At 51.3% G+C, this 71,271-nt stretch overlaps 4 protein-coding genes across 4 annotated transcripts in view; 1 reads left to right on the top strand and 3 right to left on the bottom strand.

Moving 5' to 3' along the window:
* Positions 1-36,873: 36,873 nt before the first annotated feature.
* LOC311199344 (olfactory receptor 14A16-like) lies at positions 36,874-37,800 on the top strand (the record flags this gene model as incomplete). The annotated part of the gene is made up of 1 exon (XM_084273425.1): positions 36,874-37,800. The coding sequence occupies one exon, from the start codon at positions 36,874-36,876 to the stop codon at positions 37,798-37,800; it is 927 nt and encodes a 308-aa protein (XP_084129551.1).
* An 8,121-nt stretch (positions 37,801-45,921) lies between these two features.
* On the bottom strand, positions 45,922-46,848 carry LOC311199343 (olfactory receptor 14A16-like; the record flags this gene model as incomplete). Its single annotated transcript, XM_084273424.1, has 1 exon — positions 45,922-46,848. The coding sequence occupies one exon, from the start codon at positions 46,846-46,848 to the stop codon at positions 45,922-45,924; it is 927 nt and encodes a 308-aa protein (XP_084129550.1).
* Positions 46,849-60,489: 13,641 nt separating this feature from the next.
* LOC311199342 (olfactory receptor 14A16-like) lies at positions 60,490-64,237 on the bottom strand (the record flags this gene model as incomplete). Its single annotated transcript, XM_084273423.1, has 2 exons — positions 60,490-61,419; positions 64,223-64,237. 2 exons carry the CDS (start codon positions 64,235-64,237, stop codon positions 60,490-60,492), a joined length of 945 nt encoding a protein of 314 aa, XP_084129549.1.
* Positions 64,238-70,340: 6,103 nt separating this feature from the next.
* LOC311199341 (tektin-3-like) overlaps positions 70,341-71,271 on the bottom strand; it is a gene marked incomplete at both ends in the record, with an annotated part of 4,620 nt that continues 3,689 nt past the window's right edge. Inside the window, 3 exons of the mRNA XM_084273422.1 lie at positions 70,341-70,587; positions 70,765-70,919; positions 71,168-71,271. The exon at positions 71,168-71,271 is cut by the window's right edge and continues 119 nt beyond it. Of these exons, the coding sequence (XP_084129548.1) occupies positions 70,341-70,587; positions 70,765-70,919; positions 71,168-71,271 (506 nt within the window). The remainder of the gene's footprint in view (positions 70,588-70,764; positions 70,920-71,167) is intronic.

Raw genomic sequence — 71,271 nt, 5'->3', positions numbered from 1 at the left:
AACCTATAGAGAATCACTGGGACCCCTTAGAGACCCACAGAGACCCATAGGGACCCACAGGGTCCTATAGAGACACATAGTAAGCCACAGAGACCCAGAGGGAACCATAGAGACAGAGACCCACAGGGATCCACAGAGTCCCAGAGGGACCCACAGAGAGCCACAGGGACTCACAGAGACCCATAGAGACCTACAGGGACCATAGAGACCGAAAGAGACCCACATGGACCCGTAGAGACAATAGAGACTCATAGAGCACCATAGAGCCCCATAGGGACACATACAGACCCACAGAAAACAATGGGGCACACAGGGACCCACAGAGACCAATAGAGACCCACAGGGAATCATAAAGACCCTTAAAAACCCAGAGAGATCCAAGGGGGACTCATAGAGACCCACAGCAACTCAGAGGGACCCATAGGGACCCATAGAGACCTATAGGGACACACAGGGACCCATCGAGACCCATAGAGACCCATAGGGACAATTTGAGACCCATAAAGACCCATAGAGACCCACGGAGACCCACAGAAACCAAAAGAGACCCATAGAGACCCATAGAGACCCATAGGGACCCATAGAGACCCACTGGGACACATAGAAATGCATAGACACCCAAAGTGACACATGGAGACCCACAGGAACCCATAAAGACATATGGGAAAACATAGAGATGCATAAAGACCCACAGGGAACCATAGAGACACATAGAGACTCATAGAGACCCACAGAGACCCCTAGGACCCCACAGGGACTCACAGAGAACCTTAGAGATCCATAGAGACCCAGGGGGACTCATAGAGACCCATAGCGACTCAGAGGGACCCGTAGGGACCCATAGAGACCCGTAGGGACACACAGGGATCCATAGAGACCCATAGAGACCAACAGGGATATAAAGACACCCATAGAGACTCCTAGAGACCTACAGAAGCCCATAGGGACACCGAGGGACCCACAGAGACCCACAGAGACACATAGGGACAAATTCGGGGAAAAGGGCTGGGCGAGGGGTCGGGAAGCACAAACAAAGGGAAGGGCAAAAGGCACGGGGGGAATGGAATAAAAAGCAAAACAAGAGAAAGGAAACAGCAAGTGGAAGGGGCAGGAAAGAGGGAAGGAAAAACCCCAAAACCAAGAAAAAGGGAAAAGGAGACGACAGGAGGTGGGGACAGGGACGGGAAGAGAAAAAGAAACACCAACAACAGAAGAAAAAGCAGGAAGCAGCGGGGGGGGGATGACATGGAAACACCCCTCAACAACCACCACCACCAAAGAAGGAAAGAGCGTGAAGAAGGGTGTGGAGATGGGGGTGAAGAAAGGAAAATAAAAGAGGAGAAAGGGGGAAGGAAGCAAAGGACCCCCCTGCCAAAAGAGCAGATGAAGAGCACAATCAGCTTCATGCCGGGGCAGGTGGGTTATGGGGGGGGGGAGAAGTAGGGAAAAACCCACCAAAGAGAAATGAAAAGGAGTGACTGGAAGGGAGGGATTCTGGGCTGGGGGGGAGAGGCTGGAAGCAGTTGGACATCTCAGTGCTGGGGGTATTTGGTTGCACCTCGAGCAGTCTGTGCGAGGACACTGAGAGACCCCAGAGATCCCCAACAGCTCCGGTGATCTGCTCAAGGGGCCCCCAAAAAGCCACAGGGATGGGATTTTTGGGATCCTGGTGAGGGACACCAGTACATGGTGACATTTCTGTGTCATCTGAGCAGTCCCTGCACTTTTTAAAGGCTGGAGTGACAAGGGCTTTGGTCTGATCTTCAGGCACCTTGCCTGTCTGCCAGGACCCTTCTTTCCCCTCACAGCTCCCAAGAGCTGCTGGGGGGGGGTGAGGGCACCCCCAAGACCCTTCCCTGCCCGGGAGGGGCTGGGAGGCAGATGGGGTGGGGCAGAGCACAGGCAGCCCCTACGTCACTTCCTGGAGACTCCAGAGAGTCCTTAGCAACCAACCATCCCCAGGGACCATGGTGCTGCCACAGCCCGGCCCAGGGGCCCCCCGGCCCCTGCAGACTTCTGTCCTTCCCCACAGCGTCTACCCCCAGGGAAGGACCCAGCCCGAGCCTTCAGCCCAGGGACACTGCGCTCCTGGGGGCTGAAGCAGAGCTGCCCACCGCCCAGCGCTCCTGTCTCTCTCTCAGGCTCAGCCAACCTGTGCCCACCGCCTGCCCAGCAGCAGCAGCCCTTCCCTGCAGCCCAGGCACCCTTAGTGGGGGGCACCCCAGGGCCCCCAGCCACCACCAGCAGCTATGGCACCCCGCTCTGCTCTGGCCCCCAGGCACCTTCCGCATCGCCCACCCCGGGCGCTGCCAGAATCCCCCTCACCCCTGTCCCCAGGGCGCTTTTGGCACAGGGCTTCAGCAAGCCCGGGCAGCGTGCCGGCTCTCGCCTGGCTGACGCCTGCCCAGGGAATCCACAGCATTTCCCAGCTCCTTGTGCCCAGCTCTCCCGGGTCTCCTCACAGAAACAAGGCTCCTCCCTGCTTTTCAAGCCCCTCCTGCTGTGGCAGCAGCTCAGTGGGTACCCAGAGCCAAGACACAAATTCCCAGCGTGCTCAGGAAAGAGCTGGGGGCCTTTGGCCATCGGGACCCGCTTGCTGGTGGTCCTTGCGAGTCACCTCAGCCAGTCACCAGTCCCTCTCCCTCACACAGGTCTGGAGAAGGCTCCAGGCAGCTGCTTCTTCCATCCCACGGGGGAGTGGACAACCAAAAACCTGCCTCCATAGGCAGCTCCACCTTTGGCCACGGCACCACACAAGTTCTGTCATCACCGGAAAGGTACCAGGGGAAACCAAAGAGAGAACAGAAACAGCAGGAAACAGGGGGGGTTTGGCAGGGAAAAAATGAACATGAAACAACAATTCAAAAGAAAAAGAAAAGAGCAGGAAGAATCAGGCAAAGAAACATGAAAACAAATCCAAAACCAAACACGACAAGAAAAGTAGGAGGGGGCGGGCAGGGGAGGAAGTGAAAAATGAACCACACAAAACCAGAAATGAGAAGGAAACTCCTGGAAAGGGAGTTGGATGGGGAAGTGAAAAAATAGGAATAAACAGAAGGAATGAAGTAAAAAGTAAAAGGCAAAAGAAAGTGGGTGGGTGGAAAGCAAAAGTAAGAAGTGGAGGTGTGAGCAGGGAGCTGCCAGCAGAAAATAAAGGAGATGGAAGAGGCGGCAAAAAGGAAAAATCATTGGAGGTGGAAGCGGTGGGAGGGAAACCCAAAGAAACAGCAGATGGAAACAGCAGGCTGGAAGAAAAATAGAAGGGTTCAAAGAAGCACAGGGCAGGAAGCAATAAAAGAGGCAGGTGGAAGGGGCAAGCTGGAATCTAAAAGCCAGCAGATTAAAAGAAACAACTGAAAACTGGAAAAACAAAACCTGAGGAGACAGCAGAAGGCATCGATGACATGCGGGTGGGGTGTACCACTGCTCCCAATTATGTGTTGCTGTCTAATTGTCTGATGCTTCCTGGTTTTATATATATATTTATATCACTCTTTAAATATAGCAGCCCTTCCCTGCAGCCCAGGCACCCTTAGTGGGGGGCACCCCAGGCAGCACCAGCAGCTACAGCAGCCGCCGTTTGTGCCATAGGGACCTATAAGGACCCATAGAAACAGATAGAGACCCACAGAGACACATAGAGACCTATAGAGTCCCACAGAGATGCAGAGAACCATAGGGACCCATAGAGACCCATAGGGACCTATATGGACCTGTAGAGATTCATACAGAACCATAGAGACCTATAGAGACTCATAGAGACACATAGGGACCCACAGGGATTCACAGAGACCCACAGAGATCTATAGAGTCCCAGAGGGACCCATAGAGACTGACAGAGACCTGAAGGAAGCCGTAGAGACCAAAACAGACACAGAGGGATACATAGAGACCCACTGGGACCCACAGGGACCTATAGAGACCCATAGAAACCCAGAAGGACCCATAGAGACCCACAGTGAATCACAAAGACCCATAGAGAAACTTAGAGACCCACAGAGATCTATAGGAAGCCGTAGACACCCATAGAGACCCACAGGGACACATAGATACATATAGAGACTTATAGGGACCCATAGAGTCCTATAGGGACACACAGGGACGCATATGGACCCATATGGACATGTAAGGACCCATAGAACCCCACACAGACGAAAAGAGGTCCATAAGGACCCATAGAAGCCCATAGAGACCCAGAGAGATTTACAGGGACACATAGGGACCAATAGAGACCCTCAGACACTCATGGAGACTCACAGAGACGCATAGTGACCCACAGAGACACACAGGGATTCATAGAGACTCATAGAGACCCATAGGGACAAACAGGGAATGATAGGGACTCATAGAGACCCACAGAGAACCATGGTCACCCATAGAGAACCACAGAGAACCATAGAGCCCCATAGAGACCCAAAGGGAACCACAGAGACACATAGAGCCCCACAGAGACCCACAGGGACCCATAGGGACCCATACAGACACATAGGGACATATAGGGACAAAAAAGAAACCCCAGAGACCTATAGGGACCCCTAGAGACCCCTAGAGACCCATATGGAACTATAGGGACCCATAGGGACCAACAGAGACCCATAGGGACCCACAGAGACACAGAAGAACCCATATAGACAAATAGAGACCAATAGGAAAATATAGAGACCCACAGAGACTCACAAGAACCAGCAGAGACCCATAAAGACTCATAGAGACCCAAGAGGACCCATAGAGACCCATAAAGACCTACAGGGGCCCATAGAGACCCCTGGAGACCCACAGGGACTCTTAGAGACCCGTAGAGACTCACAGAGATTCACTGAAACCCATGGAGATTCATAGAGACCCATAACGACCCACACGGCCCCATAGAGACCTACAGAGAACCACAGAGACCCAGACAGACTCACTAACACCCATAGGGAGCCACAGAGACACATAGAGGCTCACAGAAACCCATATGGACCCACAGAGAACTACAGGGAACCATAGAGACCCATAGAGACACATAGGGACCTATAGGGACACACAGAGACCCATAAAGACCCATAGGGACACAGAGAGACCCATAGGGACCCACAGAGATGCATAGAGACCCATAAAGAGCCATAGAGATATATAGAGTCCCATAGACAGCCACAGGAACACACACAGACATATAAGAACCTATAGAAACCTATAGAGACTCACAGGGACCCCTCAGAGACCCATAGAGACCCACAAGGACCCACAGAAACCCATAGAGACCCATAGGGACCTATAGAGAAACATAGTAACCCATAGAGTCCCAGAGGGACCCACAGAGAGCCACAGGGACTCACAGAGAGCCACAGAGACCTATAGGCACCATAGAGACCAAAAGAGACCCATATGGACCCGTAGAGACAATAGAGACTCATAGAGCACCATAGAGCCCCATAGGGACACATACAGACCCACAGAAAACAATGGGGCACACAGGGACCCACAGAGACCAATAGAGACCCACAGGGAATCATAAAGACCCTTAAAAACCCAGAGAGATCCAAGGGGGACTCATAGAGACCCACAGCAACTCAGAGGGACCCATAGGGACCCATAGAGACCTATAGGGACACACAGGGACCCATCGAGACCCATAGAGACCCATAGGGACAATTTGAGACCCATAAAGACCCATAGAGACCCACGGGGACCCATAGAAACCAAAAGAGACCCATAGAGACCCATAGAGACACAGAGGGACCCATAGAGACCCATAGAGAAGCATAAATATAGAGACCCATAGGGACCCATAGAGACCCACTGGGACACATAGAAATGCATAGACACCCAAAGTGACACATGGAGACCCACAGGAACCCATAAAGACATATGGGAAAACATAGAGATGCATAAAGACCCACAGGGAACCATAGAGACACATAGAGACTCATAGAGACCCACAGAGACCCCTAGGACCCCACAGGGACTCACAGAGAACCTTAGAGATCCATAGAGACCCAGGGGGACTCATAGAGACCCATAGCGACTCAGAGGGACCCGTAGGGACCCATAGAGACCCGTAGGGACACACAGGGATCCATAGAGACCCATAGAGACCAACAGGGATATAAAGACACCCATAGAGACTCCTAGAGACCTACAGAAGCCCATAGGGACACCGAGGGACCCACAGAGACCCACAGAGACACATAGGGACAAATTCGGGGAAAAGGGCTGGGCGAGGGGTCGGGAAGCACAAACAAAGGGAAGGGCAAAAGGCACGGGGGGAATGGAATAAAAAGCAAAACAAGAGAAAGGAAACAGCAAGTGGAAGGGGCAGGAAAGAGGGAAGGAAAAACCCCAAAACCAAGAAAAAGGGAAAAGGAGACGACAGGAGGTGGGGACAGGGACGGGAAGAGAAAAAGAAACACCAACAACAGAAGAAAAAGCAGGAAGCAGCGGGGGGGGGGATGACATGGAAACACCCCCCAACAACCACCACCACCAAAGAAGGAAAGAGCGTGAAGAAGGGTGTGGAGATGGGGGTGAAGAAAGGAAAATAAAAGAGGAGAAAGGGGGAAGGAAGCAAAGGACCCCCCTGCCAAAAGAGCAGATGAAGAGCACAATCAGCTTCATGCCGGGGCAGGTGGGTTATGGGGGGGGGGAGAAGTAGGGAAAAACCCACCAAAGAGAAATGAAAAGGAGTGACTGGAAGGGAGGGATTCTGGGCTGGGGGGGAGAGGCTGGAAGCAGTTGGACATCTCAGTGCTGGGGGTATTTGGTTGCACCTCGAGCAGTCTGTGCGAGGACACTGAGAGACCCCAGAGATCCCCAACAGCTCCGGTGATCTGCTCAAGGGGCCCCCAAAAAGCCACAGGGATGGGATTTTTGGGATCCTGGTGAGGGACACCAGTACATGGTGACATTTCTGTGTCATCTGAGCAGTCCCTGCACTTTTTAAAGGCTGGAGTGACAAGGGCTTTGGTCTGATCTTCAGGCACCTCGCCTGTTTGCCAGGACCCTTCTTTCCCCTCACAGCCCCCAAGAGCTGCTGGGGGGGCTGAGGGCACCCCCAAGCCCCTTCCCTGCCCGGACGGGGCTGGGAGGCAGATGGGGCGGGGCAGAGCACAGGCAGCCCCTACGTCACTTCCTGGAGACTCCATGGAGTCCTTAGCAACCAACCATCCCCAGGGACCATGGTGCTGCCACAGCCCGGCCCAGGGGCCCCCCGGCCCCTGCAGACTTCTGTCCTTCCCCACAGCGTCTACCCCCAGGGAAGGACCCAGCCCGAGCCTTCAGCCCAGGGACACTGCGCTCCTGGGGGCTGAAGCAGAGCTGCCCACCGCCCAGCGCTCCTGTCTCTCTCTCAGGCTCAGCCAACCTGTGCCCACCGCCTGCCCAGCAGCAGCAGCCCTTCCCTGCAGCCCAGGCAACCTTAGTGGGGGGCACCCCAGGGCCCCCAGCCACCACCAGCAGCTATGGCACCCCGCTCTGCTCTGGCCCCCAGGCACCTTCCGCATCGCCCACCCCGGGCGCTGCCAGAATCCCCCTCACCCCTGTCCCCAGGGCGCTTTTGGCACAGGGCTTCAGCAAGCCCGGGCAGCGTGCCGGCTCTCGCCTGGCTGACGCCTGCCCAGGGAATCCACAGCATTTCCCAGCTCCTTGTGCCCAGCTCTCCCGGGTCTCCTCACAGAAACAAGGCTCCTCCCTGCTTTTCAAGCCCCTCCTGCTGTGGCAGCAGCTCAGTGGGTACCCAGAGCCAAGACACAAATTCCCAGCGTGCTCAGGAAAGAGCTGGGGGCCTTTGGCCATCGGGACCCGCTTGCTGGTGGTCCTTGCGAGTCACCTCAGCCAGTCACCAGTCCCTCTCCCTCACACAGGTCTGGAGAAGGCTCCAGGCAGCTGCTTCTTCCATCCCACGGGGGAGTGGACAACCAAAAACCTGCCTCCACTGGGCAGCTCCACCTTTGGCCACGGCACCACCCAAGTTCTGTCATCACCGGAAAGGTACCAGGGGAAAACCAAAGAGAGAACAGAAACAGCAGGAAACAGGGGGGGTTTGGCAGGGAAAAAATGAACATGAAACAACAATTCAAAAGAAAAAGAAAAGAGCAGGAAGAATCAGGCAAAGAAACATGAAAACAAATCCAAAACCAAACACGACAAGAAAAGTAGGAGGGGGCGGGCAGGGGAGGAAGTGAAAAATGAACCACACAAAACCAGAAATGAGAAGGAAACTCCTGGAAAGGGGGTTGGATGGGGAAGTGAAAAAATAGGAATAAACAGAAGGAAGGAACTAAAAACTAAAAGGCAAAGGAAAGTGAGTGGGTGGAAAGCAAAAGTAAGAAGTGGAGGTGTGAGCAGGGAGCTGCCAGCAGAAAATAAAGGAGATGGAAGAGGCGGCAAAAAGGAAAAATCATTGGAGGTGGAAGCGGTGGGAGGGAAACCCAAAGAAACAGCAGATGGAAACAGCAGGCTGGAAGAAAAATAAAAGGGTTCAAAGAAGCACAGGGCAGGAAGCAATAAAAGAGGCAGGTGGAAGGGGCAAGCTGGAATCTAAAAGCCAGCAGATTAAAAGAAACAACTGAAAACTGGAAAAACAAAACCTGAGGAGACAGCAGAAGGCATCGATGACATGCGGGTGGGGTGTACCACTGCTCCCAATTATGTGTTGCTGTCTAATTGTCTGATGCTTCATGGTTTTATATATATATTTATATCACTCTTTAAATATAGCAGCCCTTCCCTGCAGCCCAGGCACCCTTAGTGGGGGGCACCCCAGGCAGCACCAGCAGCTACAGCAGCCGCCGTTTGGTGCCATAGGGACCTATAAGGACCCATAGAAACAGATAGAGACCCACAGAGACACATAGAGACCTATAGAGTCCCACAGAGATGCAGAGAACCATAGGGACCCATAGAGACCCATAGGGACCTATATGGACCTGTAGAGATTCATACAGAACCATAGAGACCTATAGAGACTCATAGAGACACATAGGGACCCACAGGGATTCACAGAGACCCACAGAGATCTATAGAGTCCCAGAGGGACCCATAGAGACTGACAGAGACCTGAAGGAAGCCGTAGAGACCAAAACAGACACAGAGGGATACATAGAGACCCACTGGGACCCACAGGGACCTATAGAGACCCATAGAAACCCAGAAGGACCCATAGAGACCCACAGTGAATCACAAAGACCCATAGAGAAACTTAGAGACCCACAGAGATCTATAGGAAGCCGTAGACACCCATAGAGACCCACAGGGACACATAGATACATATAGAGACTTATAGGGACCCATAGAGTCCTATAGGGACACACAGGGACGCATATGGACCCATATGGACATGTAAGGACCCATAGAACCCCACACAGACGAAAAGAGGTCCATAAGGACCCATAGAAGCCCATAGAGACCCAGAGAGATTTACAGGGACACATAGGGACCAATAGAGACCCTCAGACACTCATGGAGACTCACAGAGACGCATAGTGACCCACAGAGACACACAGGGATTCATAGAGACTCATAGAGACCCATAGGGACAAACAGGGAATGATAGGGACTCATAGAGACCCACAGAGAACCATGGTCACCCATAGAGAACCACAGAGAACCATAGAGCCCCATAGAGACCCAAAGGGAACCACAGAGACACATAGAGCCCCACAGAGACCCACAGGGACCCATAGGGACCCATACAGACACATAGGGACATATAGGGACAAAAAAGAAACCCCAGAGACCTATAGGGACCCCTAGAGACCCCTAGAGACCCATATGGAACTATAGGGACCCATAGGGACCAACAGAGACCCATAGGGACCCACAGAGACACAGAAGAACCCATATAGACAAATAGAGACCAATAGGAAAATATAGAGACCCACAGAGACTCACAAGAACCAGCAGAGACCCATAAAGACTCATAGAGACCCAAGAGGACCCATAGAGACCCATAAAGACCTACAGGGGCCCATAGAGACCCCTGGAGACCCACAGGGACTCTTAGAGACCCGTAGAGACTCACAGAGATTCACTGAAACCCATGGAGATTCATAGAGACCCATAACGACCCACACGGCCCCATAGAGACCTACAGAGAACCACAGAGACCCAGACAGACTCACTAACACCCATAGGGAGCCACAGAGACACATAGAGGCTCACAGAAACCCATATGGACCCACAGAGAACTACAGGGAACCATAGAGACCCATAGAGACACATAGGGACCTATAGGGACACACAGAGACCCATAAAGACCCATAGGGACACAGAGAGACCCATAGGGACCCACAGAGATGCATAGAGACCCATAAAGAGCCATAGAGATATATAGAGTCCCATAGACAGCCACAGGAACACACACAGACATATAAGAACCTATAGAAACCTATAGAGACTCACAGGGACCCCTCAGAGACCCATAGAGACCCACAAGGACCCACAGAAACCCATAGAGACCCATAGGGACCTATAGAGAAACATAGTAACCCACAGAGTCCCAGAGGGACCCACAGAGAGCCACAGGGACTCACAGAGAGCCACAGGGACTCACAGAGAGCCACAGAGACCTATAGGCACCATAGAGACCAAAAGAGACCCATATGGACCCGTAGAGACAATAGAGACTCATAGAGCACCATAGAGCCCCATAGGGACCCACAGAGACGCACAGAAAACAATGGGGCACACAGGGACCCACAGAGACCAATAGAGACCCACAGGGAATCATAAAGACCCTTAAAGACCCATAGAGACCCAGGGGGACTCATAGAGACCCATAGCGACTCAGAGGGACCCATAGGGACCCATAGAGACCCGTAGGGACACAAAGAGACCAATAGAGACTTAAAGAGACACACACAGATACACAGGGAACCTTAGGGAACCATAGAGACACACAGGGACACATTGGGACAAATTTGGGAAAAAGGGCTGGGCGAGGGGTCGGGAAGCACAAACAAAGGGAAGGGCAAAAGGCACGGGGGGAATCGAATAAAAAGCAAAACAAGAGAAAGGAAACAGCAAGTGGAAGGGGCAGGAAAGGGGGAAGGAAAAACCCCAAAACCAAGAAAAAGGGAAAAGGAGAGGACAGGAGGTGGGGACAGGGACGGGAAGAGAAAAAGAACCACCAACAACAGAAGAAAAAGCAGGAAGCAGCAGCGGGGGGGGACGACATGGAAACACCCCCCAACAACCACCACCACCAAAGAAGGAAAGAGCGTGAACAAGGGTGTGGAGGGGGGGGTGAAGAAAGGAAAATAAAAGAGGAGAAAGGGGGGAGGAAGCAAAGGACCCCCCTGCCAAAAGAGTAACTAAAGAGCACGATCAAGTTTCGTGCGGGGGGGGGCGGGGGGGGGGAGAAGTAGGGAAAAAACCATCAAAGAGAAATGAAAAGGAATGGAAGGGAAGGATTCTGGGGTGGGGGGGAGAATCTGGAAGCAGTTGGAACACTTCAGTGCTGGGGGTATTTGGTTGCCCCTCGAACAGTCTGCACAAGGACGCTGAGAGACCCCAGAGTTCCCCAACAGCTCCAATAATCTGCTCAAGGGGCTCCCAAAAAGCCACAGGGATGGGATTTTTGGGATCCTGGTGAGGGACACCAGTACATGGTGACATTTCTGTGTCATCTGAGCAGTCCCTGCACTTTTTAAAGGCTGGAGTGACAAGGGCTTTGGTCTGATCTTCAGGCACCTCGCCTGTTTGCCAGGACCCTTCTTTCCCCTCACAGCCCCCAAGAGCTGCTGGGGGGGCTGAGGGCACCCCCAAGCCCCTTCCCTGCCCGGGAGGGGCTGGGAGGCAGATGGGGTGGGGCAGAGCACAGGCAGCCCCTACGTCACTTCCTGGAGACTCCAGAGAGTCCTTAGCAACCAACCATCCCCAGGGACCATGGTGCTGCCACAGCCCGGCCCAGGGGCCCCCCGGCCCCTGCAGACTTCTGTCCTTCCCCACAGCGTCTACCCCCAGGGAAGGACCCAGCCCGAGCCTTCAGCCCAGGGACACTGCGCTCCTGGGGGCTGAAGCAGAGCTGCCCACCGCCCAGCGCTCCTGTCTCTCTCTCAGGCTCAGCCAACCTGTGCCCACCGCCTGCCCAGCAGCAGCAGCCCTTCCCTGCAGCCCAGGCACCCTGTGTGGGGGGCACCCCAGGGCCCCCAGGCACCACCAGCAGCTACAGCAGCCGCCGTTTGTGCCATAGGGACCCATAAGGACCCACAGAAACAGATAGAGAACCACAGAGACACATAGAGACCCATAGGGACCCACACAGACTAACAGCAACCCATAGAGACCCATAGAGAGCCAGAGGGACCCTTAGGGACTTTTAGAGACCCATAGAGACACAGAATGACACATAGAGACACATAAAGATTCATAGGGACCTTTAGAGACACATAGAGACCCAGAGGGAGAGATAGAAACACATAGACACCCACAGGGACCCATAGAGACCCCTAGAAATACACAGGGACACTGACTGACTCATAGAGACGCATAGGGACACACAGAGCCTCATTGGGAACCCTAAAGACACATATGGACCCATAGAGACCCATAGAGACCCACAGGGACCCACAGGGACCCACAGAGACACATAGAAACCCATAGATACCCATAGGCACCCATAGAGACCCAGAGAGACACACAGAAACACATCGGGACGCAAAGGGACACATAAAGACCCACAGAGACCCATAGAGACCCACAGGGACCCACAGAGACCGTTAGGGACCCATAGAGACCCATAAAAAACCACAGGGACCCAGAGAGACCCAGAGAGACCCACAGAGACACACAGAGACAAATAGAAACCCTTAGGGACACATAGGGACCTATAGGGATTCATAGATACTTGTAGAGACTCATAGGAACCCACAGGGAACCACAGAGACCAACAGGGATATATGGAGACCCATAGAAACCCCTAGATACCCATAGGGAGCCACAGAGAGCCATAAAGACACATAGGGACCCACAGAGACCCATATGGACACATAGAGAAAACAGGAAACCGCAGACACCCATAGACACCCATAGAGACCCACAGAGATTCATTGAAACCCATGGAGATCCACAGAGACCCATAACGACCCACACGGACACACAGAGACCTATAGAGAACCATAGAGACCCAGACAGACTCACAGACACCCACAGGAAACCATAGAGACACACACAGACCCATAGAGACCCATAGGGCCCCATAGAGACACAACAGGGACCCACAGGGATCCATAGAGACTCATAGTGACACATAGAGACCCATAGGGACCCACAGAGACACAGAGAGACCCACAAGGAGCCATAGAGATCCACAGAGACCCATAGACAGCCATAGGAACCCAAACAGACATATAGAAACTCATAGAGACCTATAGAGAATCACTGGGACCCCTTAGAGACCCACAGAGACCCATAGGGACCCACAGGGTCCTATAGAGACACATAGTAAGCCACAGAGACCCAGAGGGAACCATAGAGACAGAGACCCACAGGGATCCACAGAGTCCCAGAGGGACCCACAGAGAGCCACAGGGACTCACAGAGACCCATAGAGACCTATAGGGACCATAGAGACCGAAAGAGACCCACATGGACCCACAGAGAACCATAGAAACTCATAGAGCACCACAGAGCCCCATAGGGACACATACAGACCCACAGAAAACAACAGGGACACACAGGGACCCACAGAGACCAATAGAGACCCACAGGGAATCATAAAGACCCTTAAAAACCCAGAGAGATCCAAGGGGGACTCATAGAGACCCACAGCAACTCAGAGGGACCCATAGGGACCCATAGAGACCTATAGGGACACACAGGGACCCATCGAGACCCATAGAGACCCATAGGGACAATTTGAGACCCATAAAGACCCATAGAGACCCACGGGGACCCATAGAAACCAAAAGAGACCCATAGAGACCCATAGGGACCCATAGAGACCCACTGGGACACATAGAAATGCATAGACACCCAAAGTGACACATAGAGACCCACAGGAACCCATAGAGACATATAGGAAAACATAGAGATGCATAAAGACCCACAGGGAACCATAGAGACACATAGAGACTCATAGAGACCCACAGAGACCCCTAGGACCCCACAGGGACTCACAGAGAACCTTAGAGATCCATAGAGACCCAGGGGGACTCATAGAGACCCATAGCGACTCAGAGGGACCCGTAGGGACCCATAGAGACCCGTAGGGACACACAGGGATCCCTAGAGACCCATAGAGACCAACAGGGATATAAAGACACCCATAGAGACTCCTAGAGACCTACAGAAGCCCATAGGGACACCGAGGGACCCACAGAGACCCACAGGGACACATAGGGACAAATTCGGGGAAAAGGGCTGGGCGAGGGGTCGGGAAGCACAAACAAAGGGAAGGGCAAAAGGCACGGGGGGAATCGAATAAAAAGCAAAACAAGAGAAAGGAAACAGCAAGTGGAAGGGGCAGGAAAGAGGGAAGGAAAAACCCCAAAACCAAGAAAAAGGGAAAAGGAGAGGACAGGAGGTGGGGACAGGGACGGGAAGAGAAAAAGTCCCAACTAAAACAGAAGAAAAAGCAGGAAGGGGGGGGGGACACGACATGGAAACACCCCCCAACAACCACCACCACCAAAGAAGGAAAGAGCGTGAAGAAGGGTGTGGAGGAGGGGGTGAAGAAAGGAAAATAAAAGAGGAGAAAGGGGGGAGGAAGCAAAGGAACCCCCTGCCAAAAGAGTAACTAAAGAGCACGATCAAGTTTCGTGCGGGGGGGGGGGGGGAGGAGAAGTAGGGAAAAAAACACCAAAGAGAAATGAAAAGGAGTGGAATAGAGGGATTCTGGGTGGGGGGGAGAATCTGGAAGCAGTTGGAACACCTCAGTGCTGGGGGTATTTGGTTGCCCCTCGAACAGTCTGCACAAGGACGCTGAGAGACCCCAGAGATCCCCAACAGCTCCAATAATCTGCTCAAGGGGCTCCCAAAAAGCCACAGGGATGGGATTTTTGGGATCCTGGTGAGGGACACCGGTACATCCTGACATTTCTGGCCATCTGAGCAGTCCCTGCACTTTTTAAAGGCTGGAGTGACAAGGGCTTTGGTCTGATCTTCAGGCCCCTCGCCTGTCTGCCAGGACCCTTCTTTCCCCTCACAGCCCCCAAGAGCTGCTGGGGGGGGCTGAGGGCACCCCCAAGCCCCTTCCCTGCCCGGGAGGGGCTGGGAGGCAGATGGGGTGGGGCAGAGCACATGAGGCCCCTACGTCACTTCCTGGAGACTCCAGAGAGTCCTTAGCAACCAACCATCCCCAGGGACCATGGTGCTGCCACAAGGGCAGTTCCACTGTCCGGCCCAGGTGCCCCCCGGCCCCTGCAGACTTCTGTCCTTCCCCACAGCGTCTACCCCCAGGGAAGGACCCAGCCCGAGCCTTCAGCCCAGGGACACTGCGCTCCTGGGGGCTGAAGCAGAGCTGCCCACCGCCCAGCGCTCCTGTCTCTCTCTCAGGCTCAGCCAACCTGTGCCCACCGCCTGCCCAGCAGCAGCAGCCCTTCCCTGCAGCCCAGGCACCCTGTGTGGGGGGCACCCCAGGGCCCCCAGGCACCACCAGCAGCTACAGCAGCCGCCGTTTGTGCCATAGGGACCCATAAGGACCCATAGAAACAGATAGAGAACCACAGAGACACATAGAGACCCATAGGGACCCACAGGGACTAATAGTCACCCATACAGACCCATAGAGAGCCAGAGGGACCCTTAGGGACCCATAGAGACCTATAGAGACCCACAGATACACAGAATGACACATAGAGACACATAAAGATTCATAGGGATCCTTAGAGGCCCATAGACACCCAGAGGGACACATAGAAACCCCTAGAAACACATAGGGACACGCAGAGACCCATAGAGACCCATAAGGACCCATAGGGACACATAGAGACACGTAAGGACCCATAGGGACACATATAGACACATATGGACCCATAGATACCCACAGGGACTGATAGATATCCACAGGGACTCATAGGGACCTATAGACACCCATACAGACCTATGGAGACCCACAGGGACCCATAGAGACACAGAGAGACACACAGAAACACATAGGGGTGCAAAGGAACCCATAAAGACCCAGAGACCCATAGAGACCCATAAAGAACCACAGGGACCCAGAGAGAACCAGAGAGACCCACAGAGACACATAGAGACCAATAGAAACCCTTAGGGACACACAGGGATCCACAGGGACTCATAGATACTCATAGAGACTCATAGAAACCCATAGGGAACCATAGAGACCAACAGGGATATATGGAGACCCATAGAAACCCCTAGATACCCATAGGGGGCCATAGAGAGCCATAGAGACACATAGGGACACACAGAGACCCATATGGACACATATGTGAGATAAATAGGAAACACACATAGGGACACGTAGAGACCCGTAGAGACCCACAGAGATTCCCTGAAACCCATGAAGATTCATAGAGACCCATAACGACCCACACGGCCCCATAGAGACCTACAGAGAACCACAGAGACCCAGACAGACTCACAAACACCCATAGAGAGCAACAGAGGCTCATGGAGACCCATAGGGACCCACAGAGAACTACAGGGAACCATAGAAAAGCACAGAGACCCATAGGGATCCATAGAGACCCATAGTGACACAAAGAGAACCACAGGGACCCACAGAGATGCATAGAGACCCATAAGGAGCCATAGAGATCCATAGAGTCCCATAGACAGCCACAGGAACACACACAGACATATAAGAACATATAGAGACCTATAGAGACTCACAGGGACCCCTTAGAGACCCATAGAGACCCACAGAGACCCATAGAGACCCATATAGACCTATAGAGACATATAGTAACCCATAGAGTCCCAGTAGGACCCATAGAGACCCACAGAGACCCATAGAGACCTATAGGCACCATAGAGACCAAAAGAGACCCATATGGACCCATAAAGACCCATAGAGACTCATAGAGCACCATAGAGCCCCATAGGGACCCACAGAGACGCACAGAAAACAATAGGGACCCACAGGGACCCACAGAGACCAATAGAGACCCACAGGGAATCATAAAGACCCTTAAAGACCCATAGAGACACAGAGGGACTCATAGAGACCCATAGCGACTCAGAGGGACCCATAGGGACCCATAGAGACCTACAGGGACCCACAGAGACACATAGGGACACACAGGGACACATAGGGACAAATTTGGGAAAAAGGGCTGGGTGAGGGGTCGGGAAGCACAAACAAAGGGAAGGGCAAAAGGCACGGGGGGAATCGAATAAAAAGCAAAACAAGAGAAAGGAAACAGCAAGTGGAAGGGGCAGGAAAGAGGGAAGGAAAAGCCCAAAACCAAGAAAAAGGGAAAAGGAGAGGACAGGAGGTGGGGACAGGGACGGGAAGAGAAAAAGTCCCAACTACAACAGAAGAAAAAGCAGGAAGCGGGGGGGGGCGACATGGAAACACCCCCCAACAACCACCACCACCAAAGAAGGAAAGAGCATGAAGAAGGGTGTGGAGGAGGGGGTGAAGAAAGGAAAATAAAAGAGGAGAAAGGGGGGAGGAAGCAAAGGAACCCCCTGCCAAAAGAGTAACTAAAGAGCACGATCAAGTTTCATGCAGGGGGAGGGGGGTTATGGGGGGGGAGAAGTAGGGAAAAAAACACCAAAGAGAAATGAAAAGGAGTGAGTGGAAGGGAGGGATTCTGGGGTGGGGGGGAGAAGCTGGAAGCAGTTGGAACACTTCAGTGCTGGGGGTATTTGGTTGCCCCTCGAGCAGTCTGCGCGAGGACACTGAGAGACCCCAGAGATCCCCAACAGCTCCAATAATCTGCTCAAGGGGCTCCCAAAAAGCCACAGGGATGGGATTTTTGGGATCCTGGTGAGGGACACCGGTACATCCTGACATTTCTGGCCATCTGAGCAGTCCCTGCACTTTTTAAAGGCTGGAGTGACAAGGGCTTTGGTCTGATCTTCAGGCACCTTGCCTGTCTGCCAGGACCCTTCTTTCCCCTCACAGCTCCCAAGAGCTGCTGGGGGGGGGTGAGGGCACCCCCAAGACCCTTCCCTGCCCGGGAGGGGCTGGGAGGCAGATGGGGTGGGGCAGAGCACAGGCAGCCCCTACGTCACTTCCTGGAGACTCCAGAGAGTCCTTAGCAACCAACCATCCCCAGGGACCATGGTGCTGCCACAGCCCGGCCCAGGGGCCCCCCGGCCCCTGCAGACTTCTGTCCTTCCCCACAGCGTCTACCCCCAGGGAAGGACCCAGCCCGAGCCTTCAGCCCAGGGACACTGCGCTCCTGGGGGCTGAAGCAGAGCTGCCCACCGCCCAGCGCTCCTGTCTCTCTCTCAGGCTCAGCCAACCTGTGCCCACCGCCTGCCCAGCAGCAGCAGCCCTTCCCTGCAGCCCAGGCACCCTCAGTGGGGGGGCACCCCAGGGCCCCCAGGCACCACCAGCAGCTATGGCACCCCGCTCTGCTCTGGCCCCCAGGCACCTTTGGCATCGCCCACCCCGGGCGCTGCCAGAATCCCCCTCACCCCTGTCCCCAGGGCGCTTTTGGCACAGGGCTTCAGCAAGCCCGGGCAGCGTGCCGGCTCTCGCCTGGCTGACGCCTGCCCAGGGAATCCACAGCATTTCCCAGCTCCTTGTGCCCAGCTCTCCCGGGTCACCTCACACAAACAAGGCTCCTCCCTGCTTTTCAAGCCCCTCCTGCTGTGGCAGCAGCTCAGTGGGTACCCAGAGCCAAGACACAAATTCCCAGCGTGCTCAGGAAAGAGCTGGGGGCCTTTGGCCATCGGGACCCGCTTGCTGGTGGGGGCCTTGCGAGTCTCCCCAGCCAGTCACCGCTCCCTCTCCCTCACACAGGTCTGGAGAAGGCTCCAGGCAGCTGCTTCTTCCATCCCACGGGGGAGTGGACAAGCAAAAACCTGCCTCCAATGGGCAGCTCCACCTTTGGCCACGGCACCACCCAAGTTCTGTCATCACCGGAAAGGTACCAGGGGAAAACCAAAGAGAGAACAGAAACAGCAGGAAACAGGGGGGTTTGGCAGGGGAAAAATGAACATGAAACAACAATTCAAAAGAAAAAGAAAAGAGCAGGAAGAATCAGGCAAAGAAACATGAAAACAGATCCAAAACCAAACAAGACAAGAAAAGTAGGAGGGAGCGGGCAGGGGAGGAAGTGAAAAATGAACCACACAAAACCAGAAATGAGAAGGAAACTCCTGGAAAGGGGGTTGGATGGGGAAGTGAAAAAACAGGAATAAACAGAAGGAAGGAAGTAAAAAGTAAAAGGCAAAAGAAAGTGGGTGGGTGGAAAGCAAAAGTAAGAAGTGGAGGTGTGAGCAGGGAGCTGCCAGCAGAAAATAAAGGAGATGGAAGAGGCGGCAAAAAGGAAAAATCATTGGAGGTGGAAGCGGTGGGAGGGAAACCCAAAGAAACAGCAGATGGAAACAGCAGGCTGGAAGAAAAATAGAAGGGTTTAAAGAAGCACAGGGCAGGAAGCAATAAAAGAGGCAGGTGGAAGGGGCAAGCTGGAATCTAAGAACCAGCAGATTAAAAAAAAAAATCTGAAAACTGGCAAAACAAAACCTGAGGAGACAGCAGAAGGCATCGATGACATGCGGGTGGCGTGTACCACTGGGCCCAAATATGTGTTGCTGTCTAATTGCCTGATGCTTCATGGTTTTATATATATATTTATATCACTCTTTAAATGCATATAGAGACATCTTTTTATATTTATGTTATTGTCAGGTAGGCACGGTATAGGCAGCAGGGCCTGTATTGCCCTGGACAGTGTGCACTGTCCTGTCTGCACTGTGCTGTGTCACACGCTGTTCATTTCTCCATCCTATTGCTCAGTGTATTTTGTGTTGCTCCCCAGGGGACTTTCTGTTGTAGTTTCCATCATTCTGTTGCCTGTATTTTTTAGTGCTCTGTACAGTCTCTTGTGGGCACTGTCTGGTGTGATGTGTCTGACACGTGTGGTACCGCAGTGGGGGTGTTTTGTTGTTTCCTTTCACTGTCAGGGAGAAAAAATTCCCAAACCAAACCAGTCCTAAAAGCCCAAGGAAAGACAAGGAGAAAGGGGCAGGTAGGGAGGGAAAAAGAAATAACCCAAGAAAAAAAGATGAAGGAAGAGCCAGAGGAAGGGGCTGGAAGGGGGGTGGCGGAAGGAAGAAAAAATCAGAAATAAGAGAAACAGAAAGAGCAAGAGGAAGAGGTGGGTGGGTGGAGGGTGTGAAGAGAAAAAGACAAAAGGAACGATCAGGAGAGAAGGTGGATGTGGGGGGTCGGTTGCTTATGGGTGGGTCAAAGGGCTTTGTGGGAGCCCCTCGAGAAGCTCTGGGTGGCCAGGCCTCTTTGGTTGCACAGCGAGGAGAAGCTCTGTGTCGGGGAGCTTTGGGAGCCCCTCAAGCAGTCTGCCTGAGACTCCTGGAGAGACCCCAGAGTTCCCCAACAGCTCCGGTGATCTGCTCAAGGGGATCCCAAAAAGCCACAGGGATGGGATTTTTGGGATCCTGGTGAGGGACAGTAATGTGTCCAGACATTTCTGGGCCATCTGAGCAGCCCCTGCATTTTTTAAAGGCTGGAGTGACAAGGGCTTTGGTCTGATCTTCAGGCACCTCGCCTGTTTGCCAGGACTTTTCTTTCCCCTCACAGCCCCCAAGAGCTGCTGGGGGGGGCTGAGGGCACCCCCAAGACCCTTCCCTGCCCGGGAGGGGCTGGGAGGCAGATGGGATGGGGCAGAACACAGGCAGCCCCTACGTCACTTCCTGGAGACTCCAGAGAGTCCTTAGCAACCAACCATCCCCAGGGACCATGGTGCTGCCACAGCCCGGCCCAGGGGCCCCCCGGCCCCTGCAGACTTCTGTCCTTCCCCACAGCGTCTACCCCCAGGGAAGGACCCAGCCCGAGCCTTCAGCCCAGGGACACTGCGCTCCTGGGGGCTGAAGCAGAGCTGCCCACCGCCCAGCGCTCCTGTCTCTCTCTCAGGCTCAGCCAACCTGTGCCCACCGCCTGCCCAGCAGCAGCAGCCCTTCCCTGCAGCCCAGGCACCCTCAGTGGGGGGGCACCCCAGGGCCCCCAGGCACCACCAGCAGCTATGGCAGCCCGCTCTGCTCTGGCATATATACACATATACACACACAGCTTGAGAGTATTGGAAGGTAGATGCCCGGCACTGTGTGCACTGTACACATCACCTTGTCGGTGTTGTGGGGCTTTACTGTATTTCCCATTGGGTGTAGCCTTGCCCTGTCTGTATGTTACGGGGTGGGACTGCACTGTAAGTCCCGTGCTGTCCTCTTGCTCTCTGCAGTGCACTTTGTGTTGTATTCCAGGCGCTGCACTGCACTGGATGGTGTTGCACTGTACAATGTACAGCGCGGGTACGTCCGGAAGCGCACTGTGCACTGCACGCTGGGTGCTCTCCTGCACGCTGCAGGGCTGCCTGTCACACAGCTTGTGCCTATTTGATCCCAATGTTGGAAAGAGCAGGTTGGAATCCAAACAGAAAGGCTAAAAAAAGCACAGGGCTGGAAGAAATCAGAGAGGCAGGTGGAAGGGACAGACAAAGAAGAGGCTGAGAAAGAGGAAGAAGAGGACGAAAAGAAAGAAGATTCCAGAAAGGAATACAGAGAAGAGTAAGAGGAGGAGGAGGAGGGGGAGTAGGAGGAGGACGATGAGAGAAAGAAGAGGACGAGGAGAAAGAAGAATCCAAAAATGAACACAGGGAGGAATATGAGGAAGAGCAGGATTAGGAGGTGGATTTGGAGGAGGACTGACAATGAACAGTATGAGGAGGAGGAGAAAGACAGACAGTGAACAGTGTGAGGAGGAATACTAAGGAAGAATACAGGTAAGTGGAGGAAAAATCCAAAGAGCAGAATGAGACAGAGGAAGAAGAGGTTGAGAAAGAGACGACGAGGAGAAAGAAGAATCCAAGAATGAACACAAGGAGGAACATGAAGAAGAGGAGGAGGATGAAGAAGAAGTTGTGGACGACGGAGAATGAAGAGTATGAGGAAGAATACTAAGGAAGAAAACAGGTAAGTAGAGGACGACGAGGAAGAGGATGAGATGGAGGAAGATGAGATCAAGGAGGAAGAAGAATCCAAGAAGGAATACGAAAAGGAGGAGGAGGTGCAACTGGAGGTGAAGGAGAAGGTGGAGAAGGAGAAAGACGGACAATGAACAGTAGGAGGAGGAATATAAAGGAAGAATACAGGGAAGTGGAGGAAGAATTCGAGGATGAGACAAACGAAGAAGAGGTTGAGAAAGAGGAAGAAGAGGACGAGGAGAAAGAAGATTCCAGAAAGGAATACAAAAAATATTATGAGGAGGAAGAGGAGGTGGAGGAGCACAGACAATGAACAGTATTAGGAGGAATCCTAAGGACGAATAGAGGTAAGTGGAGGAGGATGAAGTGGAGGATGAGGAGGAGGATGAGATGGAGGAAGAAGAGAAAGAAGAGGAAGAAGAATCTAAGAAGGAATATGAGGAGGAGAAGCAGGTGGAGGTGCTGGAGGATGAAGACAGAAAATGAACACTGTGAGGAGGAATACTAAGGAAGAATACACCTAAGTGGAGGAGGAGAATGAGGAGGAGATGGAGGAAGAAGAGGAAGAGGAGGAAGAAGAATCCAAGAAGGAATACAAGGAGTAGGAGGAGGTGGAGGAGGAGGTGGAGGACAAGGAAGACAGACCATGAAGAATAAGAGGTGAAATACTAAGGAGGAAGCCAGGTAAGAGAAAGAAGAAATAGGACGAGGAGGAGGAGTATGAAGCAGAGGAAGAAGAAGTGGAGCAGCAGGAAGAAAAGGACGAGGACGAAGAATATTCCAAAAAGGAATACAGTGAAGAATATGAGGATGAGAAGGAAGAGGAGGTGGAGGAGCACAGACAATGAACAGTATGAGGAGCAATACTAAGGAAGAACACAGGTAAGTGGAGGAGGAGGAAGAGGAGGAGGATGAGATGGAGGAAAATGAGGAAAAGGAGGAAGAAGAATCCAAGAAGGAATACGAAAAGGAGGAGGTGGAGCTGGAGGAGAAGGAGGAGGCGAGGAGGATGGAAGCAAACCATGAACAGTATGAGGAAGACTAATAAGGACGAAAACAGGTAAAGTGGAGGAAGAAAACGTGGATGAGGATGAGACAGACAAAGAAGAGGCTGAGAAAGAGGAAGAAGAGGACGAAAAGAAAGAAGATTCCAGAAAGGAATACAGAGAAGAGTAAGAGGAGGAGGAGGGGGAGTAGGAGGAGGACGATGAGACAAAGAAGAGGACGAGGAGAAAGAAGAATCCAAAAATGAACACAGGGAGGAATATGAGGAAGAGCAGGATTAGGAGGTGGATTTGGAGGAGGACCGACAATGAACAGTATGAGGAGGAGGAGAAAGACAGACAGTGAACAGTGTGAGGAGGAATACTAAGGAAGAATACAGGTAAGTGGAGGAAAAGTCCAAAGAGCAGAATGAGACAGAGGAAGAAGAGGTTGAGAAAGAGACGACGAGGAGAAAGAAGAATCCAAAAATGAACACAGGGAGGAACATGAAGAAGAGGAGGAGGATGAGGATGAAGTTGTGGACGACGGAGAATGAAGAGTATGAGGAAGAATACTAAGGAAGAAAACAGGTAAGTAGAGGACGACGAGGAAGAGGATGAGATGGAGGAAGATGAGATCAAGGAGGAAGAAGAATCCAAGAAGGAATACGAAAAGGAGGAGGAGGTGCAACTGGAGGTGAAGGAGAAGGTGGAGAAGGAGAAAGACGGACAATGAACAGTAGGAGGAGGAATATTAAGGAAGAATACAGGTAAGTGGAGGAAGAATTCGAGGATGAGACTAACGAAGAAGAGGTTGGGAAAGAGGAAGAAGAGGACGAGGAGAAAGAAGATTCCTAAAGGAATACATAAAATATTATGAGGAGGAAGAGGTGGTGGAGGAGCACAGACAATGAACAGTATTAGGAGGAATAATAAGGACGAATAGAGGTAAGTGGAGGAGGCCGAAGAGCAGGAGGAGGATGAGATGGAGGAAGAAGAGGAAGAAAAATCCAAGAAGGAATACAAGGAGGAGGAGGAGGAAGTGTAGAAGGAAGACAGACTATGAAGAATAAGAGGATGAATACGAATAAGGAACTAAATCCAAGAGGAGGAATGATATGATGATGAAAATAGTACAGAGGAAGAAGAGTTTGGGAATGAGGAAGAAGAGGACGAGGAGCAGGAATTATCCAGTTATACAGGGAGGAATATGAGGAAGAGTAGGAGGAGGAATACAAGGAGTTACATAGGAAGGAATACAGGAAGTAATACGAGGAGAAGGAGGAATGCAAGGAGGAACTGAGAAGGAATATGAGGAGGAATACTTGGAGGTGGAAGAGGAGGTGCAGGATGGAGAACGAACAGTATGAGGAGGTATAGGCTGAGGAAGAAGATGATGAGGAGAAATTAGAAGAATCCAAGAAGCAATACAGAGTAAGAGGAGTTGGAGGAATATGAGGAGGAACAGAAGCGGCAACAGAAGATGGAATAGGAGGAGGAATAGGAGGAGGAGTATGAGGAGGATGAGGCGCTGGAGGAGGAGGAGGAGAAATTGAAGGAGAAATAGTAGAAGAAATACAAAAAGGAAGATGAGGAAGAAGAGGAGAAGGAATACAAGATGGAATTAGAGAAGGAATACAGGAAGGAATACGAGGGGGAGCAATATCAGGTGGAGGAATATGAGGAATAGGAACTGGAGGAAGAAGTGAGAACACTCAAGTAGCCACAGAAACTGTACTTGGAGAAAGAAATCTCCGAGCTGTACCTTGTCTTGGTTCCCAAAGTTGAGCTGGCTCTGGCAGGTGTCTGTAGGCATCAGCACGTCCCTGGCCTCAGGCAGAACAGTCTGGGTCATGTTCAGCAGCTTTTAAGGCTCTGTCAGAGTTCAGCTCAGAGCTGCAGGGGAGGGAAACAAACTCAGCATCGGGTGGGAGCAGGGAAATACTCTGCTCACACCCTCCAGACAGGTGACACACTGCCAAATCTGCACAAGAATTTGCCAGCACAAAGAAAAGGGGGTGGAAAAGAGGGGTGAACTTACTGAGGGGCTGAAGCTCTGGGGCTGCCGACTCCACACGAGGCCCAGATGGCTCCGGCAGGGACTTGCTGCCCAGGCTGTGGCAGATACCAAAAGCCCCGGCTGGGCGGGGGAGCGGAGCTGCAGGGAGAGGGGGTGCCGGGGGTGGGGAGAGGCTGGAGGGGGAGAAACTCCCCCCTGCTGTGGGGAATGGAACAGCCGCCCGGGAAAGGAGACACCTTGTGCTGGGGGGAGGGGAGCTGTGAGAGCCCGAGGAGCAGCAGCACAGCCCGAGACAGGGGGTGTGGCAGCCATGTCAGTGGGGGTGCTGCCTGGCAGCCCTGTCAGTGGGGGTGCTGTCTGGCAGCCGTGTCAGTGGGGGTGCTGTCTGGCAGCCCTGTCAGTGTGGGTGCTGCCTGGCAGCCGTGTCAGTGGGGGTGCTGTCTGGCAGCCCTGTCAGTGTGGGTGCTGTCTGGCAGCCATGTCAGTGGGGGTGCTGCCTGGCAGCCGTGTCAGTGTGGGTGCTCTCTGGCAGCCGTGTCAGTGTGGGTGCTGTCTGGCAGCCATGTCAGTGTGGGTGCTGCCTGGCAGCCGTGTCAGTGTGGGTGCTGCCTGGCAGCCGTGTCAGTGTGGGTGCTGTCTGGCAGCCGTGTCAGTGTGGGTGCTGTCTGGCAGCCGTGTCAGTGGGGGTGCTGCCTGGCAGCCGTGTCAGTGGGGGTGCTGTCTGGCAGCCGTGTCAGTGGGGGTGCTGCCTGGCAGCCGTGTCAGTGGGGGTGCTGTCTGGCAGCCGTGTCAGTGGGGGTGCTGCCTGGCAGCCATGTCAGTGTGGGTGCTGTCTGGCAGCCGTGTCAGTGGGGGTGCTGTCTGGCAGCCGTGTCAGTGGGGGTGCTGCCTGGCAGCCATGTCAGTGTGGGTGCTGTCTGGCAGCCGTGTCAGTGGGGGTGCTGTCTGGCAGCCCTATCAGTGTGGGTGCTGCCTGGCAGCCGTGTCAGTGTGGGTGCTGTCTGGCAGCCATGTCAGTGGGGGTGCTGCCTGGCAGCCATGTCAGTGGGGGTGCTGTCTGGCAGCCATGTCAGTGTGGGTGCTGCCTGGCAGCCGTGTCAGTGTGGGTGCTGCCTGGCAGCCGTGTCAGTGGGGGTGCTGCCTGGCAGCCGTGTCAGTGTGGGTGCTGTCTGGCAGCCATGTCAGTGGGGGTGCTGCCTGGCAGCCGTGTCAGTGTGGGTGCTGTCTGGCAGCCGTGTCAGTGTGGGTGCTGTCTGGCAGCCGTGTCAGTGTGGGTGCTGCCTGGCAGCCGTGTCAGTGGGGGTGCTGCCTGGCAGCCGTGTCAGTGGGGGTGCTGTCTGGCAGCCGTGTCAGTGTGGGTGCTGCCTGGCAGCCGTGTCAGTGTGGGTGCTGTCTGGCAGCCGTGTCAGTGTGGGTGCTGTCTGGCAGCCGTGTCAGTGGGGGTGCTGCCTGGCAGCCATGTCAGTGGGGGTGCTGTCTGGCAGCCATGTCAGTGTGGGTGCTGCCTGGCAGCCGTGTCAGTGTGGGTGCTGTCTGGCAGCCGTGTCAGTGTGGGTGCTGTCTGGCAGCCATGTCAGTGTGGGTGCTGTCTGGCAGCCGTGTCAGTGGGGGTGCTGCCTGGCAGCCGTGTCAGTGGGGGTGCTGTCTGGCAGCCGTGTCAGTGGGGGTGCTGCCTGGCAGCCGTGTCAGTGGGGGTGCTGTCTGGCAGCCATATCAGTGTGGGTGCTGTCTGGCAGCCCTGTCAGTGTGGGTGCTGTCTTGCAGCCGTGTCAGTGTGGGTGCTGTCTGGCAGCCGTGTCAGTGTGGGTGCTGTCTGGCAGCCGTGTCAGTGGGGGTGCTGCCTGGCAGCCGTGTCAGTGTGGGTGCTGCCTGGCAGCCATGTCAGTGGGGGTGCTGCCTGGCAGCCGTGTCAGTGGGGGTGCTGTCTGGCAGCCGTGTCAGTGGGGGTGCTGCCTGGCAGCCGTGTCAGTGTGGGTGCTGCCTGGCAGTCGTGTCAGTGGGGGTGCTGTCTGGCAGCACGGTTTCAGCCACGCAGGCACTGTTACAAGCTCTGCATCTCTTCAAGGCTGCCAATTGCCAGTGATTACTATTTCCAGCCTTGAAGAGGTGCACAGCTCTCCCCATGTCCTGGTTTAGATCACACTGTACTTCAGGTCACTGGAAACACAGACTGTGGTGGCAAGGTTCAAGCATCACTTTTCTGACAGGGAGAGAAGCAGGAAGCAGGATCACTGTGAACAGTCTGGGCTCATGTAAAGCCATCCAACACTTGGCTGCAATTTCTATCTTAATTTGGTGGGTATGACAGAAAATACAGAAAGCCACAGAATGATCAAATTGCAGCAAATCTGTATTTACACAACCCACTTAATACATGCCATTCATTGGAGTCCTGTTTTATAACACAGAGAATAAATGTGCACTAGATGTTCAAAGTTCCTGCTCCTTCTCTTCTACAGAAAATCCCCCATGAAGATTTAAAATGTCTAGAGTCCCTTTTCCTGAGGGACATCGTAATTGCAGAAGCCCGGGCACTGTCCCTGCCAATACAGGCTCTGCTCCTGTCCTGCGCTGTGACACACACCTTCCCTCTTGGCTCCTCTGGCCAGAAAAGCCCAGCACCTACGCACAGCAGCACACACAGCGAGGGAGTTTTGATCCAAAAGCCCTGAGGAACTAAGAGTACAGGATTGCTCACCCCTACCCACATTAAAGACCATCTCAGCTGGGAGTTTTGCAGCTCAGGGGACCCGGCACAGCCCCAGCAAGGCAGCATCACCTCTGCCACACCGAGAGCCTCAAAAGCCGGTGAAGGGGAAACCACCACAGTGTCAGCACCCCAAATATAGAACCCTGCAGGCCTGTCTGACTGGGCAAAAGGGTTTTAGCCCACTGGTTTCTACCCAATACACAGTGAACAAAGCATCACCCACAGATGCTGCTGGCTCCTGTGCCCCAGTACGCCCAGGCACAGACAGGGCCAGTTGTCCCCAGGTGCCACGCACAGCTGGTGGTGCTGGGGAAGCCCCGGTACCTTCTCCAGCACTGCTGAGAATCCCATTTTGTCATCAACTGAGTCAAACTTGCACATAGAGTCAAGGCTGGGTCACCCATCACTGGGAGAAAGTAGGAGGATTAATTAGGTCATAAAACCCCACTTTTGACCAGAGGAGAGAATGTTGCAGAGCAGCCACAAATTCCCTCCCCACAAGGACTCCCCTCATCCCTTGCAGGGGGGGCACAGATCCATGAGAGCAGCAGAACCACATACCTGGGTCTCGCTCAGGGCACGGCAGGTCCGGGGCTCTCACCGTGCCCCTTTGGCTCTTTCACTGCCTGTGGGCAGGAGCAGAAGAGACAGTGCAGGGAGGGAATCTGCCCTGATGAGATGTCAGCGCTGCTGCTGAACAAAGTTTGGTTTGTGTGACATGAAAATACTCCAAAGCAAGCTACAGGCGTTTCCCCAGCAGAACTTCTTGTTGGGAGACTTCTTGCAGTTCCCAAAATTTATGTCCCTTTGAATCGAGATGATCAGGAACCCAAATACCTTTTATAGTTCCCAAATGCATTTATAAAGCATTTCTCTTGGCTATGAAAGCCCTGAGCTGCAGTGCCAGAGGGGCTGCTTGTGGGCTCCCTGGGGAGGTTTCAGGCCAGGTATGTCTCTGTGTCCTCGCTCTTTTGTTTTGGGAGCTGCTGCTGGACGTTTGGCATGTTTGAATGTGAAGGAAGGTAGAGCTGAGAAATGACATAGGGCACTGTTAGGACTGTTCCCTGAGGTATTAAAGCCTGGTAGGTGATTTCCCCCTCAGGTTCTTACTGACAGGATGAGAAGAAGGGACTCGGGCAAAGCTCTGGCTGAGAGGGGATGACAGGAAAGGAAGTGGTTGGTAAAAATGCCAGGGGTTTTTGGTGAACTCTCGGCCTCCCGTGTGATTGGAGAGGGATCCTCCAGCTCTTACACAGTCATTGAACAAGAACTGGGGCTGGGGAGCGATCGGGGTGAAGCTGCCCCCGTCCCCTCACTCTAGAAATGATAAACAGCAGCTGAAGGAGCAGCACAGTTGGGTCACGAACTGGCAGCGATGGGGATTTTAGCTTCCCAACGGAAACAGCGTCACAGCGCAGACCTCGGCCTCGCTGGAGGGGCATCCCAGAAACCTCCTCATATCCCCCCTCTTCCCTGGCATGGCACAGGCAGCTCCCAGGGGTGCCAGAGACACCAGAACCAGCAGCACCAGCAGCAGCAGATGCAACAGCACCAGCAGCACCAGCACCAGCAGCACCAGCAGCAGCACCAGCAGAACCAGCAGCAGCACCAGCAGCACCAGCAGCAGCACCAACAGCACCAGCAGCACCAGCACCAAAATCCTGTTTGAGAGCGCGACTTGGGGATGAGGCTGCACTCGGTATCGAGTCCCGCTGTGCCTGAACTGGGGGGCAGGATAAAAGACAACCCCGAAAGCTTCCCGCTCCCTGCCTCAGTTTCCCTTTGGTCAGCAGCTCTTACACCGGTTCAGCTGCTGCTCTTCAGATTCATGGAGAAAAGATGTTATGCGGAGGCGACGGCACATCGAGGCATCCAGAGCTCCAGAAATGGGAGGGATATATGGAAGGGAAGGGAAAGAGGGAGGGAGGGAGGGAAGGAAAAAGCCTCTGAAAGGAATAGCCGGCACGTTGTATTTAAATATCAAGGAGGGATTTGAGGTCTCATCCTCACCAACGCCAGCCAGTTTCTGCTGCTCCAGTGCTGCTTCACCTGACAGTGCTTTCGGAGATGCGCATGTGCAGTTTTCCCTCCCCACGTCCCCACAGAAAGTACTAGAAAAGGAATCCAGTGAAACCAGTAGTTCTGCCATGATGACGGTGCATGACAAAAAAGAAGACTCCAGCCAGTTTTGACCAGGCCTGGGGACCCACCTAAAGCTTAATGTGCTGAGCAATGGGTGACGGGGTGGGAAAGCTGTGGACGGCCTGCATTGCATATTCCAAAGCTGATGGGTTTTGCATTTCCAAAATCACAACAAACAAGGGAATGTATTAATTTGATGGTACCAATTTGTGATGCATTTTTCATTTTGTTAACTTTTGCTTCATGTGTCCTTGTGATCCTCACACATATTCATCTTGTAAATGTTCATGTAAAGTATCATTGTTTTGTTTTGCTCCAGCCCCTGAACTACAAGGGAGAGAATCATAGAATCATAGAATTGTAGGGGTTGGAAGGGACCTCGAGAGATCATCGGGTCCAACCCTCTGCCAAAGCAGCTCCCTAGGACATATCACTCAGATAGGCGTCCAGGTGGGTCTTGAATATCTCCAGAGAAGGAGACTCCACCACCTCCCTGGCAGCCTGTCCCAGGGCTCCCTCACCCTCACTGGGAAAAAGTTTTTCCGCATGTTGCTGCGGAACTTCTTGTGCTCCCAACTTGCAGCCATTGCCCCTTGTCCTATCCCCACAGAGCACTGAAAAGGGGCTGGCTGATTCCCCCTGCATCCCCTGCTTAAGATAATTATAAACTTTAATTAGATTCCCCCTTAGTATTCTCAAAGCTGAACAATCCTATCTTACTCAGCCTTTCCTCATAGCGGAGATGCTCCAGGCCCTTCATAATCTTCTTCGCCCTTCTCTGGACTCTCCCACGGGATAGCCCCTATTAAGTAGCGGAGGAGATCAAAGTTAGCTCTTCCAAAATTCAGGGTAGCTATCCTACTTTTTGGCTTGCTTCTTCCACCCAGGATCTTGAACTCAACCATTTCATGGTAGCTTTGTCCTAAGCTGCCCCCGACCTTCACTTCCCTAACGAGCCCATCCTTTTTAGTCAAAACAAGGTCAAGCACCCGCCCTCCCCTTGTAGGATCCTGCACCATCTGGAGCAGGAAATTGTCTTCAACATAGAGCAAAATTGTCTGGACTGCATACGACTGGCTGTGTTGCTTGCCCAGCAAATATCTGGATAGTTGAAGTCCCCCATAAGGATCAGTGCCCAGGATCTTGAGGCTACTTCTAACTGCTTATAGAATGCGCTATCAACCTGCTCCTCTTGATCAGGTGGCCTATAAACACTCTCACAACACTGTCACCCATAGCAGTTTGCCCCTTGATTTTAACTCACAAGCACTCGATGGATGTTTCATCCTTCCCCAGGTGTTGGTAGTCAGGGCCTGGCGGTCGGGAGATGTCGGGCTGTACGGAAAGGTAGGACCCCCCCCCTCTCCTCAGGTAACCAGTAGTAGGTAGCCAGTGATGTAAGTGGACAGAAATGACATCGTAAACCTCGGCTATATAACACTGTGCCACTCACTAATAAACGCCATTTGCCGTCCCCCACGTTGGTGTCTGTGAGCTGATGGCCCAAGCGGCCAGAGTGTGGCCACCGTGCCGTTCCTGAACCAGGTCACCACGCCTAGAGAGGCAACAGCCAGGTGGAGCTCAATACATTCCAGCTGCTCTCTCACATAACAAGCAACTCCTCCACCTCACCTCCCTAGCCTGTCTTTCCTAAACAGCACATAGCCATCCATGACAGCGTGCCAGTCGTCCAGGTTGTCCTGGGGGATTCCATCCACTTTCTGTCCCCATCTTTTCACCCAGGGGTCTGGGTATCAGTAGACAAATGGTATTACTACTAAAGACTGAGGAAAAAAGGCCTCAGCCTTTTCTTCATCCTCTGTCACAATTAAGTAATTATAGATTTAATTAATTTGCTATTTGTTATTATAGAGTTAATAACATAAGTAGGGCCAGGGAGAATATCCCTCCTTTATTGGAGGTGGCAAACAAAAGGTTTGAAGGCTGAGCAAGTTTCCTGGTCAGAAACCTCCCCAGGTAGTCCACAAGCAACCCTGGTATCCTTGGGGCTAAGGTCATTCCTAGTCAAGGGAATGGTCCTAATAAAGCCAGATGTCATTTTCAGGCTCTACAGGCATCCACATTCAAAAATGCAACACGTCCAGCAATAGCTCCCAAAGAAAAGGTGTGAGGGCTGAAAGATGTTTCTGGTCCGAAACCTCCCCAAGTAGTTGTCAGGATCCAAAACCAGACTAATTTGGCAGAGGTTACACACCATTGTGTTCCAAAAGACCTCAGGTTCCTCTGGGTGGCTGGGGGAACCTGGGCTTAACTCCTGAGTAATTCCCAACTAGGAGTTTTGTCATGACCAGGTCTTCACAATTTTCAGGAACAGAATTAAGACTCAAAACCAAGTCAAGGGTCAAGTCACTTTATTTGGCCAACAACAAGTGTGCAAGAGAAGGGGGGGGGGAAAGAAATGCGATATCTACCACCATGGAGCTGCAGTGTCCTGTCAGGCCAATGTCTTCAGGTCTGGTGGGGCAACGTTCCCTCCATGTCGGTCACCTCTGTTCTTTTATTGTGTTGTATTCACTCCTTCCAGGAATCAATTAGCATATTCCAAGAGCTACTTTATTTAGCTGCACCCTCCACTCAGTGGTGGTGTGTCTGCCCAATGCCATCACTGGGAGGTTTTAGGTGGTCTTCAGGGGTCTCTGGCCCCTGTCTCTCCCAGACCCCGGGTCTGGGCACATGCACAGTGGTTGGGTTAAATTTAATCAGCTCTGCATTCAGGTCCACAGGAAGGCAGGATGCATCTGGTCTTGCAGTCTGACCGTTGCTCTATCGCTGACAGTGGTGAGAGCTGGTGGTGTAATGTTCCAGCAGTGTTGAGACAAACACCTGACACAGTCTCTTCATTGTTTGACACAGTCCCCTAGACCACCCTATGGCTCCACATGGCTGATTCCTTCATGTTATGCCACGGTGGCATGAATGATAGGAGGTAAAGAGAGGAAGAAGGAAAAGAGACAGCATGGTCACAATAGCTAGCAACATCCAATTAACTATTGCATTTTTACTTCTTAAAATGTAAATCTCTTCCTGCTGGAACAGGCTGCACAGAGAGGTGGTGGATGCCTGATCCCTGGAGGTGTTCAAGGCCAGGCTGGATGGGGCCCTGGGCAGCCTTGTGTAGCTCCAGGCCTGGAGGTTGGTGGCCCTGCCTGTGGCAGGGGGGTTTGAACTGTATGATCCTTGGGGTCCCTTCCAGCCCAGACCAGTCTGGGATTCTATTATTATCAATTCAGAACATCTATGCATTCTGGTACCTGTGTGGTTTTGTTGTTGCAAAGCAGAGTGATTGTGGCCTTTGTGGTTCATGTGGTCTGCTGCCCTGGTCTGTTCTGGTTGGGGTCGGCATACACAGTAGGAAAATCGATTTCCACACCCCCTTAGCACATGTTTTGTCAGGGTCTCAAAACTTCTGTTCTAGATTTAAGCAAAGGCAAGTAAAAACACCCTATTTAATATGATCCATACTGCTGACAGTGTTGTTGGGCATTTCTTTAACGCCCTCAGGTGAAGCAGGAGTTACAAATTGCCTGTTGGCTACGACATGTTGAATCAATTGTATAAAACATGGAATAATACGTGGTAAAAACAACAATGTGGTGAATCCACATGTCAAATAAAATAGGATTCGCTTAACCCATGGCCTAATGGGGAGTCAGGACCCAGCCTTCCCATGTTTGAACGGGAACATGGGCTAACTTCTGTATTCTGGCTGTGGTTTGTTTAACAATCTTGCCGTTGTCATCTATTTTCAAACCACAATTAGAATCATTTGTGACCACCAATGCCTCCTCCTTTGGCTGGCAGGTAATTGAGAACCATGTGATGTGTTAATATTGCTCTTCACATTTGTGCCCCCTGATTGGCCAATAGAAGGAGGGCATGAGCTGTGTCATTAGTAATAATTCCTACGATGGCTTGTAGACGAATAATGAGATTTAGATTATAGATTGGGTCTCAAGCAGCCCTAATCCATTCGTTAGGATTCTAGGCTGCAGGTCCAAAATGTTGTACGACACATTGGAGGGTCCACCTGTCTTTTCCCCAGGACTGGCTACTCACACCTGCTATAGAAACATCAATGGACCCCCGATACCAACTGAGGTCGTTATAGACCTTAATTCCCAAACTGTTTCCACTCTGGTCTGGACACGAAAAAACAACCCAAAACCAGAAAGGGTGTATATAACCCACGTAACATGTTCTGCTCCAATTGTTTGGTCATTTTCGATAAGCATGGTGGCCACCAATCCAGTAATGACATTTAAAACCCAATGGGCCTTACACTTTGAGTCTTAAATCGGAACTACAGGGAGTTTCAAAATAAATCATGATTTTTAAACCCAAAGGATGCTTAATTTCATTATTTGATATTAATTATTGTTCAAAAATTGCATCTCCGTGCTCCTACCCGATTGTGTAGTTACACTGAATGGTAACTTCCTGGTTGGTTATTGCAACCAGGTTCTGCCACAAGACAAAGGGTTGGATTCCCTCAATATCTCAACTCCCATAAGATTTGTATTAGACCAACAGATATCAAATTCTTTTTGATGACCAGTTTCATTGCAAAGCAAGGATGAGGTGCCTCTAGTCACTTGTCATACTTTTTACCCTCCCCAAGGGGAAAGAGTCCCCTTTCTGTCCCTGTCTGGGGGTCCTGCCTCATGTGGAGACAAGAAAAAGTGATTCTTCTGACCAGCTGGTGTTTGATCAGGAGAAAGGACTCTGCTGGACAGAAGGATTTCTCCCCAGCCTAGAGAGCAGATGGCATGGAGGACTTCAGTGTCTTTCCAAGTTGGTTCCCTGGAGCTTCGGGAATACCTCAGAGGAGCCGAGGAGTACGTGACGCCTTCACCTGCTCCTCTGCTGTAGCTGGGCTGGACTCCTGGGACAGTGGGAGCTGATGAAACATTACAGCAATGATGAGGGACAGCTCTGCACAGAGTAGCTCCTCTGGCAAGCGCACAGGGCTGTGGACACTGCCTGTAGGCACCAAGGGGAGACCTGAGAGGTTGAGAGTACTGACAGATGCTGAGAGCTCACTGGAGGAGAAATATCCCCAGCACTCTACCTGTGAGAATGTCCCTGGTATGTCTGTGGGTGCAGGGCACTGCAGGTTCTGTTCCTGGAGGGATCTCCTAAAGCTGGGACATGGGACAGTGTGTGGGGTCTGTCAGGAAGATAGATTCTCTATATGACAAGAAAGTGCTGCATGGAAGGGATGCCCTTGTGCCCCATCAGAGGGACAGGGCAGGACAGCTGTCTTCTCCTGGGCATGGCTGAGGGGTGCCCAGGGCTGTTCTTGCGAGCAGGGTCCTTGTGACCTGGAGTTTGTGTGCTGGGGCAGGGACTCTGCTGCTGCCAGGGTCAGCACTCAGCCTGCCTGCTGGGCTTTCCACAGGGTTATCGACAGCACCTCTGGGTTGAAGCAGTGACCCAGGGAAGGGCAACGTAAGGTCCTTCTGCTGCTGTAAGAAAGTGCTGCATGGGTCAGCTTTGCTCCCAGCCAGAGCTGATCCTTGAGAAATGCCAAAGAGAATATTTCTCCAAAGGCAGAGTCTTTGCTTTGACTTTTCCTCTCCTGGGGGCTGTGCTGAGTGTGGTAGATGAGAACTTATTTCTCCCCTTGAGAATATGCAGTGAAAACTTGATTCTCATGAAGATGTTGGAGCCTGGGCTGAGCCCTGCACACACAGAGGTTCCCAGGGCAGTTGCCTGATGCCAGGAGGGGTCTGCAGAGCAGAGCTGAGCACAGGGCAGGTTGGATGAGGTCTGTGAGCACAGAGCAGGAGGTGAGATGGGCAAAAAGAAGGATCTGCAGGGAGAGCTCCAGGCAGCAGTGACACTGTCAGGGAGGGAGGACCTGCTCCCAGAAATGCCCTGGCAGTGGGGATTTGGGACCTCTCTGACACTTCCCGACACCCACCCCCTGGTTTCTGCCACCCAGCACAGACTCTGCACCCAGAGTTCCAGGGTTTCAGGCTGAGTCTTCTCCTTGGCAGCCAAACCAGCAGTGAGGAGAAACCCCTGTGTGCCTGTCTGTCTGTTCCTGACCCTAAAGCTTTTGCTGCAGCATTTCCTGCTGTATCCCCTCCTGTCCTTGCTGCCTTTGTGCCACCATTACCTGGGGCTTTGAGCACATCCATTGGTGGGGCTGGCACTGAGCTGACCCTCACTTCAGGACCCCCATCTTTAGGACTGAGGTTTTCCATGCAGCTCCTGCTGGGCTGCAGCTGCCTCCCACAATGGCACCGCTCTCCCTGGGACTCTTGTGCCCCAGAGAGGAGCCCCATGCAGGAGACATCTCGGCACAGAGGCCGTGGCAATGCCACTCATCACATGTGTGTGGGCAGCTGCACTGAGCCCTGTGTGTCCCTGGCTGGGAACAGGGAGCTGAGATCCTCCTTGGGTAGGATGAGACCGCAGGAGGGCTTTGGAGCTCTGCCCTGCGAGACTGGATTCCTCAGCTCTCTGTGGGGTCCAGTTTCTTCTATGGGGAACAGCAGGGTGTGACCATAGAGCGTCCAGCACAGGGCAGCTGAGAGCAGGGCTGATGGACAGAGCAGCTCTCCCCACTCTGCACTCAGGGGAAGGTTTCACTGGCACTGCAGCAGCAATGTCAGGGAGTTCTGACAGGAGAAACACTCCTCAGCTCCTTCCTATCCACAGGAGCTTTAGTCTGAGATCACACCATCCTTCTATTTACTGACTGCTGCCAGGCAGGACTGGGTTCGCCAGAGCCCACAGCCAACCCTCCTCCCAGCAGTGGCACACTCAAGCCAGCACAAAGCAGACCTCCCAAAATGGACCAGACAAATGTCTTCCTGAATACAGAGAATCAGTGAGAATTGGAAACTGTTTTGATCAAAGTAGAGTTCCCTAACTTCTCACTACCTTTTTCCTCCTTGGACAGGTCTCCCCACTTGACAGCAGCAGATGTCCAATAGCAGCAGCTCCATCAGCCGGTTCCTCCTCCTGGCCTTTGCAGACACACAGGAGCTGCAGCTCCTGCACTTCTGCATCTTCCTGGGCATCTACCTGGCTGCTCTCCTGGGCAATGGCCTCATCATCATCACCATAGCCTGTGACCACCACCTCCACACCCCCATGTACTTCTTCCTCCTCAACCTCGCTGTTACTGACCTTGGCTTCATCTCTACCACTGTTCCCAAATCCATGTCCAATTCCTTGTGGGACACCAGGGCCATTTCCTACACAGGATGTGTGGCTCAACTCTTTTTCTTTTCCTTTTTTATCTCCACAGAGTACTGTCTTCTCACTGTCATGGCCTATGACCGCTACGTTGCCATCTGCCACCCCCTGCACTACGGGACCCTCCTGGGCAGCAGAGCTTGTGTCCACATGGCAGCAGCTGCCTGGGGCAGTGGGTTTCTCAGTGCTGTGCTGCACACAGCCAACACATTTTCACTCCCCCTGTGCCATGGCAACGCTGTTGACCAGTTCTTCTGTGAAATCCCCCAGATCCTCAAGCTCTCCTGCTCAGATGTCTACCTCAGGGAAACTGGACTCATTGTGGTCGGTGCTTGTTCTGGTTTTGGGTGTTCTGTGTTCATTGTGGTGTCCTATGTGCAGATCTTCAGGGCTGTGCTGAGGATCCCCTCGCAGCAGGGACGGCACAAAGCCTTTTCCACCTGCCTCCCTCACCTGGCTGTGGTCTCCTTGTTTGTCAGCACTGCCTTCTTTGCCTACCTGAAGCCCCCCTCCATCTCCTCCCTATTTGTGGACCTGGTATTGTCATTTCTTTACTCGGTGGTTCCACCAGCAGTGAACCCCCTCATCTACAGCATGAGGAACCAGGAGCTCAAGGATGCCATATGGAAACTGATGACTGGATGTTTCTAAGCAACAACGAACTGCTCATCTTCTTCTGCTTATCACTGACCGTGTAACTCACATTAGGACCAGTCTCTATTTAGTATGGGTTTTAGTTCCTGTGTCTTTGTTTCCCTCTAGTTTATTTAAACTGGAATATGATGGCCCACGTTCATCCCATTGCTGATACAGTGTGACCCACACACTGGGTAACGATGGGCTGAACTCTCTTTGCATCACGTCTGCCATGTGGATGCCATGTGGAAACTGAGGATTGGATGTTTCTAAGGAGCTCATCTTTGGCATATCACTGGCCATGGAACTCACATTAGGACCAGTCTGTATTTAGTATGAATTTTGCTGGTTGTTTTGTCTTCTCAGTACCCTAGATACATGTATGCACTTCACTTTTCTAAGCAGGTTTCCACCTCTGCTTGCTCTTTGGTTATTTCGATGCTGCTCAGATCTCCAGTGTCTTCAGAGACTTGGAAACTTCCCGTCTTTCAGATGCCTAATAAACAGTTCTCTCAGAAGTTCAGTGTGTTGATAAGTGACCTTTCTATGTATCTGAACAAAACTTGTTTTGGAGAGAATCTCCTCTGAAAGCTGACCCCATTCATAGGCTGCAGGATGAACATGAGCCAGCAATGTGCCCTCCTGGCTAAGAAGGGCAATGGCATCCTGGGGTGTATTTGAAGGGGTGTGTTCAGTAGGTCAAGAGAAGCCTTTCTCTCCCTTGCCCAGGTGCTGAAAGTTGTTCCTGGACTGAAACCTATCTAGGTAGCTCACTAGCAGCCCAAGTTGGCTTAGGGCTCAGGGCTTTCCTTTCCTAGGGAATAATCCTAACATGCCTGTGGACATTTACGGGATCTCCCAGCATCCAACACTGACACACTAAATGTAAAGCTGAAACCTCAAACATAACATGCAAGGGCATAAAATTCTTATTGGCCTGAAAACTCCCCTTGTAGCCTACTAGCAGCCCCAGTAACCATGGGGCACAGGGTTTTCATAGACAATGCAATGGTATGAAATTTGCCTGATGTCTTTTTCCAGCTCTAACAGTGTCCACCTTCAAAAACATTAAATGTCCAGCTATAAATCCCAAAGACAAAATTTCAGGTGTGAAAGATGTTTCTGACCTTCAACTTCCTGGGTATCCCACTAGTAGCCCCCGTAACCCTGGGGCTCAAGGTTTTCTTTAGAAAGGGCACAGTCTGATGTCATTTTGGGGCTATATCCACATACACCTTCAAACTGCTAAACAAACAGCAAGAGATCCCTAACAAACATGTCAGGGATGAAAGATTCTCCTGGCCTGAAACCTGCCTAGGTAGACCACTGGCAGCTCCAGTACCTTAGGGAGTGTTCAGAGAGAAAAGAAGGGTCCTAACATTGCTCGATGTAATTTCTGGCTATACCAGCGTCCACCTTTGAACCTGCTAAATGCACAGCAATACATCCCAAACTAAAGGTGTGAGGGATGAAAGATGTTCATGGCCAAACATATCCCCAGGTATCCCACTAACAGCTCCAGGAACATGGGGGTCAGGGCTTTTGTAGCCATGGGAGTGGATGTAACTCTGCCCAACATAATTTTCCAGCTTCAACAGTGTCCACCTTCGACACTGCTCAAAGTCCAGCACCAGCTCCATGGCAAAAGGTGCGAGGGTGGAAAAAGGTTTCTGGCCAGAAACCTCCCCAGGTAGCCCACTAACAGCCCCATTAACCTTGGGGTTCAGGGTATTCCCAGCCATGGGAACAGCCCTAAAAATGTCATTTTCAGGCTATAACATCGTTCACTTTCAAACATGCTGAACAATCAGCAATAAATAGAGTCCCAGGTTCTTTAGCACCTATTGATGTCATTTTGTTAAAAGCACCGTAAGTTAAGGAGCCATCAGCAAGCACATGTGAACCATTAGTAAAATGGAGCTTCCCTTCAAATGGACCTGGATGAACAGGAACATCAGGAAGATTTCCAAGCAGAAGAGATCTTCTCCTCCTGCCCATATTTTCTCTGCTTCTGGAATTAATTCTCATGTTGGTGGACCCATAGTTCTGGTGTTTGGATTTGTAAGCCATAAAGTCTAAATAAATATGTGTGTTCCTTGCTGAGCAGTGCTTGCACAGCATCAAGGCCTTTTTTCTAGTTCTGCTCCTGAAATGAGTCAACTGGGAGTGCACAAGTGCCTGGAAGGGCACAGGAGTGAGCCCACCATTGTGGTGCACTTGTTGTCTACAAAGGTGGCCTAATTTTGGGAGGAATACATTAGACTTTCTTTCTAGCAGCCCATGTGGTGCCACGTTTGGGTGTTAGGATGAGAGCAGTGCTGGTAACAGGGAGGCTTTAGATGTGTCCAAGCAATCAGTCTTTTCTGTTGTTCATACAACAGAAGGTGGTGGGAACCCAGGGAGCTGGGAGGGGACACAGCCAGGACAGGTGACCCAAACTGTCCAAAAAAGCATATTCCATTCAAATTACACCATGATCAGCATAAAGAAGTGTGGTGCAGGCAGGAGAACTCAGCTCCAGGACACACGTGTTATTGGGACGGCTGTGAGCTGTGTGGCCAGAACTGTGGGGTTCTGTGACAAACTGCATGGTGCATCATCAGTTGTGTGTATTTTGCTACAAAATCCTGTTGTTGTTGTTGTTGTTTCTCTCTCTCTGCTGTCCCAGTAAACTGTCCTTATCCCAGCCCATGAGGTTTAGGGGTTTTTGGTTTCCTTTTCCCTCCGCGGCTGCGTGGTGCTCGGCTCTCTGCTGGGGTGAAACCATGAGAAAAGGTTCCAGCACAACACCCACACATCAAGGCAGCTCAGACATGATGGGTGGAGAACCGGACACCATGAGAAGAATTTGGGCATTGCAGGGGCTGCCATAGCAGTCAGAGGTGCTGAACAGGGATGTGGCAATGAGCACATTGGGCTCCTCTGGGAGGAGTGTGGCTGCACAGACAAGGGCCCTTCTGGTCCATCTGGCCTCAGCACTGGTGATGCCACCTCTGGAGCAGTCAGTCCCAGTGTGGGGCTCCCTGATCTGGAGGAATGAGGAGGAACACGTATGTTGTCTGAGAAAGTCTGCCAAGACACCTGGGCTTCTTTGGCCTGGGGAAGGGGAGGCTGGGTGAAGCCCTCTTTGTGCTATGTGAAAAGAACATAAGATAGGAAGTCCATGTGAACTGACGGCTCTGAAGGCCAGGGTGGACATGAGGATAAAGAAATGTCATTCTGAGGGTAGTGCTGTGGTGCAAGCAGTCACTGGGAGGAAGTGTGGATGAGCTGGTGGCTTTGTGCTTGTGGGAACAGCTGGCGAGGACACAAAGACAGCAGTACAGGCAGGGACATTGTTAGGTGACAATGAGGTGGGAAAGCGTGTTGCATCCCTGCAGCCTACAAAGAACCAGGTACAGGGGTGAGGCCGTGTGGGATGGGCTGTGGTGCAGATGGCCAAGGGTGCCAGCCAGGATGAAAGGGCCTGATAGAAATGAGATCTTTGCCACCTTGTCTGTGGCTGATGTCCCTGCCACAGAGGCCTCAGGGAAGACACATTGTCCTCATGGCCATGGAGCATGGTTGCCTTCTTGCATCTACCCCAGGGGAGGCCACCATGTGTCATACCCCTGTCCTTCCCGTGGTGTCACACTCCCCACATTCCAAGGAAGAGCCCTCAGACACAAATGAGGGTCAGGATCTCCCTGCCCAGGGGCTGGGGGTCAGCACTGGCATTTCTGCTTCATCAGACCAAGCCAGGGTGTCCTCAGCATCAGAGCTGCCTGTGCTTTGCCTGGGTTTGTCCTCATGGCCTCCAGTTGTCTGCTCTAACGAGCCCATGGGGAGGCTTTGTCAGGAATGGCTCCCAGCGGGGCCTGTTAGTGCTTCAAGGTACTTTGGGCATTACTCCTGACTCAAACTTCCTGAGAGGTTTCATCATTCTCCACTTCATATCTGATGTAAGTTCAGTCAGACAATGACACCATGGGGCTCATTAACATCCAGAAAGCCCTTACAACCATGGCTCTTCAAGTCTATTTCATTCCAAAAACTCAAGACTTCTACAACTACTTGGATTTTAGTTGGGTCTTTAGTGATACAGTTTTCAAAGAGATTTCCCATGGAGGACCTTTTACCAGTCACAGGTATTTTCTGTCATGGCTCAGTTGACAGAAGAAGTGACAGCAGCATTCTGTGATGGATACAGAATCATAGAATTGTAGGGGTTGGAAGGGACCTCGAGAGATCATCGGGTCCAACCCCCCCTGCCAAAGCAGCTCCCCAGGACATATCACTCAGATAGGCGTCAGGCGGGTCTTGAATATCTCCAGAGAAGGAGACCCCACCACCTCCCTGGGCAGCCTATTCCAGTGCTCTGGGTCTGCTAAGGAGATCTAGATAGGCAGGAAAAGCAGTCTCTTGAAATCCAACCCTGTCTGGATATCCTTGCTCTTCCCCAAGCCCAGCAGTTCCCTCACTGGCCTCCTGGGACTCCCAACACTTTTCGTGGCATCATCTGTGCTCACAGGCACAGACAGATTTCTCTGACAACAAACAGCAGTTCAACATGATCCAGTTTAATAACCATGAAATCTCTCTCCTCAGCTGCTGCTACAGCCAAGCAGCGTGTGAAGGGGGTCAGCTTTACTGGTGCTCCCAGTGCACAACCTGGGGAGGTTTCAGGCCAGGGAGATCCTTCATCTCTTGCAACTTGTGCTTGGGTGCTCTTGCTGGGTAGTTAGAATTTTTGAAACTTTTTCTGGTAGAGCTGGAAAACTACCTCAAGCACAGTTAGTGGGATAGTTGGGGACGTTTCAGGCCAGGAATATCTTCAAGCCCTCGCTCCTTCTCTTTGACACCTGTTGCTGGAGGTTTAGCAGTTTTAGAGGTTGTTGCTGGTAGATTGAAAAATGACGTCAGGCACTCTTAGGACCGTTGCCTTGGCTAGGAATGCCCTGAGCCTCAAGGTTTCTTGTACTGCTACTCTACTACCTGGGGAGGTTTCAGGCCACAAAACCTTTTCCAGACCTCACATCAATTTGTTTGGGAGCTGTTGCTGGACATTTATCAGCTTCACAGGTGGACGCTTGTAGAGCCTGACAATGAAGTCAGGCAATCTTAGGACTGTTCCTTCACCTATGAAGGGGGGCCTGAGCCCCAAGGTTACTGGTGCTGCCTGCTGGCTCCCTGGGGAGATTTCCCGCCAGAAAATTCTTTCCTCCCTCACACCTTTTGTTTGGGGCTCTTACTGGACATTTGGTATTTTCGAATTTGGACGCTGGCTGAGCCCGGAAATGACATCACACACTCTTTGGACCATTGCCGCAGCTACGAAAACTCTGAATCCCAAATTTACTGGGGCTGCTTTTGCTCTGCCTACCAGGGAAGATTTTCAGGCTCACAAGATACTGTAGCTCTCAAACCTTTTGTTTGGAAGAGATTGATGGACGTTTTCCACTTCTTGAACGTGGACACTGGTAGAGCCGGAAAATGATGTCTGGTATTACAGGACCATTCCCTTGGCTGGGAATGCCCTTCCCCACAAGGTTCACGGGGCTGCATGTGGGCTACCTGGGGAGGTTGCAGCCCAGGAACACCATTCAGCCTCCATAGATTTATTTGGGAGCTATTGCTGTATGTTTAGAAATATCGAAGTGGGAACCTAGTAAAGTCCAAAAATGACGTGAGCCATTCCTAGGACAATTCTCTTGGCTAGGAACGCCCTGACCCCCATGGTTACTGGGGCTGCTAGTGGGCTACCTGGGGAGATTTCAGGCCAGGAAGTTTTTTCAGCACTTGCAACTTTTGTTTGCGACCTACAATAAAGGTGGGAGATTCTCTCTGTCCCTCCTTTTCTTACTGTACTTAAAGAATTGAAAAAAAAATAAAGTCTATTAAAAATTTTAAAGTATTAACAATAGAATCTCCCACCTTTATTGGATCTGGGGGGAACCACTGTGACGGAGGTTGAAGAAAATGCTTAGGTACTTAATGCTTTTTTGCTTCAGTCCCTAGCAGCATGACAATTGTCTCCTGATAGTCAGACCCCTGAGTGGAAAGATGGGGATGGGAAGTAGACTGAAGCACCCAACATCTTCCAAGGGGAATTGGTTACTGACCTGCTCAGCTGCTTAGATCTGCACAGGTCTATGGGTCTGGATGGGATACACCTGAGGGCACTGGGGGAGCTGGCAGAAGTGATCCCTAAGCCACTGTCCCAGCAGTCTTGGCTGACAGGGGTGGTTCCACGTGACTGGCAGCTGCACATCTGACACCCATCTACAAGAAGGGACAGAAGGAGGACCTGGGGAACTACAGGCCTGTCAGCCTGACCTTGGTGCTGGGGAAGGTGATCATCTTGAGTACCATCATGCAACACATGCAGGACACTCTGGCCATCAGGCCCAGTCAGCATGGGTTCAGGAAAGTCATGTCGTGCTTGAGGAAGCTGATCACCTTCTATTGCAGGGTGACCTGCTTAGTGGATGAGGGGAAGGCTCTGGATGTGTTCTACCTGGACTTCAGTAAAACCTTCATCACTGTCTCCCACAGCATCCTCCTGAAGAAACTATCTGCTCATGGATTAGCTTGGTATACTCTGTGCTGGGTTAGAAACTGGCTGAAGGCCAGGCCTAAAGAGTTGTGGTGAATGGAGTTAAATCCTGCTGGCAGCAGGTCACAAGTGTTGTTCCCCAGGGCTCAGTGCTGGGGCCCATCCTCTTTAACATCTTCATTAATGATCTGGATGAAGGAATCAATTGCACCCTGAGTAAGTTTGCAAATGACACCAAATTGTGTGGGAGTGTTGATCTGCTGGCAGGCAGGAAGGCTCTGCAGAGGGACCTGGACAGGCTGGATCGATGGGCAGAGCCCAGTTTTATGGAGTTCAACAAGGCCAAGAGCTGAGTCATGCACGTTGGTCACAATAACCCCAGGCAATGCTACAGGCCTGGGGCAGAGTGGCTGCAGAGCTCCCTGGAGGACAAAGATCTGGGGCTGTTAGTGGACAGGCAGCTGAACATGAGCCAGCACTGTGCCCAGGTGTCCAAGAAGGGCAATGGCATCCTGGCCTGTATAAGGAATAGTGTAACCAGCAGGAGTAGGGCAGTGATTGTTCCATTATACTCAGCTCTGATGAGGACACACCTTGAGTACTGTGTCCAATTTTTTGCCCCTCACTACAAGAAGGATGTTGAGATGCTGGAGTGTGTCCAGAGAAGGGCAATGAATCTGGAGAAGATTTTGGAGCACAAGTCCTTTGAGGAGTGGCTGAGGGAACTGGGGCTTTTTAGTCTGAAGAAAGGGAAGCTGAGGGGAGACCTTATGGCTCTCTACAACTACCTGCAAGGAACTTGTAGAGAGGTGGGGATCAGTTTCTTATCTCAGATACACAGGGATGGGATAAGAAAAAATGATCATCAGCTGAGGGAACTGGGGCTTTTTAAGTCTTAAGAAAGGGAGGTTGAGGAGAGACTTTATCTATGTCTACAAGCACCTGCAAGGAGGGTGTAGGGTGGGGGTCAGTTTCTTATCTCAGATAGCCACGGATAGAATAAGAGGAAATTACTTCAACTACACCAGGAGAAATTTAGGTTAGATAGCAGGAAACACTTCCTTACTCAAAGCATAGTCAAGTGTTGGAACAGGCTGCCCAGGGAAGTGGTGGACTCACCATCCCTGGAGGTCTTTAAAAAACACCTAGATATTGTGCTTGAGGACATGGTCTACAGGTGGACTGGAAAGGGTCAGGCTGTGGTTGGACCATATAAGAGATCCTATGATTCTATGCTAAAGTTCCAGGAAATTCCCATTCTCTCATGGTGGGAAAGGTTTGCCTATAGAGACAACTGGTTGAGTGATTCAGATGATGAAAATGTGCTTGTAAATTTTTTATAAATGCCAGGATAAAAATAATGAAACAAAAAATATGCACATTTCAAGTCAACACGATGCGAAGGGAGCACAGCTCCTCATTACAGAGGCTGTGATACACACAAGACCGCTGGATACTGCATTAGGAATGGGATGAACAGGCACAATGTTATTACAGCTTGGACAACAGAGAAAGAAAAAAACCCTACTAAATACAGACTGGTCCTAATGTGAGTTCCATAACCAGCGATATGCAGAAGAAGATGACCAGTTTATTGCTGCTTAGAAGAATCCAGTCCTCAGTTTCCACAGGGCATCCTTGAGCTCCTGGTTCCTCATGCTGTAGATGAGGGGGTTCACTGCTGGAGGAACCACAGAGTAAAGAAATGACAATATCAGGTCCAGAAATAGCGAGGACATGGAGGGGGGCTTCAGGTAGGCAAACATGACAGTGCTGAGAAACAGAGAGACTACAACAAGGTGAGGGAGGCAGGTGGAAAAGGCTTTGTGCCGTCCCTGCTGTGAGGGGATCCTCAGCACAGCCCTGAAGATCTGCACGTAGGACACCACAATGAACACAAAACAGCCAAAAGCAAAACATATAGTGACCACAATGACTGCAATCTCCCTGAGGTAGGCATGTGAGCAGGAGAGCTTGAGGATCTGGGGGATTTCACAGAAGAACTGGCCAACAGCGTTGCCATGGCAGAGGGGAAGGGAAAATGTATTGGCTGTGTGCAGCACAGCATGGAGAAACCCACCAGCCCAGGCAGCTGCTGCCATGTGGACACAAGCTCTGCTGCCCAGGAGGGTCCCATAGTGCAGGGGGTGGCAGATGGCAACGTAGCGGTCATAGGCCATGACAGTCAGAAGAAAGTGCTCTGTTGCAATCAAAAATAGGAAGAAAAAGAGTTGAGCCACACATCCTGTGTAGGAAATGGCCCTGGTGTCCCACAAGGAATTGGCCATGGATTTGGGAACAGTGGTGGAGATGAAGCCAAGGTCAACAATAGAGAGGTTGAGGAGGAAGAAGTACATGGGGGTGTGGAGGTGGTGGTCTTGGACTATGGTGATGATGATGAGGCCATTGCCCAGGAGAGCAGCCAGGTAGATGCCCAGGAAGAGGCAGAAGTGCAGGAGCTGCAGCTCCCGTGTGTCTGCAAAGGGCAGGAGGAGGAAGTGGCTGATGGAGCTGCTGCTGTTGGACATCTGCTGCTGTCAAGTGGGGAGACCTGTCCAAGTAGAAAAGGCAAAGTGAGAAGTTAGGGAAATCTTACTTGAGGAAGACCTCTTCTAGTTCACAATGACTCTCTTTGTTCAGGAGGACTTTTCTCAGGTCCCTTTTGGGAGGTCTGCTTTGTGCTGGCTTGAGTGTGCCACTGCTGGGAGGAGGGTTGGCTGTGGGCTCATGAGAACTCAGTCCTGCCTATCAGCAGTCAGTAAATAGAAGGATGGTGTGATCTCAGACTAAATCCCCTGTGGATAGGAATGAGCTTTTCAGCACTGTCACTCCAATCTGACCTGATGTCAGAGCAGAGCTTTGGAGCTTTTAGTTTTCTCCTGCCTGTAGCTGAGGAGTGTTTCTTCTGTCAGAACTCCCTGACATTGCTGCTGCAGTGCCAGTGAAACCTTCCCCTGAGTGCAGAGTGGGGAGAGCTGCTCTGTCCATCAGTTCTGCTCTCAGCTGCCCTGTCCTGGACTCTCTGTGATCACACCCTGCTGTTCCCCGCAGAAGAAACTGGACCCCACAGGGAGCTGAGGAATCCAGTCTCGCAGGGCAGAGCTCCAAAGCCCTCCTGTGGTCTCATCCTACCCAAGGAGGATCTCAGCTCCTTGCTCCCAGCCAGGGACACACAGGGCTCAGTGCAGCTGCCCACACACAGGTGATGAGTGGCATTGCCACGGCCTCTGTGCCGAGATGTCTCCTGCATGGGGCTCCTCTCTGGGCACAAGAGTCCCTGGGAGAGCGGTGCCATTGTGGGAGGCAGCCTGCAGCCCAGCAGGAGCCCCTGGGAAATCCTCAGTCTTACCGATGGGGGTCCTGAAGTGAGGGTCAGCTCAAGAAACAGCCCCACGAATGGACGTGCCCAGGGCCCCAGGTAATGGTGGGACAAAGGGAGCAAAGTAATGAGGGGAAAGAGTGAGAAATTTTCCAGCCAAGTCTGGAAGGACAGGGACAGGCAGACAGGCACTCGAGTTTCTCCTCCATGGGCATCATGCTAACAAGGAGAAGACTCAGATTGAAACCCTTGAAATCTGGGTACAGAGTTTGTTCTAGGTGGCAGAAACCTTGTGGTTGCTTTGGGAAAGCTTCAGCACTGCAGGGGATGTCAGGGAGGTCTCAAATCCCCACTGCCAGGGCATTTCTGGGAGCAGCTCCTCCCTCCCTGACAGTGTCTCTGCTGCCTGGAGCTGTCCCTGCCGCTGTTTCTCTATGCTCATGTCGCCTCCTGCTCTGTGCTCTCAGAACTCATCCATCCTGCCCTGTGCTCAGCTCTGCTCTGCAGACCCCTATTGGCATTAGGGCACTGCCCCAGGGAACCTCTGTGTGTGCAGGGCTCAGCCCAGGCACCAACATCTTCATGAGAATCAAGTTTTCACTGCATATTCTCAAGGGGAGAAATCAGTTCTCATCTACCACACTCAGCACAGCCCACAGGAGAGGAAAAGTCAAAGCAAAGACTCTGCCTTTGGAGAAAAATTCTCTTTGGCATTTCTCAAGGATCAGCTCTGGCTGGGAGCAAAGCTGACCCATGCAGCATTTCCTACAGCAGACGGACCTTACGTTGCCCTTCCCTGGGTCACTGCTTCAACCCAGAGGTGCTGTTTATATCCCTGTGGAAAGCCCAGCAGGCAGGCTGAGTGCTGACCCTGGCAGCAGCAGAGTCCCTGTCCCAGCACACAGACAAGGACCCTGCTCACAAGGACAGCCCTGGGCACCCTTCAGCCTCTGCCCAGGAGAAGACAGCTGTCCTGCCCTGTCCCTCTGATGGGGCACAAGGGCATCCCTTCCAGGCAGCACTTTCAGGTCCTATAGAGAACCTGTCCTCCTGACAGACCCCACACACTGTCCCATGTCCCAGCTTTAGGAGATCCCTCCAGGAACAGAACCTGTATTGCTCTGCACCCACACACATACCAGGCAGAGTGCTGTGGAGATTTCTCCTCCAGTGAGCTCTCAGTATCCATCAGCTCTCTCAGCCTCACAGGTCTCCCCTCTGTGCCTACAGGCAGTGTCTCCAGCCCTGTGTGCTTGGCAGAGGAGCTGCTCCTGGGCAGAGCTGTCTCTTTGCAGTGCTGCCGGGTTGCCATGAGCTCCCTCCATCCCAGGAGCCTGGCCCAGCTCAGCAGGAGAAGACCAGCTCCCTCCTGGTGCCTCAGGGCCTCATGGGGATTGTTCTATGATCTCATCTCTGATGTTCCCTCCCTCAGCTGGGGAGAAATCCTTCTGTCCAGCAGAGTCCTTTCTCCTGATCAAACCAGAGCTGGGCAGGAGAATCACCTTTCCCCTATGAAAGGAAGGGGTTTAGGTGAGCATTTGGGCATTTTTCAGGGTTTCCCAAGAACAGCGGGTTTCTCCATGCTGTGCTGCTCACAACCAATACATTTTCACTTCCCCTCTGCCATGGCAATGCTGTTGACCAGTTCTTCTGTGAAATCCCCCAGATCCTCAGCCTCACATGCTTAGATGCCTACCCCTGGGAGACTGGTCTTCTTGTATTGAGTACCTGTTTAGTGTTCTGATGTTTTATGGGATACCTGAGGAGGTTTTAGGTCAGGAATATCTTTTATGCCTCACACTTTCTGTTTAGGAAAACATTTCTGTACATTCAGGAGTTTCTAAGTTGGACACTGGTAGAGCATGAAAATGGTGCCAGGCACTGTTAGGACCATTCCCATGTCCTAGGAATGCCCTCATCCCAAGGTTTTAAGGGCTTCTACTGGGATACCTAGGGATGTTTCTGGCCAGGATTATCTTTCAGCTCTTGCACCTTTCCTTAGGGAGGTGTTGTGGGACATTTAGCAGTTCTGAAGATGAACACTGGTAGAGCCAAAAATTACATCAGGCCATGTTAGGACCATTCCCTTTGCTTTAAAACCCTTGATCCCCAAGGTTACTGGGGCGTGTAGTAGGTTACCTGCTTAAATTTCAGGTTAGGCACATCTTTCAGCCCTCACATCTTTTATTTGGGAGATATTGCCGCACAATTAGAACATTCGAAGGTGGACACTAGTTGACATGGAAAATTACATCAGGCACTGTTGTGACCGTTCCCTTGGCAAGGACAGTCCCAAGCCCCAAGGTTACTGGGCTTCTAGTGGGCTACCTGGGGAGGTTTCAGGCCAGGAAGATCCTTCATCCCTCACAACTTTTGCTTGGGTGCTATTGCTGAGTATTCAGCTTTTTTGATACTCTACACAGATAGAGTCCGAAAATGATGTCAGGCAGTGTTAGGACCACCCCGTTGGACAGGAAAGCCTTGAGCCCCAAGGTTACTGGCTCTTCTAGTGTGCATCCTGGGGAGGTTTAATGTCATGAACCTTTTCCAGCTCACACACATTTTGCTTGGGAGCTATTGCTCTACATTTATCAGTTTTGAAGGTTGAAGCTGGTAGAGCCTGAAAATTATGTCAGGCATGTTTAAAGACTGTTCCCTTGGCTATGAAAACTATGACCCCCATGGTTAGCAGTCCTGTTTGTAGTCTACATGGGGAGGTTTCAGGCCAGGAACTTCTTTCAGCCCTTGAACCTTTAGTTTTGGAATTATTAGTGTAGTTCAGCAGTTTCAAAGGTGGAGAACTGCAGAGCTGTGCAATGACATCAGGCACTATTAGGGTCGCTCCCTTGGCAAGGAATGTGCTGAACCTTAAGATTCCTTGTGCTGCCAGTGGGTTACCTAGGGAGGTTTCAGGCCAGGAAGATCTTTGGTCCCTCGCCCCTTTCTTGGGGGAGGTATTGCTGGAGAGCCGAAAAATGATGTCAGGCAATGTTAAGATGATGCCCTTGAGTGGGAAAGCACTGAGCTCCAGTGCTAATGGTGTTGCTTGTAGGCTACCTGGGCAGGTTTCAAGCCAGGAATGGTTTCTTGCCCCTACATCATTTGTCTGGGAGCTGTGACTGGACATTTAGCATTTTCAGAGTTGGATGCTGTTAGAGCCAAACAAAACATCAGGCATTGTTAGGACCATTCCCTCAGCTATAAAATCTCTGAGCTGCAAAGTTACTGGGGCTGCCAGTGGGCTACATAGGGAGGTTTCAGGCCCCCAAGATTTTTTTTGGACCTCAAACCTTTTGTTTGGGAGCTATTGCTGGGCATTTAGCATTTTTGAATGTGGACGTTGGTAGAGCTGGAAAATGATGTCTGGTATTATGGGACCATGCCCTTCGCCCCAAGGATACCAGGGCTGCATGTGGGCTGCCTGGAGAGGATTCAGGCCAGGAAAATCATTCATCCTTCACAGATTTATTGGGGAACTATTGCTGTATATTTAGAATTTTTGGAGAAAGATGCCTGTAGAGTCACAAAATGATATCATGCAATCTTAGGACCATTCTGTTGGCAAGGAAAGCCCTGACCCCCAAGGTTACTTGGGCTTCTAGTGGAAAACCTGAGGAGGTTTCTGGCCAGGAAGCTTTTTCAGCCCTCACAAATTTTCTTTGTGACCTACAGTAAAGGTGTGAATTCTCCCTGTCCCTCCTTTTCTTACTATTCTATAAATACATTAATAACAAAAGGAGGGACAGGGAGAATCTCCCAACTTGATTGGATCTGGGGGGAACCATTGTGACAAAGGATGAAGAAAATTCTGAAGTACTTAATGCCTTTTTTGCCTCAATCTTTAGTGGTAAGACCAGTTGTCTCCTGATACCCAGAGCCCTGAGTGGAGAGATTGGAAAAAGAATTAGACTGAAGCGCCGTTTAGATCTGCACAGGTCTATGGGCGTGGATGGAAAACACCCGAAAGTACTGAGGGAGCTGGCAGAAGTGCTCCCCAAGCCACTTTCCCTTATTTACCAGCAGTCCTGGCTGACAGGGGTGGTTCTGCCTGACTGGAAACTGGCACATGTGACACCCATCTACAAGGAGGGAGTGAAGGAGGACCTGGGGAACTCAGGCCTGTCAGCCTGACCTCAGTGCTGGGGAAGGGGATGGAACAAATTATCTTGAGTACCATCATGCAGCACATGCAGCACACTCAGGTGATCAGGCCTGGTTAGCATGGGTTTAGAATGTGCTTGAGGAAGCTGATCTCCTTCCATGACAAGGTGACCTGCTTAGTGGAGGAGGGGAAGTCTGTGGATGTGATCTACCTGGACTTCAGTGAAACCTTCATCACTGTCTCCCACAGCATCCTGCTGGAGAAATTCGCTGCTCATGGATTCGATGGGTACACTCTGTGCTGGGTTAGAAACTGGCTGAAGGCCAGGCACAGAGAGTTGTGGTGAACGGAGTTGAGATGAGAGGAAATGGTTTCAAATTGCTCCAGGGGAGATTTATTTCTCATAGCAGGAAGAATTTCTTTACTGGAAGGGTAGTGAAGTATTGGAACAGGCTGCCCAGGGAAGTGGTGGAGTCACCATCCCTGTTGCTATTTCAAAAGGCGTGGGCCTTTTTCCATCTAGTTTGTCTAAGCTGTACTAACATGGGGCACAGTCATCCCATTCCTCATGCAGTATCTCCAGGCCTTGTGTGACCCTGACACTAAGGAATGACGAGCTGTGCTCTCTTTGCATCATGTCTGTCCGCAAACAGCCAAAAGTTTTCCTTTTTATTTTTATTTTTATTCTTATAAACACTTTACAAGCATCTTCATCAGCTGAATCACTTGACTCCTTGAATCACTTCACAACTTGAGAATTTCCAGGAAGTGTCATACTCACCTTCCCCTGAACCTGCATTAATGCCAGTCTGTCTCTTCATCATCCTCATCACTGAGGTGTTTCCACCTCTCCTGGTGATACGGCCATGCCCAAGGACACCTTCTTCAGACTACCCTGATGTGTGCACTTCACTTTGCTCAAAGGTTTCCACCTCCACTCGCTCTTTGGTCATTCAGATGCTGATAAACTTTGCGCTTCAGAGAGTTGGAAAACAGAAATCTAGTGAAGTGTTCTGTCAGTGGTTCAGTGTGTTGATAAGTGACCTTTCTATGTATCTGATTGAAACTGTTCTGGGAGAGAATCTCCTTTGAAAGCTGACCCCCTTCACATGCTGCTTGGCCATAGCAGGCAGCTGAGGAGAGAGATTTCATGGTCATTAAACTGGATCATGTTTAACTGCTGTTCATTGTCAGAGAAACCTGACTGTGCCTGTGAGCACAGATGATGCCAGGAAAAGTGTTGGGAGTCCCAGGAGGCCAGTGAGGGAACTGCTGGGCTTGGGGAAGATTGGGCCATTTCCTACACAGGATGTGTGGCCCAACTCTTTTTCTTCCTATTTTTGATCTCCACAGAGTACTTTCTTCTCACTGTCATGGCCTATGACCGCTACGTTGCCATCTGCCACCCCCTGCACTATGGGACCCTCCTGGGCAGCAGAGCTTGTGTCCACATGGCAGCAGCTGTCTGGGGCAGTGGGTTTCTCCATGCTGTGTTGCACACAGCCAACACATTTTCACTCCCCCTGTGCCATGGCAATGCTGTTGACCAGTTCTTCTGTGAAATCCCCCAGATCCTCAAGCTCTCCTGCTCAGATGCCTACCTCAGGGAAGCTGGAGTCATTGTGGTTAGTGTCTGTTTAGGTTTTGGGTGTTTTGTGTTCATTGTGGTGTCCTATGTGCAGATCTTCAGGGCTGTGCTGAGGATCCCCTCACAGCAGGGACGGCACAAAGCCTTTTCCACCTGCCTCCCTCACCTGGCCGTGGTCTCCCTGTTTGTCACCACTGTTTTCTTTGCCTACCTGAAGCCCCCCTCCATCTCCTCCCTATTTCTGGACCTGGAATTGGCATTTCTTTACTCCGTTTCCACCAGCAGTGAACCCCCTCATCTACAGCATGAGAAACAAGGAACTGCAAGATGCACTGAAGAAAGTTCTACAATCAATGTATTATCAGGATTGATAAGCTTCCTGTATCTTTTTTGTAAGTTGCATTTTTAATTCATGGAATTTGCTTCTAAATTATCTGGTTTTTTTTTGCAATAGTCCTCTTTTCTTTGGAGGGTCTGCATCTACTGCACTTCCCCAATGTCCTGAACCCAGCCTTTTGAATACAAAGCAAGTGATATATTTTAGGTATGTGTTTCACTACCCTCAGAATGACATTTCTTTATCCTCATATCCACTCTGACCTCCAAAGCTGTAGTTCTGGTGGATTTCCTTTCTTATGTTCTTTTGCTGTAGCACAAGAGGGCTTCCCTCAGCCTCCCCTTCCCCAGTCTAAAACAGCCAGCGTGTCTCAGCCTCTCCACACAAGACCCCTCACCATATCTTCAATCTTTCTCTGCCCAGGTGACATTTCTTCCCTATTCTTCCAGTCTGAATGGCCCCACACTGGGACTGACTGGCTGCTCCAGAGGTGGCCACATCAATGTTGACTCCGGATGGACCAGAAGGGCCCTTGTCTGTGCAGCCACACTCATCCCAGTGCAGCCCAATGTTCTCATGGCCAGATCCCTGTTCAGCACCTCTGTCTGCTATGGCATCCCCTGCAATGCCCACATCCTTCTCCTTGCGGCCGGTTCTCCACCTGTCATGTCTGAGCTGCCTTGATGTATGGGTCTTGTGCTGGAACCTTTTGTTGTGGTTTCACCCCAGCCAAGAGCTGAGAACCACAGAGCCACTCTCAGTAAGAGGGTGTGGGTGGGGGATTGAAGTGGGGAAAAGGGAGGGAAAAGAATACTGAAAAAAATCCCCAAAACCTGATGCGTTGTTATAAGGACAGTTTACAGGGACATCAGAAAGAGAGAATAACAATAAAAGACTTCATAGGAAAATATAAAAACTGGTGATGCCAATTCAGTTTCTCACTGAACAGCACAGCTCAGGCTACACAGCTCAGAGCTGTCCTGAAATGGGACCGTCCCCATGCCCATATGTCCTGGAGTCTTGAGCTCCTTCCCTCCACCAGCCCCATTTTATGCTGAGCAAGAGTTTGTTGGTATGGAATAACCCTCTTTGGCCAGTTTGGGTCACCTGTCCTGGCTGTGTCACCTCCCAGCTCCCAGGGTGCCCCCCACCTTCTCTTTACCAGGAAAATAAGAACAACTGAAAAGCGCTTGACAGCTTGGACACAGCTTAACCATCAGTGAGGTGCCAGCACGGCTCTCATCTGAACTCCCAAACATGACATTTGACCCACTGCTAGAAACAAAACCAGCTCTATCCTAGCACAAACTATGCCACCTTTGTAGACAACAAGTACAACACACTGGTGGGCTCACTCCTGTAGTCAGACAGTGTGGATAATCCCCTTGGTCAGATACGGTCAGCTGGGCCTGTTCTGTCCCCTCCCAGGCACTTGTGCACTCCCAGGTGACTCATTTCTGGAGCAGAATTAGACAAAAGCCCTTGATGCTGTGCAAGCACTGCTCAGCAAGGAACAAACACATTATTTAGACCTTTGTGCTTACAAATCCAAAGCACAGAACTATGGAGGCCGCCAACATGAAAATTAATTCCAGCCCAGCCAAAATAAGAGGTCAGGAGGAGGAGATCTCTTCTGGTAGGAAACCTTCTTGATGTTCCTGTTCCTCAAACCACAGAGCTTCTCAAGGCCTGTTTGAAGGGCATCTCCATTTTGTTATCAGTCCATGTGTGCACATGGCTGTCCAACTTGTGGCGCCTCTAACAAAATGACAGCAGTAGGTGTTAAAGAAGGTGAGAAATAAGAAACAAAAGCAAAATATTCCTTTCTAAATGACATTGCAGTAGTCCACTGGAAGAAGCCTCATGTTATCACAATCCAGCTCTACTTGTCTTGGAAGAGAACCACAGTTGCAGCTTCCTGAGGGTCAATATAGGAGTGTTCAACCACTCCAGAAGGCTTCTAGAGGACAGTGATGATATTAATAGAATCACAGAGTCATGGATTACCAGGTTGGAAGGGAACTGAAAGGTCATTTGGTCCAACATTTTCTGCTGAATCTCAAGAAAAGCACTACACAGACCAGCTGGCCCTGCGTTCTATCCCACTGAATCTTATAAACCTCTGATGTTGGGGAATCCATCACTTCCCATGGGAGATTATGCCAAAGGCTGCTTGTTCTCAGGGTAAAAGATTTTCCCTGTGTCCTGTGGGAATGTCTCCAGGAGGAACTTGCACCCATTATTGCTCAGCTATTTCTTGTGAGTCCTTCAAAAAACAGGAGTCTCTCCTTCTTTGTAGACAGCCTGTAAGTACTGGGACCTGTTGATGAGGTCTCCTTGTTTTCTGAAGGCTGAACAAAAGCAGCTTCCTCAGCCTTTCCTCAGATGGCAGGCTGCCCAGGCCTTGGGTCATCTTTGTGGCTCCTCTCTGGACCTTCTCCAGCCTGGCCATAACTTCACCCAGTACCCCAGGCGTGGCCTGTCAAGTGCTGAGTAGAGTGGGACAGTGACTTCTTTATGTCTGCAGGTGATCCCCATGCTGATGCACCTGGGAGTCGTTTGCCTCAGCACTTCTCTGTTTATTCCTAGTGAGCTGCTTGTTCACAAGAACCCCCAGGTCCCTTCCCACAGAGCTCTTCTCCAGCCAGGTGGATCCCAGTCGGTGCTGCACTCCTGGATTATACTTTCCCAGCTCCTAGACCCCACACTTCACCTTACCCATTCTTTATTCCATGTCTTCCCACCAGATGGCAGCCCCTTCCCCAGTGTCTGTATCCCCACTGAGTTCAGTATAACCCACAAACTTCATCAGGGTTAACTTCATTTGGGTCAAACTTCACAAAGGTTCTTCCAGCTCCCCAGTGCATGACAGCAGGGCAGGAATGTGACTGCCTCACAACTCTTTTGTATATTTGGAGTTGTTCTTGGTACTACTACTTGTGGGGAGAAGTTTAGTGAGATTTAATAAGGGCAAGTGTAAGGTCTTGCATCGGGGGAAGAACACCCCCATCTACCAGTATAGGTTGGGGACTGGCCTGATGGGGAGCAGCTGAGGTGAGAGGGACATGGGGGCAGCATGACCATGAGCCAACAGGGTGCCTTCCCGCCTGCGAGGGCCAATGGCATCCTGGGGTGCCACTACGAGGGACTAGCAAGTGTGTGATTTGTAAGTCAAGAGAGGTCCTTTACCCCCTCTCCTATGCCCTGGAGAGACTGCATCTGGAATGTTGGGTCCAGTTCTGGGCCCCTCAGTTCAAGAAGGACAGAGAACTCCTTGAAGGAGTCCAGCACAGGGCCAGCAAGATGGTTAAGGGAGTAGAACATCTTCCTTACGAGGAAAGGCTGAGGGAGCTGGGCCTCTTTAGTTTTGAGAAGAAGAGAGGGAGGGGTGACCTTATTCATGTTTAGAAATACGTAAAGGGTGAGAGTCAGGAGGACAGAGCCAGGCTCTTCTCAGTGATGGCCAGCGATAGGACAAGGGGCAACGGGTGCAAGCTGGAGCAGGGGAAGTTCCACGTGAATGTAAGGAGAAACTTTCTCACTGTGAGGGTGATGGAGCCCTGGGACAGACTGCCCAGAGAGGCTGTGGAGTCTCCTTCTCTGGAGACATTCAAACCTGCCTGGATGTGTTCCTGTGTGATTTAATCTAGGTGATCCTGCTCTGGCAGGGGAGTTTGGACTAGATGATCTTTTGAGGTCCCTTCCAACTCCTAATGTTCTGTGATTCTGTGGTCCTGTGATTCTTACCCAAGGGAATGATCCCCAAAGCTCCTGTTATCATTTTCAGGCTCTACCAGCGTCCACCATGAAAACCGGTACAGCTCCAAACAAAAGCTTTGAGTGCTGACAGATGTTCCTGGCCTGAAACCTCCCCAGGAGGCTACTAGAGGCTGCAGTAACCTTTGTGCTCAGGGCTTTCCTGGCCAAGGGAATGGTCCTAACTATGCCTGATCTCCGTATTTAAAACAAATAAAGGTCCAGCAATAGCTCCTAAAGAAGAGGTTTGAGGGTAGAAAGATGTTCCTGTCCTGAAACCACCCCAGGTAGCCCACTAGCACTCCCAGGAACCTTGGGACTGATGACTGTCCTTATGAAGATAAGTCCTAAGAGTGGCTGTTGTAATTTTCAGGCTCTACCAGCGTCCAAGTTCTGAACTGCTAAACATCCAGCAATAGCTCCCAAACAAAAAGTGAGAGAGCTGAAAAAAGTTCCTTGGAATGAAACCTCCCCGGGTAGCCAACTAGCTACCCTAGTAACCTTGGGAATTGGGATTTGCTTGTTAGGAGAACAGTCCTAACAGTGCCTGATGTCATTTTCAGACTCTACCAGCATCCACATTTGACCCTGCTCAACATCCAGCAATAGCTCCCAAACAAGAGTTGTGAGGGCCTAGTAATTCTCCTGGCCTGAAACCTCCCCAGGTAGCCCACTAGCAGACCCAGTAGCCTTGGGGCTCACGTCTTTCAAAGACAACAGAATGGCCCTAATAGTGCCTGACTTCATTTTCTAACTCTAACAGCATCCAGCTTCAAAACTGCTAAACCTCCAGCAATAAATATCACCCCCCGCCCCGCCCCAGCCCCGAAAAATTAGAGGGCTGAAATATGTTCCTGCCCTCAAACCCCAGTAGGTAGCCTGCCAGATTCTCCAGTAGCCTTGAGACTCGGGTCTGTCCTTACCAAGGTAACAGTCCTAACATTGTCTGATGTTATTTTCAGGCTCTAACAGCCTCCCTCTTTAAAACTGCTAAATGTCCACTAATGGTGTACAAATGAAAGGCTCAAAGGATGACTGATGTTCCTGACCTGAAAGCTGCCTAGGTAGCCCACTGGGAGCCGCAGCACCCTTGGGGATCAGGGCTTTCCTTGCCTAAGTGAACGGTCGTAACAAGACCTGATGATATTTTCTGGCTCTAACAGCATCCACCTTCAGCAATGCTAAGCATCTAGCTATAGCTCCCAGTCAAAAGGTGCAAGGGCCTAAAGATCTTCTTCCTGGAAACCTCCCTAGGGAGCCCAAAAGATGCCCCAGTAATGTTGGGGCTTGGGGCTTTTATAGACAATGGAATGGTGATAGCAGTGCTAGACATCAGTTTTCAGCTCTACCGGCTTCTAGTTTTGAAACTGCTAAACATCCATCACTAGCTCCCAAACAAAAGTTACGGGGGACTAGTGATCTTTCTGGCCTGAAGCCTCCCAGGGTAGGCCACTAGCAGGCCCAGTAACCTTAGGACCCAGTACTCTTGCAGCTCAGTGCTGTCATAGACAATGAAATCATCCTAACAGTGCCTGATGTCATTTTCAGGCTGTACTATTGACCAACTTTGACCTTGCTAAATGTACAGCAACACATCCCAAACAAAAGGTGCGAGGGATGAAAGATGCTCCTGCCCTGAACCCTTCCCAAGTACTGCGCTAGGAGCACCAGTAAACTTGGACCTCAGGGCATTCCTAGCCACAAGAACGGTCCTAAAAATACCTGATGTCATTTTTGGGCTCTACCTTCATTGACCCTCGAACATGCTGAACGTCCAGCAAGAGTCCCAGGTTCTTTAACACCTAGTGCTGTCATTTTTTGTTAGAGGCACCAGCAGTTGGAGAGCCATCTGCAAGCACACATGAACTGTAAACAAAGTGGAGCTTCCCTGCAAACAGACCTTGAGAAACTCTGGGATTTGATGAACAGAAATATTTCAATGAGAAGAGATCTTCTCCTGACATTATTTTGGCTGGGGTGGAATTAATTTGCATGTTGGCGTTTCTGTGGTCTGGAACTGTAAGCAAAAATGTCTAGGTTTTGATTTACTTTTCTCTCTATTCATTCCCACCTCTCCTCCCAAGCATAAACAAAGTCTTAGAGAGAGTCCCTTTCATTTAAAAAACTCAAGACATCTACAACTAATTGGATTATCATTAGGTCCTTATTGATGAAGATTTCAAGGGAATTTCCCATGGAGGACCTTTTTCTAGTCACAGGTATTTTCTGCTATGGCTCAGTTGATAGAAGAAGTGACAGCAGCATTCTGTGAGGGATATCTGTCTCCTACAGGGATCTGGACAGGCAGGAAAAGCAGTCTCTTGGGACCCAACCCTGTCTGGAGAACCTTGCTCTTCCCCAAGCCCAGCAGTTCCCTCCTGGGACTCCCAACACTTTTCCTGGCATCATCTGTGCTCACAGGCACAGTCAGGTTTCTCTGACAATGAACAGCAGTTAAACATGATCCAGTTTAATGACCATGAAATCTCTCTCCTCAGCAGCCTGATACAGCCAAGCAGCGTGTGAAGGGGGTCAGCTTTCAAAGGAGATTCTCTCCCAGAACAGTTTCAATCAGATACATAGAAAGGTCACTTATCAACACACTGAACCACTGACAGAACAGTTCATTGGACTTCTGAAAGACAAGACGTTTTCCAACTCTCTGAAGCTCAAAGTATAAACCAGAGAGCTGAGCAGCATCTGAATGACCAAAGAGCATGTGGAGGTGGAAACCTGTTGAGAACTGCTGGAATTCATCTGATCTGCAGAAAAGATGTCCTTAGGAATGGCTGTATGATCAGGAGATGTGGAAACACCTGAATGATGGAAATGAATGAGACAGACTGGCATTAATGCAGGTAGAGGGGAAGGTGAATATTTCTTCTGCTTCCATGTCTGAGTCGAACACCACCACGAGAACCTGCATATGGAGTGGAATGAACATGGGTGATGTTATTAAAGCTTAGACAAACTGAGTAAAAAAACCCTAACAACTAATAAACCCACTAGATACAGACTGATCCTAACATGAGTTACCATGGCCAGCAATGTGCAGAAGATGAGCTGCTTAGAAACATCCAGTCCTCAGTTTCCACATGGCATCCTCGAGCTCCTGGTTCCTCATGCTGTAGATGAGGGGGTTCACTGCTGGTGGAAACATTGAGTAAAGAAATGACAAAACCAGGTCCAGAAATAGAGAGGAGATGGAGGGGGGCTTCAGGTTGGCAAACACGGCAGTACTGAGAAACAGGGAGACCACGGCCAGGTGAGGGAGGCAGGTGGAAAAGGCTTTGTGCCGTCCCTGCTGCGAGGGGATCCTCAGCACAGCCCTGAAGATCTGCACATAGGACACCACAATGAACACAAAACACCCAAAAGCAAAACATACAGTGACCACAATGACTGCAATCTCCCTGAGGTAGGCATCTGAGCAGGAGAGCTTGAGGATCTGGGGGATTTCACAGAAGAACTGGTCAAGGGCATTGCCATGGCACAGGGGGAGTGAAAATGTGTTGGCTGTGTGCAGCACAGCATGGAGAAACCCACTGGCCCAGGCAGCTGCTGCCATGTGGACACAAGCTCTGCTGCCCAGGAGGGTTTCGTAGTGCAGGGGGTGGCAGATGGCAACGTAGCGGTCATAGGCCATGACAGTGAGGACAAAGTACTCTGTGACAATCAAAAATGAAAAGAAAAGGGGTTGAGCCACACATCCTGTGTAGGAAATGGCCCTGGTGTCCCACAAGGAATTGGCCATGGATTTGGGAACAGTGGTGGAGATGAAGCCAAGGTCAGTAACAGCGAGGTTGAGGAGGAAGAAGTACATGGGGGTGTGGAGGTGGTGGTCACAGGCTATGGTGATGATGATGAGGCCATTGCCCAGGAGAGCAGCCAGGTAGATGCCCAGGAAGAGGCAGAAGTGCAGGAGCTGCAGCTCCCGTGTGTCTGCAAAGGCCAGGAGGAGGAACTGGCTGATGGAGCTGCTGTTGGATATCTGCTGCTGTTAAGTGTGGAGACCTGTCCAAGGAAGAAAAGGAACCATGAAAAGTTAGGGAAATCTTCTCTGAGGAAAACTACATAGGGAACACCCTTAGATTAACTCTCTGTATTCAAGAAGAATTTTGTCAGTTCCCTTTTGGGAGGTCTGCTTTGTGCTGGCTTAAACGTGCCACTGCTGGGAGGAGGGTTGGCTGTGGGCTCTCGAGAACCCAGTCCTGCCTGGCAGCAGTCAGTAAATAGAAGGATGGTGTGATCTCAGACTAATTCCCCTGTGGAGAGGAATGAGCTGAGGAGTGTTTCTTCTGTCAGAACTCCCTGACATTGCTGTGCAGTGCCAGTGAAACCTTCCCCTGAGTGCAGAGTGGGGAGAGCTGCTCTGTCCATCAGCCCTGCTCTCAGCTGCCCTGTGCTGGACGCTCTGTGATCACACCCTGCTGTTTCCCGTAGAAGAAACTGGACCCCAAAGAGAGCTGAGGAATCCAGTCTCCACAGGGCAGAGCTCCAAAGCCCTCCTGTGGTCTCATCCTACCCAAGGAGGATCCCAGCTCCTGCTCCCAGCCAGGGACACACAGGGCTCAGTGCAGCTGCCCACACACAGGTGATGAGTGGCATTGCCATGGCCTCTGTGCCGAGATGTCTCCTGCATGGGGCTCCTCTCTGGGCACAAGAGTCCCTGGGAGAGCGGTGCCATTGTGGGAGGCAGCTGCAGCCCAGCAGGAGCCCCCTGGAAGTTCAAGTCCTACAGATGGGGGTCCTGAAGTGAGGGTCAGTACAGTGCCCAGAGGCCCAACAATGGAAATGCCCAAAGCCGCAGTAATGGTGGGACAAAGGCAGCAAGGACAGGAGGGGAAACAGTGAGAAATAGTCCAGGCAAGGCTGGAAGGACAGGGACAGACAGACAGACAGGCACTCAGGGGTTTTTAGTCACTGGGGGTTGGGTTGCCAAGGAGAAAACTCAGCCTGTAACACTGGAACTCTGAGTGCAGAGTTTGTTCTGAATGGCAGAAACCAGGGGATCAGTTTGAGAAAGTGTAAGCACTGCTGGGGATGTCAGGGAGGTCCCAAATCCTCACTGCCAAGGCATTTCTGGGAGCAGCTCCTTCTCCCTCCCTGACAATGTCTCTGCTGCCTGGAGCTGTCCCTGCAGCTGCGTCTCTTTGCCCATGTCACCTCCTGCTCTGTGCTCTCAGAACTCATCCATCCTGCCCTGTGCTCAGCTCTGCTCTGCAGACCCTTCCTGGTATCAGGGCACTGCCCCAGGGAACCTCTGTGTGTGCAGGGCTCAGGAGATGCTCTGACAAGTCCTAATGATCAATGAGTTTGCACTGCCTGCTGCAAAGTTACCAAGAAAAGCTCAGCTCCCACTTCCCACCCAGCCCACACTACCCAAAAATTCAATGCAAAATCTCTTTACCTGGAGTGGAAAATGCATCCCTGGTGTTAATGAAAACTCACTGGGAAATTCCCAGGGATCAGCTGCAGCTGGGATCAAACCTGTCCTACACAGCTCACTTGGACAGCAGAAGAACCTTATACTGTCCTTCCATGGGTTACAATTTCCACCCACAGCTTCTGTCTGCAGCGTTGCTGCTGGAAGCCCAGCAGGCAGGCTGAGTGCTGACCCTGGCAGCAGCAGAGACCCTGCCCCAGCACACAGTTTTTGGGTTGCAGGGACCCTGCTTGCAAGGACAGCCCTGGGCCCAGGAGAAGACAGCTGTCCTGCCCTGTCCCTCTGATGGGGCACAAGGGCATCCCTTCCAGGCAGCACTTTCTGGTCCTATAGAGAACCTGTCCTCCTGACAGACCCCACACACTGTCCCATGTCCCAGGTTTAGGAGATCCCTCCAAGAACAGAACCTGCATTGCCCTGCACCCACAGACATACCAGGCAGAGGCTGTGCAGATTTCTCCTCCAGTGAGCTCTCAGCATCCATCAGCTCTCTCAGCCTCACAGGTCTCCCCTTGTTGCCTACAGGCAGTGTCCCCAGCCCTGTGTGCTTGGCAGAGGAGCTGCTCCTGGGCAGAGCTGTCTCTCTGCAGCGCTGCTGTGTTGTCATGAGCTCCCTCCATCCCAGGAGCCTGGCCAGCTCAGCAGGAGAAGAACAGTTCTTCTAGGCTCCCTCTGGTGCCTCAGCCCTCATGGGGATCATTCTGTGATCTCATCTCTGATGTTCCCTGCCGTGGCTGAGGAAAAATCCTTCTGTCCAGCAGATTCCTCTCTCCTGATCAAACCAGAGCTGGACAGGAGAATCCCCTTTCCTTCTCTCCACATGAGACAGGACCCTCAGGCAGGGACAGGGAGGGGACTATTCCCCCTGTGAAAGGAAGGGGTTTAAGTGAGCATTTGGGCATTTCTTGGAGTTTCACAAGAACAAAATTAGGAAAAACAAATCTACAAAGCTCTGCTCTGCAGCTGGGGGAAGTGGAATCCACAATCCAGACAAGATCCTAGATATCAAAAAAGATAGACCTTTTTGCCCCAAGTTCTCACTGCCTTGTTCTCCTTGCACAGGGCTTCCTGCAAAGAGGCAGAGAATGTCCCATGGCAGCTTCATTCCCCACTTCCTCTTCCTGCCCTTTTCAGACACACGGGAGCTGCAGTGGGTTTCTCCATGCTGTGCTGCTCACAACCAATACATGTTCCCTCCCCCTCAGCGAGGGCAATGCTGGTGACCAGTTCTGCTGTGAAATCCCCCAGATCCTCAGCCTCACATGCTCAGATGCCTACCCCAGGGTGATTGGTCTTCTTGTATTCAGTACCTGTTTAGTTTTGGGGTGTTTTGTGGGATACCTGGGAAGGTTACCTTAAGGTTTCTCATGCTGCTAGTAGGTTATCTACGGAGATTTCAGGCCAGGACTGTGCTTTGCCCTCATCCCTTTTTTGGGGAACTATGTCTGGACGTACAGATCTTTCAAAGTTGGACACTGGGAGAGCCTGAAAATGATGTCAGGCACTGTTAGAACATTGTCTTGGTAAGGAGAGACCTGAGCCCCAAGATTTCTGGGGCTGCTAGTGGGCTAACCAGGGAGATTTCAAGCCAGGAACATCTTTCAGCCCTCACCCCTTTTCCTTAGGAGCTATTGCTGGACATGTAGGAGTTTCAACTGTGGACACTGGTGGAGCCCAAAAACATCAGGCAATCTTAGGACCTCTCCCTTGGTTAGCAATGCCCTGATCCTAAACGTTACTGGGGCTGCTTGTCCACTCCCTGAGGAGCATTCAGGGCAATAATATCTTTAAACTCTTGCTGTTTTGTTTGGGAGGTGTTGCTGGAAGGTTAGAAGTTTTGAAGGAGGATGCTGGTAGAGCCTTGAGGAGGCGTCAGGCAATGTTAGGAGAGTTCCCTTGGCAAGGAACGATCTGAGCACCAAGATTCCTTGTGTTTCACATCTGAACACTGATGAGGGTTCATGCCAAGAAAATCCTTCAGCCCTCGCTCCTCTTGTTACAGACCTGTTGCTGGAGGTTTAGCACTGCCGAAGGTGATTGCTGGTAGACGGAAAAATGACATCAGGCACTCTAAAGGCTGTTGCCTTGGCTAGGAATGCTCTGAGCCTCAAGGTTTGCTGTACTGCTACTCTACTACCTGGGGAGGTTTCAGGCCACAAACCTTTTTCAGCCCTGACACCAATTTGTTTGGGAGCTATTCCTGGACGTTTCTCAGTTTCAAAGGTGGGCTCTTGTAGAGTTTGGAAATGAAGTCAGGCAATCTTAGGGCTGCTCCCTCTTCTAGGAAAGCCCTGAGCCCCAATGTTCCTAGGGCTGCTAGTGGGCTACCTGGGGAGGTTTCAGCCCAGGAACATCATTCATCCTTCATAGATTTATTTGGGAGCTATTGCTGTATGTTTAGAATTTTTAAAGGGGGACACTAGTAGAGCCACAAAATGACACCAGGGACTCTTCAGACCATTCCAGTGGTTAGGAAAGCCCTGACCCCCAAGGTTACTGGACATGCTAGTGGGCTACCTTGGAGGGTTTCTGGCTAGGAAACTTTTTCAGCCCTTGCTAATTTTTTTTGGTGATCTACAATAAAGATTTTGGATTCTCCCTGTCCCTCCTTTTCTTAATAGTTCTATAAATACATGAATAACAATATTACTGGTATAAATAATAGTTCTTTTATATATTAATTAATATTAAGTATAAATATTAATACCAATGTTAATATTATTATCAATATCAATATTGATAATTCATAATAATTATATAAATATATTAATGACAAATGGAGTGACAGTGAGAATCTCGAACGTTTATTCGACTCAGGGGGACCAATGTAATAGAGGGTGAAGAAAAGGCTGAGGAACTTAGTGCCTTTTTTTCCACAGTCTTTAGCAGTAAGACCAGTTGTGTCCTGATTCCCAGACCCCTGCGTGGAAAAATGGAGATGTGAATCGGACCGAAGCTCTCATAATCCCAGGGGAATTGGTAAGTGACCTGCTCAGCCACTTAGATCTGTACAAGTCAATGGGTCCGGATAGGATACACCTGAGGGTACTGAGGGAGCTGGCAGAAGTGCTCCCCAAGCCACTTTCCCTTATTTACCAGCAGTCGTGGCTGACCAGGGTGGCTCTACCTGACTGGAAACTGGCACATGTGACACCCATCTACAAGAAGGGCCAGTAAGAGGTTCCCAGGGAACAAAATGCCTGTCAGCCTGACCTCAGTGCTGGGGAAGGTGATGGAACAAATCATCTTGAGTCCCATCACGTAACACATGCAGGCACCCAGGGGATCAGGCCCAGTCAGACTGGGTTTAGGAAAGGCAGATCGTGCTTGACCAAACTGATGTTTTTCTGTGACAAGGTGACCTGCTCTTTGGATGTGGGGAAGGCTGTGGATGTGGTCTACCTGGACTTCAGTGACACCTTCATCACTGTCTCCCACAGCATCCTGCTGGAAGAACTAGCTGCCCATGGATTAGATGTGTATAGTCTTTGCTGGGTTAGAAACTGGCTGTACAGCCAGACCCGACCAGTTGTGGTGAAGGGAGTTAAATCCAGTTGGCAGCAGGTCACACATGGTGTTCCCCAGGGCTCAGTGCTGGGGCCAGTTCTCTTTAGTATCTTCATAATGATCTGGCTGAGGGGATCAATTGGACCCTCAGTAAATTTGCAGATGGCATCAAAGTGTGTGAGTGTTGATCTGCTGGAAGGCAGGAAGGCTCTGCAGGGTGACTTGGACAGGCTGAAAAAAGGTCCTCCAGGGGAAATTCCTTTGAAATCTAAGGAACCACTAAGGACCCAACTAAAATCCAAGTAGTTGTAGAAGTCTTGAGTTTTATAATGAATGTTACTTGAAGAACCATGCTTGTAAGGGCTTTCTGGATGCTAATGAGCCCCATGGTGCCTTTTCTTCTGAGTCCACAGACCTCAGACACCAAGAGGACAGTGAAGGAATGTCTCCAGAAGTTCAAGTCAGGAGTAATGCCCAAAGCACCTTGAAGCATTAACAGGCCCCACTGGGAGCCATTGCTGGCAGAACCTCTCCATGGGCTCAACAGAATAGACAACTATAGACAAACACAGGCAAAGCACAGGCAGCTCTGATGCTGATGACACCCTGGATTGGTCTGATGAAACAGAAATGCCAAGTGCTGACCCCCAGCCCCTGGGCAGGGAGATCCTGACCCTCACCTGTGTCTCAGGGCTCTTCCATGGGATGTGGGGAGTGTGACACCAAGGGAAGCATAGGGTTATTACACATGGTGGCCTCTCTTTAGGTGGGTGCAAGGAGGCAATGATGCTTTATGGCCATGAGGACAATGTGTCTCCTCTGAAGCCTCTGTGGCAGGGACATCAGCTATAGCCAAGGGGTAAAGACCTCATTCCTATCAGACCATTTCAGCCTGCCCAGCACCCTTGGCCATCTGCACCACAGCCCATCCCACACTTCCCCTTGCCTTGTCTAGTTCACCTACAGACTGCAGGCAACCACACCCCGTTCCCCACTTTGATTTCACTCCCTGATGTCCCTGCCTGTACTGCTGTCTTTCCCTCCTCACCAGCTGATGCTGGAAACACAAAGCTGCCAACTCATCCACACTTCCTCTGAGTGACTTCTAGCACCACAGCACTACCCTTAGAGTGACATTTCTTTATCCTCATGTCCACTCTGACCTTCAAAGTCACAGTTTCACATAGACTTTCTTATGTTCTTTCCACACAGAACGAAGTGGGCTTTCCCTCAGCCTCTATTCCCCAGGCTAAAGATGCCCTGGGTCTCTCAGCCTCTGACCTTCAAAGCTGCAGATTTGCTGTTGTGCTGGAACCTGTTGTGGTTTCGCTCCAGCCAAGCACCACACAGGTGTTCCCTCTCTAAGAGGATGTGTTTGGAAATTGAGGAAGGGGAAAGGGAGGGAAAAGGAAACCAAAACAACCCAATCCTTTTGAATTGGGATAAGAACAGTTTACTGGGACAGCAGAGAGAGAGAAACAACAGTAGGACTTTGTAGCAAAATATACAAAACTGGTGATGCACAATGCAGCTTCTTGATGAACCGCACAGCTCAGACCTCACAGCTCAGAGCTGTCCTGAAACTAGACAGTGCCCAAAGCCACGTGTCCTGGAGGGGTAGCCTCTTCCTCCCACCAGCCTCTCGTCATCTGCTGAGCATGATGTAATTGACATGGAAGACCCACTTTGACCATGTTGGATCACCTGTCCTGGCTGTGTTCCTTCCCAGCTTCCTGGGTGCCCACCACCCTTTCGTTAGCAGAGCAGCATGAACAACTGAAAGGTCCTTGAATGGTTGCACACAGTGAAATCATCCCTGTGTTATCAGCACTGTTGTCACCTGAACTCCCAAACACAGCATTCCACCCGCTGCTAGAAAGAAACCAGGCCACCTTTGTAGACACCAAGTGCAACACAACAGTGGGCTCACTCCTGTGGTCATACAGTAAGGATGATCCCATTGGTCAGTTATGTTCAACTGGGACTGCTCTGTCCTCTTCTAGGTACTTGTGCACTCCCAGTTGACTTATTTCTGGATCAGAATTAGAAAAAAGGCCTTGATGCTGTGCAAGCCCTGCTCAGCAGGGAACTGGCATGCTAATATAGAGTTTTTTGCTTATCAATCCAAACCACAGAATTATAGTGACACCAATATGAAAATTAATTCCATTCCAGCCAAAATCAGACCAGGAATAGAAGATCTGCAGAAGAGCTGGCAGCTGTGCTTGCCAAACCCCTTTCCATCATCTATCAGCAATCCTGGCTGACTGGGGAAGTTGCACTCAACTGGAGACTGACAGATGTTACACCCATAGACAAGAAGGGTCGAGGGGAGGATCCAGGGATCTACAGGCCTGTCAGTCTGACCTCAGTCCCAGGGAAGATCATGAAGAAAGTCATCCTGGGAGCTGTCATGCAGCTCATGCGTGATGGCCAGGGGATCAGGCCCAGTCAACATGGGGTTACAAAAGCTAAACCCTGTCAAACTAACCTGATCACCTTCCATGACATGGACGAGGGGAAGGCTGTGGATGTGTCTGCCTGGTCTTCAGTAAAGCCTTTGACAGGGTTTCTCACAGCATTCTGACTGAGAAACTGGCTGCCACTGGCCTGGACAGGTGGACCTTCAACTGGGTTAAAAACTGGCTGGATGGCCGGGCCCAAAGGGTGAATGGAACCAAATCCAGCTGGAGGCCGGTCACGAGTGGCACCCCCAGGGCTCAGTCCTGGGTCCAGTCTTGTTCAACGTATTTATCACTGACCTGGATGAAGGGATTGAATGCTCCCTCAGTGAGTTTGTAGATGACACTAAGCTGGGAGGAAGTGTTGATCTGCCTGAGGGTAGGGAGGCTCTTCAGAGGGATCTGAACAGACTGGACCGATGGGCTGAGACCAACGGGATGAAGTTGGTCATGAAGTCTACACAAGGCCAAGTGTAGAGTGCTGCACATGGGACAGAACAACCCCATGCAACGCTACAGGCTGGGGGAGGTTGGCTGGAGAGCTGTCAGGCAGAGAAGGACCTGGGGGTGTTGGGTGACACCAGGCTGAATATGAGCCAGCAGTGTGCCCGGGCGGCCAAGAAAGCCAATGGCATCTTGGCTTGTATCAAAAACAGTGTGGCCAGTAGGTCTGGGGAGGTGATTGTGCCCCTGTGCTCGGCATTGGTGAGGCCACACCTTGAGTACTGGGTGCAGTTCTGGGCTCCCCGCCATGAAAAGGACACTGAGGTCCTTGAGCAAGTGCAGAGAAGGGCAACCAGGCTGGGGAAGGGGCTGGAGGGCAAATCATATCAGGAACGGCTGAGGGAGCTGGGGATGTTTAGATTGGAGAAGAGGAGGCTGAGGGGAGACCTTATCACCACCTACAACTACCTGAAGGGAGGTGTCCCTTCAGCCAGGTGACAGAACATAGAACAAGGGGAAATGGCATGAAGCTGTGCCAGGGCAGGGTCAGATTGGATATTGGAACAGGCTGCCCAGGGAGGGGGTTGAGTCACCTTCCCTGGATGTGTTCAAAAAAAGGGTGGATGAGGTACTTAGGGATCTGGTTTAGCATAGGATGGGAATGGTTGGACTCAATGATCTTCAAAGGTCTCTTCCAACCTTGGCATTCTGGGATTCTGTGTTTCTTCTGCTGCAGCATTAAAATCCATTAGGGATGGCAACAGCTAAGTACTCTCACAACTAGCTTGACTTCCCTTGGTGGTTATTCCACATCAGACTTACTCCTAAAATTGCAGCCTGAAAGGGTAGGGATCAACACCTGTGGCTGCATTTGCTCTTAGTCACTGATGGGGTATTTTCAGCTCCTTTCTGGCACACTGGGAAAGAGCAGTGGAAAGGAAAAAAATAAAGGGGAAAACAAATACTCCTGGTAGACTGTGTAACACAAAAAGTCTAATCATTTATTGTCAAACCATCTCCAGAAAACTGGGAAGGCATTTGAACCAAACTGGGAATATCTCAGTTGCTGTGAGTGCAGCTGAGCCCAGCCTGAACATACCCCAGCAGCCGCACTGTGCTGGGACAGGTCTTGCGCATCGCCAGGCACTTCTCCTGGTCAATGAAGAGGGAGTTGGATTTCACCACCAGGTCGTGCTCCAAGACAGACTTGTTATGAACCAGCCTTTGCAGCACGTCCTCGCTGTCTCTCAGCCGCTGCTGAAGGCTCTGGATTGTCTCATCAAGTTCACAGACCTCGTTGACAAGGCTGGAAAACAACAAAACACCCTGTTAACAGTCCCCTCAGAGGGATGAACAGGCCCAGGGGTTGGGAGTCAACTGTCTTTGAGCGCCTTCACATAGCCTCATGCCCATGTCAGGCTTCCAGGAGGTGTGAGGTTCAGGGTTGCCTCACAGGCTGCTGCTGGGCACTCTGGGCACTTACCGGAGCTGGGCAGGGTCCCGGCACAGCTCCATCTTTGGTCTGCGGATGCGTTTGTCCAGCCGGGTCTGAGCCACTTTCAAGGGAAACCCTTTGTCCCGAATGGCTTTTTGAATGGCTTCGATGCTCCTCTCCAGATGGAAGATTTCCTGCAGTGTCTGCCAGGAGAGAGACACGTGTGCATCAGTTAAAAACTACATTCTCAAGTGACCACATCATTTCCCTTTCCCTCTGTCTGCAATAAACCCCAAGTTGGATACATGGGCTCAGACTCCTGTCGCTCTGCCACAAACAGAGGCACAGATCCATCAGCTGTGTCTCTTGAGGGAAAAGCCTCTCTCTGCCCTTGCTGTCACAGCAGAGGTTTCCGAGCAGTGTCCCAGCCAAAGGGAGAGCTTCAGGCTACCTTGCTCAGCTGGGCCTGAATCTTCCTCTTGGCATCAGCCGTCTCTGCAATGCGGTGGGTGAAGGCGCAGTTCACGCAGTGGAACTGCTGTCGCATCTGATTGT

The sequence above is a fragment of the Gallinula chloropus genome, assembly GCF_964237585.1.
Source record: "Gallinula chloropus genome assembly, chromosome: 20".
Classification (NCBI taxonomy): domain Eukaryota; kingdom Metazoa; phylum Chordata; class Aves; order Gruiformes; family Rallidae; genus Gallinula; species Gallinula chloropus.
The sequence above is the reverse complement of the archived record's forward strand: the minus strand, read 5'-3'. Positions and strand labels throughout refer to the sequence as shown.